General features: G+C 39.4%; 1 protein-coding gene and 1 long non-coding RNA gene across 6 annotated transcripts; both read left to right on the top strand.

The window, feature by feature from the left end:
- The first annotated feature begins 36,316 nt into the window (after window positions 1-36,316).
- LOC147331948 (uncharacterized) lies at window positions 36,317-51,192 on the top strand. Of its 5 annotated transcripts, XR_015128920.1 has the most exons (8): window positions 36,317-36,410; window positions 36,642-36,722; window positions 47,709-47,890; window positions 48,017-48,417; window positions 48,970-49,126; window positions 49,379-49,487; window positions 49,593-49,714; window positions 50,876-51,192. It is a non-coding gene; the product is annotated as an uncharacterized LOC147331948 (long non-coding RNA). The 5 variants fall into 5 exon arrangements; XR_015128922.1 differs by lacking the exon at window positions 36,317-36,410 and having other exon boundaries at window positions 36,451-36,722; window positions 47,714-47,890; XR_015128921.1 differs by lacking the exon at window positions 36,317-36,410 and having other exon boundaries at window positions 36,451-36,722; window positions 48,975-49,126.
- A 6,798-nt stretch (window positions 51,193-57,990) lies between these two features.
- On the top strand, window positions 57,991-62,485 carry LOC147331947 (uncharacterized). The gene has a single exon (XM_086288295.1). It carries the CDS (start codon window positions 58,543-58,545, stop codon window positions 59,233-59,235), a length of 693 nt encoding a protein of 230 aa, XP_086144421.1. The 5' UTR covers window positions 57,991-58,542; the 3' UTR covers window positions 59,236-62,485.
- The last annotated feature ends 9,604 nt before the right edge of the window (window positions 62,486-72,089 follow it).

The raw sequence follows: 72,089 nt of genomic DNA, 5'->3' as shown, positions 1-72,089 counted from the left end.
TTCTATCAAAAGTTACAGCTATTTATATGAAGTTGTACAAAAACGCTTTCTTTCGCCAAGACAGTGCGTTTCTCACTGTTACATGCATTTGAATGGGGAACTCGACCGAAACAAAGTATAGGTTTTCATTATGTGAATAACTTGGAAATCTTAGCTCAAACAGCTGCAAAACCTGTTTTCCCAGCACGGAGACCTTGAGTTCTATAAGATAAAGCCATAAACATGTGTATCTGAGTCTTCTATCAAAAGAACACGGGGACCTTGAGTACTATAAGATAAAGCCATAAACATGTGTATCCGAGTCTTCTATCAAAAGTTACAGCTATTTATATGAAGTTGTACAAAATAGCTTTCTTTCGCCAAGACGGTGCTTTTCTCACTGTTACATGCATTTGAATGGGGAACTCGACCGAAACAAAGTATAAGTTTTCATTATGTGAATAACTTGGAAATCTTAGCTCAAATAGCTGCAAAACCTTTTTGCCCAGCACGGCAACCTTGAGTTCTATAAGATAAAGCCATAAACATGTGTATCCGAGTCTTCTATCAAAAGTTACAGCTATTTATATGAAGTTGTACAAAAACGCTTTCTTTCGCCAAGACAGTGCGTTTCTCACTGTTACATGCATTTGAATGGAAACTCGACCGAAACAAAGTATAAGTTTTCATTATGTGAATAACTTGGAAATCTTAGCTCAAACAGCTGCAAAACCTTTTTGCCCAGCACGGGAACCTTGAGTTCTATAAGATAAAGCCATAAACATGTGTATCCGAGTCTTCTATCAAAAGTTACAGCTATTTCTATGAAGTTCTACAAAAACGCTTTCTTTCACCAAGACAGTGCGTTTCTCACTGTTACGTGCATTTGAATGCGATCTTGACCGAAACAAAGTATAGGTTTTCATTATGTGAATAACTTGGAAATCTTAGCTCAAACAGCTGCAAAACCTGTTTTCCCAGCACGGAGACCTTGGGTTCTATAAGATAAAGCCATAAACATGTTTGTCTGAGTCTTCTATCAAAAGTTACAGCTATTTATATGAAGTTGTACAAAAACGCTTTCTTTCGCCAAGACAGTGCGTTTCTCACTGTTACATGCATTTGAATGGGGAACTCCACCGAAACAAAGTATAGGTTTTCATTATGTGAATAACTTGGAAATCTTAGCTCAAACAGCTGCAAAACCTGTTTTCCCAGCACGGAGACCTTGAGTTCTATAAGATAAAGCCATAAACATGTTTGTCTGAGTCTTCTATCAAAAGTTACAGCTATTTATATGAAGTTGTACAAAAACGCTTTCTTTCGCCAAGACAGTGCGTTTCTCACTGTTACATGCATTTGAATGGGGAACTCGACCGAAACAAAGTATAGGTTTTCATTATGTGAATAACTTGGAAATCTTAGCTCAAACAGCTGCAAAACCTGTTTGCCCAGCACGGGAACCTTGAGTTCTATAAGATAAAGCCATAAACATGTGTATCCGAGTCTTCTATCAAAAGAACACGGGGACCTTGAGTTCTAAAAAGATAAAGCCATAAACATGTGTATCCGAGTCTTCTATCAAAAGTTACAGCTATTTATATGAAGTTGTACAAAAACGCTTTCTTTCGCCAAGACAGTGCGTTTCTCACTGTTACATGCATTTGAATGGGGAACTCGACCGAAACAAAGTATACGTTTTCATTATGTGAATAACTTGGAAATCTTAGCTCAAACAGCTGCAAAACCTGTTTTCCCAGCACGGAGACCTTGAGTTCTATAAGATAAAGCCATAAACATGTTTGTCTGAGTCTTCTATCAAAAGTTACAGCTATTTATATGAAGTTGTACAAAAACGCTTTCTTTCGCCAAGACAGTGCGATTCTCACTGTTACATGCATTTGAATGGGGAACTCGACCGAAACAAAGTATAGGTTTTCATTATGTGAATAACTTGGAAATCTTAGCTCAAACAGCTGCAAAACCTGTTTTCCCAGCACGGAGACCTTGAGTTCTATAAGATAAAGCCATAAACATGTTTTTCTGAGTCTTCTATCAAAAGTTACAGCTATTTATATGAAGTTGTACAAAAACGCTTTCTTTCGCCAAGACAGTGCGTTTCTCACTGTTACATGCATTTGAATGGGGAACTCCACCGAAACAAAGTATAGGTTTTCATTATGTGAATAACTTGGAAATCTTAGCTCAAACAGCTGCAAAACCTGTTTTCCCAGCACGGAGACCTTGAGTTCTATAAGATAAAGCCATAAACATGTGTATCCGAGTCTTCTATCAAAAGTTACAGCTATTTATATGAAGTTGTACAAAAACGCTTTCTTTCGCCAAGACAGTGCGTTTCTCACTGTTACATGCATTTGAATGGGGAACTCCACCGAAACAAAGTATAGGTTTTCATTATGTGAATAACTTGGAAATCTTAGCTCAAACAGCTGCAAAACCTGTTTTCCCAGCACGGGAACCTTGAGTTCTATAAGATAAAGCCATAAACATGTGTATCCGAGTCTTCTATCAAAAGTTACAGCTATTTATATGAAGTTGTACAAAATAGCTTTCTTTCGCCAAGACGGTGCGTTTCTCACTGTTACATGCATTTGAATGGGGAACTCGACCGAAAAAAAGTATAGGTTTTCATTATGTGAATAACTTGGAAATCTTAGCTCAAACAGCTGCAAAACCTGTTTTCCCAGCACGGAGACCTTGAGTTCTATAAGATAAAGCCATAAACATGTTTTTCTGAGTCTTCTATCAAAAGTTACAGCTATTTATATGAAGTTGTACAAAAACGCTTTCTTTCGCCAAGACAGTGCGTTTCTCACTGTTACATGCATTTGAATGGGGAACTCGACCGAAACAAAGTATAGGTTTTCATTATGTGAATAACTTGGAAATCTTAGCTCAAACAGCTGCAAAACCTGTTTTCCCAGCACGGAGACCTTGAGTTCTATAAGATAAAGCCATAAACATGTGTATCCGAGTCTTCTATCAAAAGAACACGGGGACCTTGAGTACTATAAGATAAAGCCATAAACATGTGTATCCGAGTCTTCTATCAAAAGTTACAGCTATTTATATGAAGTTGTACAAAATAGCTTTCTTTCGCCAAGACGGTGCGTTTCTCACTGTTACATGCATTTGAATGGGGAACTCGACGGAAAAAAAGTATAGGTTTTCATTATGTGAATAACTTGGAAATCTTAGCTCAAACAGCTGCAAAACCTGTTTTCCCAGCACGGAGACCTTGAGTTCTATAAGATAAAGCCATAAACATGTTTTTCTGAGTCTTCTATCAAAAGTTACAGCTATTTATATGAAGTTGTACAAAAACGCTTTCTTTCGCCAAGACAGTGCTTTTCTCACTGTTACATGCATTTGAATGGAAACTCGACCGAAACAAAGTATAAGTTTTCATTATGTGAATAACTTGGAAATCTTAGCTCAAACAGCTGCAAAACCTTTTTGCCCAGCACGGGAACCTTGAGTTCTATAAGATAAAGCCATAAACATGTGTATCCGAGTCTTCTATCAAAAGAACACGGGAACCTTGAGTTCTATAAGATAAAGCCATAAACATGTTTGTCTGAGTCTTCTATCAAAAGTTACAGCTATTTATATGAAGTTGTACAAAAACGCTTTCTTTCGCCAAGACAGTGCGTTTCTCACTGTTACATGCATTTGAATGGGGAACTCGACCGAAACAAAGTATAGGTTTTCATTATGTGAATAACTTGGAAATCTTAGCTCAAACAGCTGCAAAACCTGTTTTCCCAGCACGGAGACCTTGAGTTCTATAAGATAAAGCCATGAACATGTGTACCTGAGTCTTCTATCAAAAGAACACGGGGACCTTGAGTACTATAAGATAAAGCCATAAACATGTGTATCCGAGTCTTCTATCAAAAGTTACAGCTATTTATATGAAGTTGTACAAAATAGCTTTCTTTCGCCAAGACGGTGCGTTTCTCACTGTTACATGCATTTGAATGGGGAACTCGACCGAAACAAAGTATAAGTTTTCATTATGTGAATAACTTGGAAATCTTAGCTCAAATAGCTGCAAAACCTTTTTGCCCAGCACGGCAACCCTGAGTTCTATAAGATAAAGCCATAAACATGTGTATCCGAGTCTTCTATCAAAAGTTACAGCTATTTATATGAAGTTGTACAAAAACGCTTTCTTTCGCCAAGACAGTGCGTTTCTCACTGTTACATGCATTTGAATGGAAACTCGACCGAAACAAAGTATAAGTTTTCATTATGTGAATAACTTGGAAATCTTAGCTCAAACAGCTGCAAAACCTTTTTGCCCAGCACGGGAACCTTGAGTTCTATAAGATAAAGCCATAAACATGTGTATCCGAGTCTTCTATCACAAGTTACAGCTATTTCTATGAAGTTCTACAAAAACGCTTTCTTTCACCAAGACAGTGCGTTTCTCACTGTTACATGCATTTGAATGCGATCTTGACCGAAACAAAGTATAGGTTTTCATTATGTGAATAACTTGGAAATCTTAGCTCAAACAGCTGCAAAACCTGTTTTCCCAGCACGGAGACCTTGGGTTCTATAAGATAAAGCCATAAACATGTTTGTCTGAGTCTTCTATCAAAAGTTACAGCTATTTATATGAAGTTGTACAAAAACGCTTTCTTTCGCCAAGACAGTGCGTTTCTCACTGTTACATGCATTTGAATGGGAACTCGACCGAAACAAAGTATAAGTTTTCATTATGTGAATAACTTGGAAATCTTAGCTCAAACAGCTGCAAAACCTGTTTTCCCAGCACGGAGACCTTGAGTTCTATAAGATAAAGCCATAAACATGTTTGTCTGAGTCTTCTATCAAAAGTTACAGCTATTTATATGAAGTTGTACAAAAACGCTTTCTTTCGCCAAGACAGTGCGTTTCTCACTGTTACATGCATTTGAATGGGGAACTCCACCGAAACAAAGTATAGGTTTTCATTATGTGAATAACTTGGAAATCTTAGCTCAAACAGCTGCAAAACCTGTTTTCCCAGCACGGAGACCTTGAGTTCTATAAGATAAAGCCATAAACATGTTTGTCTGAGTCTTCTATCAAAAGTTACAGCTATTTATATGAAGTTGTACAAAAACGCTTTCTTTCGCCAAGACAGTGCGTTTCTCACTGTTACATGCATTTGAATGGGGAACTCGACCGAAACAAAGTATAGGTTTTCATTATGTGAATAACTTGGAAATCTTAGCTCAAACAGCTGCAAAACCTGTTTGCCCAGCACGGGAACCTTGAGTTCTATAAGATAAAGCCATAAACATGTGTATCCGAGTCTTCTATCAAAAGAACACGGGGACCTTGAGTTCTAAAAAGATAAAGCCATAAACATGTGTATCCGAGTCTTCTATCAAAAGTTACAGCTATTTATATGAAGTTGTACAAAAACGCTTTCTTTCGCCAAGACAGTGCGTTTCTCACTGTTACATGCATTTGAATGGGGAACTCGACCGAAACAAAGTATACGTTTTCATTATGTGAATAACTTGGAAATCTTAGCTCAAACAGCTGCAAAACCTGTTTTCCCAGCACGGAGACCTTGAGTTCTATAAGATAAAGCCATAAACATGTTTGTCTGAGTCTTCTATCAAAAGTTACAGCTATTTATATGAAGTTGTACAAAAACGCTTTCTTTCGCCAAGACAGTGCGATTCTCACTGTTACATGCATTTGAATGGGGAACTCGACCGAAACAAAGTATAGGTTTTCATTATGTGAATAACTTGGAAATCTTAGCTCAAACAGCTGCAAAACCTGTTTTCCCAGCACGGAGACCTTGAGTTCTATAAGATAAAGCCATAAACATGTTTTTCTGAGTCTTCTATCAAAAGTTACAGCTATTTATATGAAGTTGTACAAAAACGCTTTCTTTCGCCAAGACAGTGCGTTTCTCACTGTTACATGCATTTGAATGGGGAACTCCACCGAAACAAAGTATAGGTTTTCATTATGTGAATAACTTGGAAATCTTAGCTCAAACAGCTGCAAAACCTGTTTTCCCAGCACGGAGACCTTGAGTTCTATAAGATAAAGCCATAAACATGTGTATCCGAGTCTTCTATCAAAAGTTACAGCTATTTATATGAAGTTGTACAAAAACGCTTTCTTTCGCCAAGACAGTGCGTTTCTCACTGTTACATGCATTTGAATGGGGAACTCGACCGAAACAAAGTATAGGTTTTCATTATGTGAATAACTTGGAAATCTTAGCTCAAACAGCTGCAAAACCTGTTTTCCCAGCACGGGAACCTTGAGTTCTATAAGATAAAGCCATAAACATGTGTATCCGAGTCTTCTATCAAAAGTTACAGCTATTTATATGAAGTTGTACAAAATAGCTTTCTTTCGCCAAGACGGTGCGTTTCTCACTGTTACATGCATTTGAATGGGGAACCCGACCGAAAAAAAGTATAGGTTTTCATTATGTGAATAACTTGGAAATCTTAGCTCAAACAGCTGCAAAACCTGTTTTCCCAGCACGGAGACCTTGAGTTCTATAAGATAAAGCCATAAACATGTTTTTCTGAGTCTTCTATCAAAAGTTACAGCTATTTATATGAAGTTGTACAAAAACGCTTTCTTTCGCCAAGACAGTGCTTTTCTCACTGTTACATGCATTTGAATGGAAACTCGACCGAAACAAAGTATAAGTTTTCATTATGTGAATAACTTGGAAATCTTAGCTCAAACAGCTGCAAAACCTTTTTGCCCAGCACGGGAACCTTGAGTTCTATAAGATAAAGCCATAAACATGTGTATCCGAGTCTTCTATCAAAAGAACACGGGAACCTTGAGTTCTATAAGATAAAGCCATAAACATGTGTATCCGAGTCTTCTATCAAAAGAACACGGGGACCTTGAGTTCTAAAAAGATAAAGCCATAAACATGTGTATCCGAGTCTTCTATCAAAAGTTACAGCTATTTATATGAAGTTGTACAAAATAGCTTTCTTTCGCCAAGACGGTGCGTTTCTCACTGTTACATGCATTTGAATGGGGAACTCGACCGAAACAAAGTATAGGTTTTCATTATGTGAATAACTTGGAAATCTTAGCTCAAACAGCTGCAAAACCTGTTTTCCCAGCACGGAGACCTTGAGTTCTATAAGATAAAGCCATAAACATGTGTATCCGAGTCTTCTATCAAAAGAACACGGGGACCTTGAGTACTATAAGATAAAGCCATAAACATGTGTATCCGAGTCTTCTATCAAAAGTTACAGCTATTTATATGAAGTTGTACAAAATAGCTTTCTTTCGCCAAGACGGTGCGTTTCTCACTGTTACATGCATTTGAATGGGGAACTCGACCGAAAAAAAGTATAGGTTTTCATTATGTGAATAACTTGGAAATCTTAGCTCAAACAGCTGCAAAACCTGTTTTCCCAGCACGGAGACCTTGAGTTCTATAAGATAAAGCCATAAACATGTTTTTCTGAGTCTTCTATCAAAAGTTACAGCTATTTATATGAAGTTGTACAAAAACGCTTTCTTTCGCCAAGACAGTGCTTTTCTTACTGTTACATGCATTTGAATGGAAACTCGACCGAAACAAAGTATAAGTTTTCATTATGTGAATAACTTGGAAATCTTAGCTCAAACAGCTGCAAAACCTTTTTGCCCAGCACGGGAACCTTGAGTTCTATAAGATAAAGCCATAAACATGTGTATCCGAGTCTTCTATCAAAAGTTATAGCTATTTATATGAAGTTCTACAAAAACGCTTTCTTTCACCAAGACAGTGCGTTTCTCACTGTTACATGCATTTGAATGCGAACTCGACCGAAACAAAGTATAGGTTTTCATTATGTGAATAACTTGGAAATCTTAGCTCAAACAGCTGCAAAACCTGTTTTCCCAGCACGGAGACCTTGGGTTCTATAAGATAAAGCCATAAACATGTTTGTCTGAGTCTTCTATCAAAAGTTACAGCTATTTATATGAAGTTGTACAAAAACGCTTTCTTTCGCCAAGACAGTGCGTTTCTCACTGTTACGTGCATTTGAATGCGAACTTGACCGAAACAAAGTATAAGTTTTCATTATGTGAATAACTTGGAAATCTTAGCTCAAACAGCTGCAAAACCTGTTTGCCCAGCACGGGAACCTTGAGTTCTATAAGATAAAGCCATAAACATGTGTATCCGAGTCTTCTATCAAAAGTTACAGCTATTTATATGAAGTTGTACAAAAACGCTTTCTTTCGCCAAGACAGTGCGTTTCTCACTGTTACATGCATTTGAATGGGAACTCGACCGAAACAAAGTTTAAGTTTTCATTATGTGAATAACTTGGAAATCTTAGCTAAAACAGCTGCAAAACCTGTTTTCCCAGCACGGAGACCTTGAGTTCTATAAGATAAAGCCATAAACATGTTTGTCTGAGTCTTCTATCAAAAGTTACAGCTATTTATATGAAGTTGTACAAAAACGCTTTCTTTCGCCAAGACAGTGCGTTTCTCACTGTTACATGCATTTGAATGGGGAACTCGACCGAAACAAAGTATAGGTTTTCATTATGTGAATAACTTGGAAATCTTAGCTCAAACCGCTGCAAAACCTGTTTTCCCAGCACGGGAACCTTGAGTTCTATAAGATAAAGCCATAAACATGTGTATCCGAGTCTTCTATCAAAAGTTACAGCTATTTCTATGAAGTTGTACAAAAACGCTTTCTTTCGCCAAGACGGTGCGTTTCTCACTGTTACATGCATTTGAATGGGGAACTCGACCGAAATAAAGTATAGGTTTTCATTATGTGAATAACTTGGAAATCTTAGCTCAAACAGCTGCAAAACCTGTGTTCCCAGCACGGAGACCTTGAGTTCTATAAGATAAAGCCATAAACATGTGTATCCGAGTCTTCTATCAAAAGAACACGGGGACCTTGAGTACTATAAGATAAAGCCATAAACATGTGTATCCGAGTCTTCTATCAAAAGTTACAGCTATTTATATGAAGTTGTACAAAAACGCTTTCTTTCGCCAAGACAGTGCGTTTCTCACTGTTACATGCATTTGAATGCGAACTCGACCGAAACAAAGTATAGGTTTTCATTATGTGAATAACTTGGAAATCTTAGCTCAAACAGCTGCAAAACCTGTTTTCCCAGCACGGAGACCTTGGGTTCTATAAGATAAAGCCATGAACATGTTTGTCTGAGTCTTCTATCAAAAGTTACAGCTATTTATATGAAGTTGTACAAAAACGCTTTCTTTCGCCAAGACAGTGCGTTTCTCACTGTTACGTGCATTTGAATGCGAACTTGACCGAAACAAAGTATAAGTTTTCATTATGTGAATAACTTGGAAATCTTAGCTCAAACAGCTGCAAAACCTGTTTGCCCAGCACGGGAACCTTGAGTTCTATAAGATAAAGCCATAAACATGTGTATCCGAGTCTTCTATCAAAAGTTACAGCTATTTATATGAAGTTGTACAAAAACGCTTTCTTTCGCCAAGACAGTGCGTTTCTCACTGTTACATGCATTTGAATGGGAACTCGACCGAAACAAAGTATAAGTTTTCATTATGTGAATAACTTGGAAATCTTAGCTCAAACAGCTGCAAAACCTTTTTGCCCAGCACGGAGACCTTGAGTTCTATAAGATAAAGCCATGAACATGTTTGTCTGAGTCTTCTATCAAAAGTTACAGCTATTTATATGAAGTTGTACAAAAACGCTTTCTTTCGCCAAGACAGTGCGTTTCTCACTGTTACATGCATTTGAATGGGGAACTCCACCGAAACAAAGTATAGGTTTTCATTATGTGAATAACTTGGAAATCTTAGCTCAAACAGCTGCAAAACCTGTTTTCCCAGCACGGAGACCTTGAGTTCTATAAGATAAAGCCATAAACATGTTTGTCTGAGTCTTCTATCAAAAGTTACAGCTATTTATATGAAGTTGTACAAAAACGCTTTCTTTCGCCAAGACAGTGCGTTTCTCACTGTTACATGCATTTGAATGGGGAACTCCACCGAAACAAAGTATAGGTTTTCATTATGTGAATAACTTGGAAATCTTAGCTCAAACAGCTGCAAAACCTGTTTGCCCAGCACGGGAACCTTGAGTTCTATAAGATAAAGCCATAAACATGTGTATCCGAGTCTTCTATCAAAAGAACACGGGGACCTTGAGTTCTAAAAAGATAAAGCCATAAACATGTGTATCCGAGTCTTCTATCAAAAGTTACAGCTATTTATATGAAGTTGTACAAAAACGCTTTCTTTCGCCAAGACAGTGCGTTTCTCACTGTTACATGCATTTGAATGGGGAACTCCACCGAAACAAAGTATAGGTTTTCATTATGTGAATAACTTGGAAATCTTAGCTCAAACAGCTGCAAAACCTGTTTGCCCAGCACGGGAACCTTGAGTTCTATAAGATAAAGCCATAAACATGTGTATCCGAGTCTTCTATCAAAAGTTACAGCTATTTATATGAAGTTGTACAAAAACGCTTTCTTTCGCCAAGACAGTGCGTTTCTCACTGTTACATGCATTTGAATGGGAACTCGACCGAAACAAAGTATAAGTTTTCATTATGTGAATAACTTGGAAATCTTAGCTCAAACAGCTGCAAAACCTGTTTTCCCAGCACGGAGACCTTGAGTTCTATAAGATAAAGCCATAAACATGTTTGTCTGAGTCTTCTATCAAAAGTTACAGCTATTTATATGAAGTTGTACAAAAACGCTTTCTTTCGCCAAGACAGTGCGTTTCTCACTGTTACATGCATTTGAATGGGGAACTCCACCGAAACAAAGTATAGGTTTTCATTATGTGAATAACTTGGAAATCTTAGCTCAAACAGCTGCAAAACCTGTTTTCCCAGCACGGAGACCTTGAGTTCTATAAGATAAAGCCATAAACATGTGTATCCGAGTCTTCTATCAAAAGTTACAGCTATTTATATGAAGTTGTACAAAAACGCTTTCTTTCGCCAAGACAGTGCGTTTCTCACTGTTACATGCATTTGAATGGGGAACTCGACCGAAACAAAGTATAGGTTTTCATTATGTGAATAACTTGGAAATCTTAGCTCAAACAGCTGCAAAACCTGTTTGCCCAGCACGGGAACCTTGAGTTCTATAAGATAAAGCCATAAACATGTGTATCCGAGTCTTCTATCAAAAGTTACAGCTATTTATATGAAGTTGTACAAAAACGCTTTCTTTCGCCAAGACAGTGCGTTTCTCACTGTTACATGCATTTGAATGGGGAACTCGACCGAAACAAAGTATAAGTTTTCATTATGTGAATAACTTGGAAATCTTAGCTCAAACAGCTGCAAAACCTGTTTTCCCAGCACGGAGACCTTGAGTTCTATAAGATAAAGCCATAAACATGTGTATCCGAGTCTTCTATCAAAAGAACACGGGGACCTTGAGTACTATAAGATAAAGCCATAAACATGTGTATCCGAGTCTTCTATCAAAAGTTACAGCTATTTATATGAAGTTGTACAAAAACGCTTTCTTTCGCCAAGACAGTGCGTTTCTCACTGTTACATGCATTTGAATGCGAACTCGACCGAAACAAAGTATAGGTTTTCATTATGTGAATAACTTGGAAATCTTAGCTCAAACAGCTGCAAAACCTGTTTTCCCAGCACGGAGACCTTGGGTTCTATAAGATAAAGCCATGAACATGTTTGTCTGAGTCTTCTATCAAAAGTTACAGCTATTTATATGAAGTTGTACAAAAACGCTTTCTTTCGCCAAGACAGTGCGTTTCTCACTGTTACGTGCATTTGAATGCGAACTTGACCGAAACAAAGTATAAGTTTTCATTATGTGAATAACTTGGAAATCTTAGCTCAAACAGCTGCAAAACCTGTTTGCCCAGCACGGGAACCTTGAGTTCTATAAGATAAAGCCATAAACATGTGTATCCGAGTCTTCTATCAAAAGTTACAGCTATTTATATGAAGTTGTACAAAAACGCTTTCTTTCGCCAAGACAGTGCGTTTCTCACTGTTACATGCATTTGAATGGGAACTCGACCGAAACAAAGTATAAGTTTTCATTATGTGAATAACTTGGAAATCTTAGCTCAAACAGCTGCAAAACCTTTTTGCCCAGCACGGAGACCTTGAGTTCTATAAGATAAAGCCATGAACATGTTTGTCTGAGTCTTCTATCAAAAGTTACAGCTATTTATATGAAGTTGTACAAAAACGCTTTCTTTCGCCAAGACAGTGCGTTTCTCACTGTTACATGCATTTGAATGGGGAACTCCACCGAAACAAAGTATAGGTTTTCATTATGTGAATAACTTGGAAATCTTAGCTCAAACAGCTGCAAAACCTGTTTTCCCAGCACGGAGACCTTGAGTTCTATAAGATAAAGCCATAAACATGTTTGTCTGAGTCTTCTATCAAAAGTTACAGCTATTTATATGAAGTTGTACAAAAACGCTTTCTTTCGCCAAGACAGTGCGTTTCTCACTGTTACATGCATTTGAATGGGGAACTCCACCGAAAGAAAGTATAGGTTTTCATTATGTGAATAACTTGGAAATCTTAGCTCAAACAGCTGCAAAACCTGTTTGCCCAGCACGGGAACCTTGAGTTCTATAAGATAAAGCCATAAACATGTGTATCCGAGTCTTCTATCAAAAGAACACGGGGACCTTGAGTTCTAAAAAGATAAAGCCATAAACATGTGTATCCGAGTCTTCTATCAAAAGTTACAGCTATTTATATGAAGTTGTACAAAAACGCTTTCTTTCGCCAAGACAGTGCGTTTCTCACTGTTACATGCATTTGAATGGGGAACTCGACCGAAACAAAGTATAAGTTTTCATTATGTGAATAACTTGGAAATCTTAGCTCAAACAGCTGCAAAACCTGTTTTCCCAGCACGGAGACCTTGAGTTCTATAAGATAAAGCCATAAACATGTTTGTCTGAGTCTTCTATCAAAAGTTACAGCTATTTATATGAAGTTGTACAAAAACGCTTTCTTTCGCCAAGACAGTGCGTTTCTCACTGTTACATGCATTTGAATGCGAACTTGACCGAAACAAAGTATAAGTTTTCATTATGTGAATAACTTGGAAATCTTAGCTCAAACAGCTGCAAAACCTGTTTGCCCAGCACGGGAACCTTGAGTTCTATAAGATAAAGCCATAAACATGTGTATCCGAGTCTTCTATCAAAAGTTACAGCTATTTATATGAAGTTGTACAAAAACGCTTTCTTTCGCCAAGACAGTGCGTTTCTCACTGTTACATGCATTTGAATGGGAACTCGACCGAAACAAAGTATAAGTTTTCATTATGTGAATAACTTGGAAATCTTAGCTCAAACAGCTGCAAAACCTGTTTTCCCAGCACGGAGACCTTGAGTTCTATAAGATAAAGCCATAAACATGTTTGTCTGAGTCTTCTATCAAAAGTTACAGCTATTTATATGAAGTTGTACAAAAACGCTTTCTTTCGCCAAGACAGTGCGTTTCTCACTGTTACATGCATTTGAATGGGGAACTCCACCGAAACAAAGTATAGGTTTTCATTATGTGAATAACTTGGAAATCTTAGCTCAAACAGCTGCAAAACCTGTTTTCCCAGCACGGAGACCTTGAGTTCTATAAGATAAAGCCATAAACATGTGTATCCGAGTCTTCTATCAAAAGTTACAGCTATTTATATGAAGTTGTACAAAAACGCTTTCTTTCGCCAAGACAGTGCGTTTCTCACTGTTACATGCATTTGAATGGGGAACTCGACCGAAACAAAGTATAGGTTTTCATTATGTGAATAACTTGGAAATCTTAGCTCAAACAGCTGCAAAACCTGTTTGCCCAGCACGGGAACCTTGAGTTCTATAAGATAAAGCCATAAACATGTGTATCCGAGTCTTCTATCAAAAGTTACAGCTATTTATATGAAGTTGTACAAAAACGCTTTCTTTCGCCAAGACAGTGCGTTTCTCACTGTTACATGCATTTGAATGGGGAACTCGACCGAAACAAAGTATAAGTTTTCATTATGTGAATAACTTGGAAATCTTAGCTCAAACAGCTGCAAAACCTGTTTTCCCAGCACGGAGACCTTGAGTTCTATAAGATAAAGCCATAAACATGTTTGTCTGAGTCTTCTATCAAAAGTTACAGCTATTTATATGAAGTTGTACAAAAACGCTTTCTTTCGCCAAGACAGTGCGTTTCTCACTGTTACATGCATTTGAATGGGGAACTCGACCGAAACAAAGTATAAGTTTTCATTATGTGAATAACTTGGAAATCTTAGCTCAAACAGCTGCAAAACCTGTTTTCCCAGCACGGAGACCTTGAGTTCTATAAGATAAAGCCATAAACATGTTTGTCTGAGTCTTCTATCAAAAGTTACAGCTATTTATATGAAGTTGTACAAAAACGCTTTCTTTCGCCAAGACAGTGCGTTTCTCACTGTTACATGCATTTGAATGGGGAACTCGACCGAAACAAAGTATAGGTTTTCATTATTTGAATAACTTGGAAATCTTAGCTCAAACAGCTGCAAAACCTGTTTTCCCAGCACGGAGACCTTGAGTTCTATAAGATAAAGCCATAAACATGTGTATCCGAGTCTTCTATCAAAAGAACACGGGGACCTTGAGTTCTAAAAAGATAAAGCCATAAACATGTTTGTCTGAGTCTTCTATCAAAAGTTACAGCTATCAAAAGTTGTACAAAATAGCTTTCTTTCGCCAAGACGGTGCGTTTCTCACTGTTACATGCATTTGAATGCGATCTTGACCGAAACAAAGTATAGGTTTTCATTATGTGAATAACTTGGAAATCTTAGCTCAAACAGCTGCAAAACCTGTTTTCCCAGCACGGAGACCTTGGGTTCTATAAGATAAAGCCATAAACATGTTTGTCTGAGTCTTCTATCAAAAGTTACAGCTATTTATATGAAGTTGTACAAAAACGCTTTCTTTCGCCAAGACAGTGCGTTTCTCACTGTTACGTGCATTTGAATGCGAACTTGACCGAAACAAAGTATAGGTTTTCATTATGTGAATAACTTGGAAATCTTAGCTCAAACAGCTGCAAAACCTGTTTGCCCAGCACGGGAACCTTGAGTTCTATAAGATAAAGCCATAAACATGTGTATCCGAGTCTTCTATCAAAAGTTACAGCTATTTATATGAAGTTGTACAAAAACGCTTTCTTTCGCCAAGACAGTGCGTTTCTCACTGTTACATGCATTTGAATGGGAACTCGACCGAAACAAAGTATAAGTTTTCATTATGTGAATAACTTGGAAATCTTAGCTCAAACAGCTGCAAAACCTGTTTTCCCAGCACGGAGACCATAAGTTCTATAAGATAAAGCCATAAACATGTTTGTCTGAGTCTTCTATCAAAAGTTACAGCTATTTATATGAAGTTGTACAAAAACGCTTTCTTTCGCCAAGACAGTGCGTTTCTCACTGTTACATGCATTTGAATGGGGAACTCCACCGAAACAAAGTATAGGTTTTCATTATGTGAATAACTTGGAAATCTTAGCTCAAACAGCTGCAAAACCTGTTTTCCCAGCACGGAGAACTTGAGTTCTATAAGATAAAGCCATAAACATGTGTATCCGAGTCTTCTATCAAAAGAACACGGGGACCTTGAGTTCTAAAAAGATAAAGCCATAAACATGTGTATCCGAGTCTTCTATCAAAAGTTACAGCTATTTATATGAAGTTGTACAAAAACGCTTTCTTTCGCCAAGACAGTGCGTTTCTCACTGTTACATGCATTTGAATGGGGAACTCGACCGAAACAAAGTATAAGTTTTCATTATGTGAATAACTTGGAAATCTTAGCTCAAACAGCTGCAAAACCTGTTTTCCCAGCACGGAGACCTTGAGTTCTATAAGATAAAGCCATAAACATGTGTATCCGAGTCTTCTATCAAAAGTTACAGCTATTTATATGAAGTTGTACAAAATAGCTTTCTTTCGCCAAGACGGTGCGTTTCTCACTGTTACATGCATTTGAATGCGATCTTGACCGAAACAAAGTATAGGTTTTCATTATGTGAATAACTTGGAAATCTTAGCTCAAACAGCTGCAAAACCTGTTTTCCCAGCACGGAGACCTTGGGTTCTATAAGATAAAGCCATAAACATGTTTGTCTGAGTCTTCTATCAAAAGTTACAGCTATTTATATGAAGTTGTACAAAAACGCTTTCTTTCGCCAAGACAGTGCGTTTCTCACTGTTACGTGCATTTGAATGCGAACTTGACCGAAACAAAGTATAAGTTTTCATTATGTGAATAACTTGGAAATCTTAGCTCAAACAGCTGCAAAACCTGTTTGCCCAGCACGGGAACCTTGAGTTCTATAAGATAAAGCCATAAACATGTGTATCCGAGTCTTCTATCAAAAGTTACAGCTATTTATATGAAGTTGTACAAAAACGCTTTCTTTCGCCAAGACAGTGCGTTTCTCACTGTTACATGCATTTGAATGGGAACTCGACCGAAACAAAGTATAAGTTTTCATTATGTGAATAACTTGGAAATCTTAGCTCAAACAGCTGCAAAACCTGTTTTCCCAGCACGGAGACCTTGAGTTCTATAAGATAAAGCCATAAACATGTGTATCCGAGTCTTCTATCAAAAGTTACAGCTATTTATATGAAGTTGTACAAAAACGCTTTCTTTCGCCAAGACAGTGCGTTTCTCACTGTTACATGCATTTGAATGGGGAACTCGACCGAAACAAAGTATAGGTTTTCATTATGTGAATAACTTGGAAATCTTAGCTCAAACAGCTGCAAAACCTGTTTTCCCAGCACGGAGACCTTGAGTTCTATAAGATAAAGCCATAAACATGTGTATCCGAGTCTTCTATCAAAAGTTACAGCTATTTATATGAAGTTGTACAAAAACGCTTTCTTTCGCCAAGACAGTGCGTTTCTCACTGTTACATGCATTTGAATGGGGAACTCGACCGAAACAAAGTATAGGTTTTCATTATGTGAATAACTTGGAAATCTTAGCTCAAACAGCTGCAAAACCTGTTTTCCCAGCACGGGAACCTTGAGTTCTATAAGATAAAGCCATAAACATGTGTATCCGAGTCTTCTATCAAAAGAACACGGGGACCTTGAGTTCTAAAAAGATAAAGCCATAAACATGTGTATCCGAGTCTTCTATCAAAAGTTACAGCTATTTATATGAAGTTGTACAAAAACGCTTTCTTTCGCCAAGACAGTGCGTTTCTCACTGTTACATGCATTTGAATGGGGAACTCGACCGAAACAAAGTATAAGTTTTCATTATGTGAATAACTTGGAAATCTTAGCTCAAACAGCTGCAAAACCTGTTTTCCCAGCACGGAGACCTTGAGTTCTATAAGATAAAGCCATAAACATGTTTGTCTGAGTCTTCTATCAAAAGTTACAGCTATTTATATGAAGTTGTACAAAAACGCTTTCTTTCGCCAAGACAGTGCGTTTCTCACTGTTACATGCATTTGAATGGGGAACTCGACCGAAACAAAGTATAGGTTTTCATTATGTGAATAACTTGGAAATCTTAGCTCAAACAGCTGCAAAACCTGTTTTCCCAGCACGGAGACCTTGAGTTCTATAAGATAAAGCCATAAACATGTGTATCCGAGTCTTCTATCAAAAGTTACAGCTATTTATATGAAGTTGTACAAAAACGCTTTCTTTCGCCAAGACAGTGCGTTTCTCACTGTTACATGCATTTGAATGGGGAACTCGACCGAAACAAAGTATAGGTTTTCATTATGTGAATAACTTGGAAATCTTAGCTCAAACAGCTGCAAAACCTGTTTTCCCAGCACGGGAACCTTGAGTTCTATAAGATAAAGCCATAAACATGTGTATCCGAGTCTTCTATCAAAAGTTACAGCTATTTATATGAAGTTGTACAAAAACGCTTTCTTTCGCCAAGACAGTGCGTTTCTCACTGTTACATGCATTTGAATGGGGAACTCGACCGAAACAAAGTATAAGTTTTCATTATGTGAATAACTTGGAAATCTTAGCTCAAACAGCTGCAAAACCTGTTTTCCCAGCACGGAGACCTTGAGTTCTATATGATAAAGCCATGAACATGTTTGTCTGAGTCTTCTATCAAAAGTTACAGCTATTTATATGAAGTTGTACAAAAACGCTTTCTTTCGCCAAGACAGTGCGTTTCTCACTGTTACATGCATTTGAATGGGGAACTCCACCGAAACAAAGTATAGGTTTTCATTATGTGAATAACTTGGAAATCTTAGCTCAAACAGCTGCAAAACCTGTTTTCCCAGCACGGGAACCTTGAGTTCTATAAGATAAAGCCATAAACATGTGTATCCGAGTCTTCTATCAAAAGAACACGGGGACCTTGAGTTCTAAAAAGATAAAGCCATAAACATGTGTATCCGAGTCTTCTATCAAAAGTTACAGCTATTTATATGAAGTTGTACAAAAACGCTTTCTTTCGCCAAGACAGTGCGTTTCTCACTGTTACATGCATTTGAATGGGGAACTCCACCGAAACAAAGTATATGTTTTCATTATGTGAATAACTTGGAAATCTTAGCTCAAACAGCTGCAAAACCTGTTTTCCCAGCACGGAGACCTTGAGTTCTATAAGATAAAGCCATAAACATGTTTGTCTGAGTCTTCTATCAAAAGAACACGGGGACCTTGAGTACTATAAGATAAAGCCATAAACATGTGTATCCGAGTCTTCTATCAAAAGAACACGGGGACCTTGAGTACTATAAGATAAAGCCATAAACATGTTTTTCTGAGTCTTCTATCAAAAGTTACAGCTATTTATATGAAGTTGTACAAAAACGCTTTCTTTCGCCAAGACAGTGCGTTTCTCGCTATTACATGCATTTGAATGGGGAACTCGACCGAAACAAAGTATAAGTTTTCATTATGTGAATAACTTGGAAATCTTAGCTCAAACAGCTGCAAAACCTTTTTGCCCAGCTCGGGAACCTTGAGTTCTATAAGATAAAGCCATAAACATGTTTTTCTGAGTCTTCTATCAAAAGTTACAGCTATTTATATGAAGTTGTACAAAAACGCTTTCTTTCGCCAAGACAGTGCGTTTCTCGCTATTACATGCATTTGAATGGGGAACTCGACCGAAACAAAGTATAAGTTTTCATTATGTGAATAACTTGGAAATCTTAGCTCAAATAGCTGCAAAACCTTTTTGCTCAGCACGGCAACCTTGAGTTCTATAAGATAAAGCCATAAACATGTGTATCCGAGTCTTCTATCAAAAGTTACAGCTATTTATATGAAGTTGTACAAAAACGCTTTCTTTCGCCAAGACAGTGCTTTTCTCACTGTTACATGCATTTGAATGGAAACTCGACCGAAACAAAGTATACGTTTTCATTATGTGAATAACTTGGAAATCTTAGCTCAAACAGCTGCAAAACCTTTTTGCCCAGCTCGGGAACCTTGAGTTCTATAAGATAAAGCCATAAACATGTGTATCCGAGTCTTCTATCAAAAGTTACAGCTATTTATATGAAGTTCTACAAAAACGCTTTCTTTCACCAAGACAGTGTGTTTCTCACTGTTACATGCATTTGAGTGCGAACTCGACCGAAACAAAGTATAGGTTTTCATTATGTGAATAACTTGGAAATCTTAGCTCAAACAGCTGCAAAACCTGTTTTCCCAGCACGGAGACCTTGGGTTCTATAAGATAAAGCCATAAACATGTGTATCCGAGTCTTCTATCAAAAGTTACAGCTATTTATATGAAGTTGTACAAAAACGCTTTCTTTCGCCAAGACAGTGCGTTTCTCACTGTTACGTGCATTTGAATGCGAACTTGACCGAAACAAAGTATAAGTTTTCATTATGTGAATAACTTGGAAATCTTAGCTCAAACAGCTGCAAAACCTGTTTGCCCAGCACGGGAACCTTGAGTTCTATAAGATAAAGCCATAAACATGTGTATCCGAGTCTTCTATCAAAAGTTACAGCTATTTATATGAAGTTGTACAAAAACGCTTTCTTTCGCCAAGACAGTGCGTTTCTCACTGTTACATGCATTTGAATGGGGAACTCCACCGAAACAAAGTATATGTTTTCATTATGTGAATAACTTGGAAATCTTAGCTCAAACAGCTGCAAAACCTGTTTTCCCAGCACGGAGACCTTGAGTTCTATAAGATAAAGCCATAAACATGTTTGTCTGAGTCTTCTATCAAAAGTTACAGCTATTTATATGAAGTTGTACAAAAACGCTTTCTTTCGCCAAGACAGTGCGTTTCTCACTGTTACATGCATTTGAATGGGGAACTCGACCGAAACAAAGTATAGGTTTTCATTATGTGAATAACTTGGAAATCTTAGCTCAAACAGCTGCAAAACCTGTTTGCCCAGCACGGGAACCTTGAGTTCTATAAGATAAAGCCATAAACATGTGTATCCGAGTCTTCTATCAAAAGTTACAGCTATTTATATGAAGTTGTACAAAAACGCTTTCTTTCGCCAAGACAGTGCGTTTCTCACTGTTACATGCATTTGAATGGGGAACTCCACCGAAACAAAGTATAGGTTTTCATTATGTGAATAACTTGGAAATCTTAGCTCAAACAGCTGCAAAACCTTTTTTCCCAGCACGGAGACCTTGAGTTCTATAAGATAAAGCCATAAACATGTTTGTCTGAGTCTTCTATCAAAAGTTACAGCTATTTATATGAAGTTGTACAATAACGCTTTCTTTCGCCAAGACAGTGCGTTTCTCACTGTTACATGCATTTGAATGGGGAACTCGACCGAAACAAAGTATAGGTTTTCATTATGTGAATAACTTGGAAATCTTAGCTCAAACAGCTGCAAAACCTGTTTTCCCAGCACGGAGACCTTGAGTTCTATAAGATAAAGCCATAAACATGTGTATACGAGTCTTCTATCAAAAGAACACGGGGACCTTGAGTTCTATAAGATAAAGCCATAAACATGTGTATCCGAGTCTTCTATCAAAATTTACAGCTATTTATATGAAGTTGTACAAAAACGCTTTCTTTCGCCAAGACAGTGCGTTTCTCACTGTTACATGCATTTGAATGGGGAACTCCACCGAAACAAAGTATAGGTTTTCATTATGTGAATAACTTGGAAATCTTAGCTCAAACAGCTGCAAAACCTGTTTTCCCAGCACGGAGACCTTGAGTTCTATAAGATAAAGCCATAAACATGTGTATCCGAGTCTTCTATCAAAAGTTACAGCTATTTATATGAAGTTGTACAAAAACGCTTTCTTTCGCCAAGACAGTGCGTTTCTCACTGTTACATGCATTTGAATGGGGAACTCGACCGAAACAAAGTATACGTTTTCATTATGTGAATAACTTGGAAATCTTAGCTCAAACAGCTGCAAAACCTGTTTTCCCAGCAAGGAGACCTTGAGTTCTATATGATAAAGCCATGAACATGTTTGTCTGAGTCTTCTATCAAAAGTTACAGCTATTTATATGAAGTTGTACAAAAACGCTTTCTTTCGCCAAGACAGTGCGTTTCTCACTGTTACATGCATTTGAATGGGGAACTCCACCGAAACAAAGTATAGGTTTTCATTATGTGAATAACTTGGAAATCTTAGCTCAAACAGCTGCAAAACCTGTTTTCCCAGCACGGGAACCTTGAGTTCTATAAGATAAAGCCATAAACATGTGTATCCGAGTCTTCTATCAAAAGAACACGGGGACCTTGAGTTCTAAAAAGATAAAGCCATAAACATGTGTATCCGAGTCTTCTATCAAAAGTTACAGCTATTTATATGAAGTTGTACAAAAACGCTTTCTTTCGCCAAGACAGTGCGTTTCTCACTGTTACATGCATTTGAATGGGGAACTCGACCGAAACAAAGTATAGGTTTTCATTATGTGAATAACTTGGAAATCTTAGCTCAAACAGCTGCAAAACCTGTTTTCCCAGCACGGGAACCTTGAGTTCTATAAGATAAAGCCATAAACATGTGTATCCGAGTCTTCTATCAAAAGTTACAGCTATTTATATGAAGTTGTACAAAAACGCTTTCTTTCGCCAAGACAGTGCGTTTCTCACTGTTACATGCATTTGAATGGGGAACTCCACCGAAACAAAGTATATGTTTTCATTATGTGAATAACTTGGAAATCTTAGCTCAAACAGCTGCAAAACCTGTTTTCCCAGCACGGAGACCTTGAGTTCTATAAGATAAAGCCATAAACATGTTTGTCTGAGTCTTCTATCAAAAGAACACGGGGACCTTGAGTACTATAAGATAAAGCCATAAACATGTGTATCCGAGTCTTCTATCAAAAGAACACGGGGACCTTGAGTACTATAAGATAAAGCCATAAACATGTGTATCCGAGTCTTCTATCAAAAGTTACAGCTATTTATATGAAGTTGTACAAAATAGCTTTCTTTCGCCAAGACGGTGCGTTTCTCACTGTTACATGCATTTGAATGGGAACTCGACCGAAACAAAGTATAGGTTTTCATTATGTGAATAACTTGGAAATCTTAGCTCAAACAGCTGCAAAACCTGTTTTCCCAGCACGGAGACCTTGAGTTCTATAAGATAAAGCCATAAACATGTTTTTCTGAGTCTTCTATCAAAAGTTACAGCTATTTATATGAAGTTGTACAAAAACGCTTTCTTTCGCCAAGACAGTGCGTTTCTCGCTATTACATGCATTTGAATGGGGAACTCGACCGAAACAAAGTATAAGTTTTCATTATGTGAATAACTTGGAAATCTTAGCTCAAATAGCTGCAAAACCTTTTTGCTCAGCACGGCAACCTTGAGTTCTATAAGATAAAGCCATAAACATGTGTATCCGAGTCTTCTATCAAAAGTTACAGCTATTTATATGAAGTTGTACAAAAACGCTTTCTTTCGCCAAGACAGTGCTTTTCTCACTGTTACATGCATTTGAATGGAAACTCGACCGAAACAAAGTATAAGTTTTCATTATGTGAATAACTTGGAAATCTTAGCTCAAACAGCTGCAAAACCTGTTTTCCCAGCACGGAGACCTTGGGTTCTATAAGATAAAGCCATAAACATGTGTATCCGAGTCTTCTATCAAAAGTTACAGCTATTTATATGAAGTTGTACAAAAACGCTTTCTTTCGCCAAGACAGTGCGTTTCTCACTGTTACGTGCATTTGAATGAGAACTTGACCGAAACAAAGTATAAGTTTTCATTATGTGAATAACTTGGAAATCTTAGCTCAAACAGCTGCAAAACCTGTTTTCCCAGCACGGAGACCTTGAGTTCTATAAGATAAAGCCATAAACATGTTTGTCTGAGTCTTCTATCAAAAGTTACAGCTATTTATATGAAGTTGTACAAAAACGCTTTCTTTCGCCAAGACAGTGCGTTTCTCACTGTTACATGCATTTGAATGGGGAACTCGACCGAAAAAAAGTATAGGTTTTCATTATGTGAATAACTTGGAAATCTTAGCTCAAACAGCTGCAAAACCTGTTTTCCCAGCACGGAGACCTTGAGTTCTATAAGATAAAGCCATAAACATGTGTATACGAGTCTTCTATCAAAAGAACACGGGGACCTTGAGTTCTATAAAATAAAGCCATAAACATGTGTATCCGAGTCTTCTATCAAAATTTACAGCTATTTATATGAAGTTGTACAAAAACGCTTTCTTTCGCCAAGACAGTGCGTTTCTCACTGTTACATGCATTTGAATGGGGAACTCGACCGAAACAAAGTATAGGTTTTCATTATGTGAATAACTTGGAAATCTTAGCTCAAACAGCTGCAAAACCTGTTTTCCCAGCACGGAGACCTTGAGTTCTATAAGATAAAGCCATAAACATGTGTATCCGAGTCTTCTATCAAAAGAACACGGGGACCTTGAGTACTATAAGATAAAGCCATAAACATGTGTATCCGAGTCTTCTATCAAAAGTTACAGCTATTTATATGAAGTTGTACAAAATAGCTTTCTTTCGCCAAGACGGTGCGTTTCTCACTGTTACATGCATTTGAATGGGGAACTCGACCGAAAAAAAGTATAGGTTTTCATTATGTGAATAACTTGGAAATCTTAGCTCAAACAGCTGCAAAACCTGTTTTCCCAGCACGGAGACCTTGAGTTCTATAAGATAAAGCCATAAACATGTGTATCCGAGTCTTCTATCAAAAGAACACGGGGACCTTGAGTCCTATAAGATAAAGCCATAAACATGTGTATGCGAGTCTTCTATCAAAAGTTACAGCTATTTATATGAAGTTGTACAAAAACGCTTTCTTTCGCCAAGACAGTGCGTTTCTCACTGTTACATGCATTTGAATGGGGAACTCGACCGAAACAAAGTATAAGTTTTCATTATGTGAATAACTTGGAAATCTTAGCTCAAACAGCTGCAAAACCTGTTTTCCCAGCACGGAGACCTTGAGTTCTATAAGATAAAGCCATAAACATGTTTGTCTGAGTCTTCTATCAAAAGTTACAGCTATTTATATGAAGTTGTACAAAAACGCTTTCTTTCGCCAAGACAGTGCGTTTCTCACTGTTACATGCATTTGAATGGGGAACTCGACCGAAACAAAGTATAGGTTTTCATTATGTGAATAACTTGGAAATCTTAGTTCAAACAGCTGCAAAACCTGTTTTCCCAGCACGGAGACCTTGAGTTCTATAAGATAAAGCCATAAACATGTGTATCCGAGTCTTCTATCAAAAGAACACGGGGACCTTGAGTTCTATAAGATAAAGCCATAAACATGTGTATACGAGTCTTCTATCAAAAGTTACAGCTATTTATATGAAGTTGTACAAAAACGCTTTCTTTCGCCAAGACAGTGCGTTTCTCACTGTTACATGCATTTGAATGGGGAACTCGACCGAAACAAAGTATAGGTTTTCATTATGTGAATAACTTGGAAATCTTAGCTCAAACAGCTGCAAAACCTGTTTTCCCAGCACGGGAACCTTGAGTTCTATAAGATAAAGCCATAAACATGTGTATCCGAGTCTTCTATCAAAAGTTACAGCTATTTATATGAAGTTGTACAAAAACGCTTTCTTTCGCCAAGACAGTGCGTTTCTCACTGTTACATGCATTTGAATGGGGAACTCCACCGAAACAAAGTATATGTTTTCATTATGTGAATAACTTGGAAATCTTAGCTCAAACAGCTGCAAAACCTGTTTTCCCAGCACGGAGACCTTGAGTTCTATAAGATAAAGCCATAAACATGTTTGTCTGAGTCTTCTATCAAAAGAACACGGGGACCTTGAGTACTATAAGATAAAGCCATAAACATGTGTATCCGAGTCTTCTATCAAAAGAACACGGGGACCTTGAGTACTATAAGATAAAGCCATAAACATGTGTATCCGAGTCTTCTATCAAAAGTTACAGCTATTTATATGAAGTTGTACAAAATAGCTTTCTTTCGCCAAGACGGTGCGTTTCTCACTGTTACATGCATTTGAATGGGAACTCGACCGAAACAAAGTATAGGTTTTCATTATGTGAATAACTTGGAAATCTTAGCTCAAACAGCTGCAAAACCTGTTTTCCCAGCACGGAGACCTTGAGTTCTATAAGATAAAGCCATAAACATGTTTTTCTGAGTCTTCTATCAAAAGTTACAGCTATTTATATGAAGTTGTACAAAAACGCTTTCTTTCGCCAAGACAGTGCGTTTCTCGCTATTACATGCATTTGAATGGGGAACTCGACCGAAACAAAGTATAAGTTTTCATTATGTGAATAACTTGGAAATCTTAGCTCAAATAGCTGCAAAACCTTTTTGCTCAGCACGGCAACCTTGAGTTCTATAAGATAAAGCCATAAACATGTGTATCCGAGTCTTCTATCAAAAGTTACAGCTATTTATATGAAGTTGTACAAAAACGCTTTCTTTCGCCAAGACAGTGCTTTTCTCACTGTTACATGCATTTGAATGGGAACTCCACCGAAACAAAGTATAAGTTTTCATTATGTGAATAACTTGGAAATCTTAGCTCAAACAGCTGCAAAACCTTTTTGCCCAGCTCGGGAACCTTGAGTTCTATAAGATAAAGCCATAAACATGTGTATCCGAGTCTTCTATCAAAAGTTACAGCTATTTATATGAAGTTCTACAAAAACGCTTTCTTTCACCAAGACAGTGTGTTTCTCACTGTTACATGCATTTGAGTGCGAACTCGACCGAAACAAAGTATAGGTTTTCATTATGTGAATAACTTGGAAATCTTAGCTCAAACAGCTGCAAAACCTGTTTTCCCAGCACGGAGACCTTGGGTTCTATAAGATAAAGCCATAAACATGTGTATCCGAGTCTTCTATCAAAAGTTACAGCTATTTATATGAAGTTGTACAAAAACGCTTTCTTTCGCCAAGACAGTGCGTTTCTCACTGTTACGTGCATTTGAATGAGAACTTGACCGAAACAAAGTATAAGTTTTCATTATGTGAATAACTTGGAAATCTTAGCTCAAACAGCTGCAAAACCTGTTTTCCCAGCACGGAGACCTTGAGTTCTATAAGATAAAGCCATAAACATGTTTGTCTGAGTCTTCTATCAAAAGTTACAGCTATTTATATGAAGTTGTACAAAAACGCTTTCTTTCGCCAAGACAGTGCGTTTCTCACTGTTACATGCATTTGAATGGGGAACTCGACCGAAAAAAAGTATAGGTTTTCATTATGTGAATAACTTGGAAATCTTAGCTCAAACAGCTGCAAAACCTGTTTTCCCAGCACGGAGACCTTGAGTTCTATAAGATAAAGCCATAAACATGTGTATACGAGTCTTCTATCAAAAGAACACGGGGACCTTGAGTTCTATAAAATAAAGCCATAAACATGTGTATCCGAGTCTTCTATCAAAATTTACAGCTATTTATATGAAGTTGTACAAAAACGCTTTCTTTCGCCAAGACAGTGCGTTTCTCACTGTTACATGCATTTGAATGGGGAACTCGACCGAAACAAAGTATAGGTTTTCATTATGTGAATAACTTGGAAATCTTAGCTCAAACAGCTGCAAAACCTGTTTTCCCAGCACGGAGACCTTGAGTTCTATAAGATAAAGCCATAAACATGTGTATCCGAGTCTTCTATCAAAAGAACACGGGGACCTTGAGTACTATAAGATAAAGCCATAAACATGTGTATCCGAGTCTTCTATCAAAAGTTACAGCTATTTATATGAAGTTGTACAAAATAGCTTTCTTTCGCCAAGACGGTGCGTTTCTCACTGTTACATGCATTTGAATGGGGAACTCGACCGAAAAAAAGTATAGGTTTTCATTATGTGAATAACTTGGAAATCTTAGCTCAAACAGCTGCAAAACCTGTTTTCCCAGCACGGAGACCTTGAGTTCTATAAGATAAAGCCATAAACATGTGTATCCGAGTCTTCTATCAAAAGAACACGGGGACCTTGAGTCCTATAAGATAAAGCCATAAACATGTGTATCCGAGTCTTCTATCAAAAGTTACAGCTATTTATATGAAGTTGTACAAAAACGCTTTCTTTCGCCAAGACAGTGCGTTTCTCACTGTTACATGCATTTGAATGGGGAACTCGACCGAAACAAAGTATAAGTTTTCATTATGTGAATAACTTGGAAATCTTAGCTCAAACAGCTGCAAAACCTGTTTTCCCAGCACGGAGACCTTGAGTTCTATAAGATAAAGCCATAAACATGTTTGTCTGAGTCTTCTATCAAAAGTTACAGCTATTTATATGAAGTTGTACAAAAACGCTTTCTTTCGCCAAGACAGTGCGTTTCTCACTGTTACATGCATTTGAATGGGGAACTCGACCGAAACAAAGTATAGGTTTTCATTATGTGAATAACTTGGAAATCTTAGTTCAAACAGCTGCAAAACCTGTTTTCCCAGCACGGAGACCTTGAGTTCTATAAGATAAAGCCATAAACATGTGTATCCGAGTCTTCTATCAAAAGAACACGGGGACCTTGAGTTCTATAAGATAAAGCCATAAACATGTGTATACGAGTCTTCTATCAAAAGTTACAGCTATTTATATGAAGTTGTACAAAAACGCTTTCTTTCGCCAAGACAGTGCGTTTCTCACTGTTACATGCATTTGAATGGGGAACTCGACCGAAACAAAGTATAGGTTTTCATTATGTGAATAACTTGGAAATCTTAGCTCAAACAGCTGCAAAACCTGTTTTCCCAGCACGGAGACCTTGAGTTCTATAAGATAAAGCCATAAACATGTGTATCCGAGTCTTCTATCAAAAGAACACGGGGACCTTGAGTACTATAAGATAAAGCCATAAACATGTGTATCCGAGTCTTCTATCAAAAGTTACAGCTATTTATATGAAGTTGTACAAAATAGCTTTCTTTCGCCAAGACGGTGCGTTTCTCACTGTTACATGCATTTGAATGGGGAACTCCACCGAAACAAAGTATAAGTTTTCATTATGTGAATAACTTGGAAATCTTAGCTCAAACAGCTGCAAAACCTTTTTGCCCAGCACGGGAACCTTGAGTTCTATAAGATAAAGCCATAAACATGTGTATCCGAGTCTTCTATCAAAAGAACACGGGGACCTTGAGTTCTAAAAAGATAAAGCCATAAACATGTGTATCCGAGTCTTCTATCAAAAGTTACAGCTATTTATATGAAGTTGTACAAAAACGCTTTCTTTCGCCAAGACAGTGCGTTTCTCACTGTTACATGCATTTGAATGGGGAACTCGACCGAAACAAAGTATAAGTTTTCATTATGTGAATAACTTGGAAATCTTAGTTCAAACAGCTGCAAAACCTGTTTTCCCAGCACGGAGACCTTGAGTTCTATAAGATAAAGCCATAAACATGTTTGTCTGAGTCTTCTATCAAAAGTTAGAGCTATTTATATGAAGTTGTACAAAAACGCTTTCTTTCGCCAAGACAGTGCGTTTCTCACTGTTACATGCATTTGAATGGGGAACTCGACCGAAACAAAGTATAGGTTTTCATTATGTGAATAACTTGGAAATCTTAGTTCAAACAGCTGCAAAACCTGTTTTCCCAGCACGGAGACCTTGAGTTCTATAAGATAAAGCCATAAACATGTGTATCCGAGTCTTCTATCAAAAGAACACGGGGACCTTGAGTTCTATAAGATAAAGCCATGAACATGTTTTTCTGAGTCTTCTATCAAAAGTTACAGCTATTTATATGAAGTTGTACAAAAACGCTTTCTTTCGCCAAGACAGTGCGTTTCTCACTGTTACATGCATTTGAATGGGGAACTCGACCGAAACAAAGTATAGGTTTTCATTATGTGAATAACTTGGAAATCTTAGCTCAAACAGCTGCAAAACCTGTTTTCCCAGCACGGAGACCTTGAGTTCTATAAGATAAAGCCATAAACATGTGTATCCGAGTCTTCTATCAAAAGTTACAGCTATTTATATGAAGTTGTACAAAAACGCTTTCTTTCGCCAAGACAGTGCGTTTCTCACTGTTACATGCATTTGAATGGGGAACTCGACCGAAACAAAGTATAGGTTTTCATTATGTGAATAACTTGGAAATCTTAGCTCAAACAGCTGCAAAACCTGTTTTCCCAGCACGGGAACCTTGAGTTCTATAAGATAAAGCCATAAACATGTGTATCCGAGTCTTCTATCAAAAGTTACAGCTATTTATATGAAGTTGTACAAAAACGCTTTCTTTCACCAAGACAGTGCGTTTCTCACTGTTACATGCATTTGAATGGGGAACTCGACCGAAACAAAGTATACGTTTTCATTATGTGAATAACTTGGAAATCTTAGCTCAAACAGCTGCAAAACCTGTTTTCCCAGCACGGAGACCTTGAGTTCTATAAGATAAAGCCATAAACATGTGTATCCGAGTCTTCTATCAAAAGAACACGGGGACCTTGAGTACTATAAGATAAAGCCATAAACATGTGTATCCGAGTCTTCTATCAAAAGTTACAGCTATTTATATAAGTTGTACAAAAACGCTTTCTTTCGCCAAGACAGTGCGTTTCTCACTGTTACATGCATTTGAATGGGGAATTCGACCGAAACAAAGCATAGGTTTTCATTATGTGAATAACTTGGAAATCTTAGCTCAAACAGCTGCAAAACCTGTTTTCCCAGCACGGGAACCTTGAGTTCTATAAGATAAAGCCATAAACATGTGTATCCGAGTCTTCTATCAAAAGTTACAGCTATTTATATGAAGTTGTACAAAAACGCTTTCTTTCGCCAAGACAGTGCGTTTCTCACTGTTACATGCATTTGAATGGGGAACTCGACCGAAACAAAGTATACGTTTTCATTATGTGAATAACTTGGAAATCTTAGCTCAAACAGCTGCAAAACCTGTTTTCCCAGCACGGAGACCTTGAGTTCTATAAGATAAAGCCATGAACATGTTTGTCTGAGTCTTCTATCAAAAGTTACAGCTATTTATATGAAGTTGTACAAAATAGCTTTCTTTCGCCAAGACGGTGCGTTTCTCACTGTTACATGCATTTGAATGGGGAACTCGACCGAAAAAAAGTATAGGTTTTCATTATGTGAATAACTTGGAAATCTTAGCTCAAACAGCTGCAAAACCTGTTTGCCCAGCACGGGAACCTTGAGTTCTATAAGATAAAGCCATAAACATGTGTATCCGAGTCTTCTATCAAAAGTTACAGCTATTTATATGAAGTTGTACAAAAACGCTTTCTTTCACCAAGACAGTGCGTTTCTCACTGTTACATGCATTTGAATGGGGAACTCGACCGAAACAAAGTATACGTTTTCATTATGTGAATAACTTGGAAATCTTAGCTCAAACAGCTGCAAAACCTGTTTTCCCAGCACGGAGACCTTGAGTTCTATAAGATAAAGCCATGAACATGTTTGTCTGAGTCTTCTATCAAAAGTTACAGCTATTTATATGAAGTTGTACAAAAACGCTTTCTTTCGCCAAGACAGTGCGTTTCTCACTGTTACATGCATTTGAATGGGGAACTCGACCGAAACAAAGCATAGGTTTTCATTATGTGAATAACTTGGAAATCTTAGCTCAAACAGCTGCAAAACCTGTTTTCCCAGCACGGAGACCTTGAGTTCTATAAGATAAAGCCATAAACATGTGTATCCGAGTCTTCTATCAAAAGAACACGGGGACCTTGAGTACTATAAGATAAAGCCATAAACATGTGTATCCGAGTCTTCTATCAAAAGTTACAGCTATTTATATAAGTTGTACAAAAACGCTTTCTTTCGCCAAGACAGTGCGTTTCTCACTGTTACATGCATTTGAATGGGGAATTCGACCGAAACAAAGCATAGGTTTTCATTATGTGAATAACTTGGAAATCTTAGCTCAAACAGCTGCAAAACCTGTTTTCCCAGCACGGGAACCTTGAGTTCTATAAGATAAAGCCATAAACATGTGTATCCGAGTCTTCTATCAAAAGTTACAGCTATTTATATGAAGTTGTACAAAAACGCTTTCTTTCGCCAAGACAGTGCGTTTCTCACTGTTACATGCATTTGAATGGGGAACTCGACCGAAACAAAGTATACGTTTTCATTATGTGAATAACTTGGAAATCTTAGCTCAAACAGCTGCAAAACCTGTTTTCCCAGCACGGAGACCTTGAGTTCTATAAGATGCCATGAACATGTTTGTCTGAGTCTTCTATCAAAAGTTACAGCTATTTATATGAAGTTGTACAAAATAGCTTTCTTTCGCCAAGACGGTGCGTTTCTCACTGTTACATGCATTTGAATGGGGAACTCGACCGAAAAAAAGTATAGGTTTTCATTATGTGAATAACTTGGAAATCTTAGCTCAAACAGCTGCAAAACCTGTTTTCCCAGCACGGAGACCTTGAGTTCTATAAGATAAAGCCATGAACATGTTTGTCTGAGTCTTCTATCAAAAGTTACAGCTATTTATATGAAGTTGTACAAAAACGCTTTCTTTCGCCAAGACAGTGCGTTTCTCACTGTTACATGCATTTGAATGGGGAACTCGACCGAAACAAAGCATAGGTTTTCATTATGTGAATAACTTGGAAATCTTAGCTCAAACAGCTGCAAAACCTGTTTTCCCAGCACGGAGACCTTGAGTTCTATAAGATAAAGCCATAAACATGTTTATCCGAGTCTTCTATCAAAAGAACACGGGGACCTTGAGTACTATAAGATAAAGCCATAAACATGTGTATCCGAGTCTTCTATCAAAAGTTACAGCTATTTATATGAAGTTGTACAAAAACGCTTTCTTTCGCCAAGACAGTGCGTTTCTCACTGTTACATGCATTTGAATGGGGAACTCGACCGAAACAAAGCATAGGTTTTCATTATGTGAATAACTTGGAAATCTTAGCTCAAACAGCTGCAAAACCTGTTTTCCCAGCACGGGAACCTTGAGTTCTATAAGATAAAGCCATAAACATGTGTATCCGAGTCTTCTATCAAAAGTTACAGCTATTTATATGAAGTTGTACAAAAACGCTTTCTTTCGCCAAGACAGTGCGTTTCTCACTGTTACATGCATTTGAATGGGGAACTCGACCGAAACAAAGTATACGTTTTCATTATGTGAATAACTTGGAAATCTTAGCTCAAACAGCTGCAAAACCTGTTTTCCCAGCACGGAGACCTTGAGTTCTATAAGATAAAGCCATGAACATGTTTGTCTGAGTCTTCTATCAAAAGTTACAGCTATTTATATGAAGTTGTACAAAAACGCTTTCTTTCGCCAAGACAGTGCGTTTCTCACTGTTACATGCATTTGAATGGGGAACTCCACCAAAACAAAGTATAGGTTTTCATTATGTGAATAACTTGGAAATCTTAGCTCAAACAGCTGCAAAACCTGTTTTCCCAGCACGGAGACCTTGAGTTCTATAAGATAAAGTCATAAACATGTTTGTCTGAGTCTTCTATCAAAAGTTACAGCTATTTATATGAAGTTGTACAAAAACGCTTTCTTTCGCCAAGACAGTGCGTTTCTCACTGTTACATGCATTTGAATGGGGAACTCGACCGAAACAAAGTATACGTTTTCATTATGTGAATAACTTGGAAATCTTAGCTCAAACAGCTGCAAAACCTGTTTTCCCAGCACGGAGACCTTGAGTTCTATAAGATAAAGCCATGAACATGTTTGTCTGAGTCTTCTATCAAAAGTTACAGCTATTTATATGAAGTTGTACAAAAACGCTTTCTTTCGCCAAGACAGTGCGTTTCTCACTGTTACATGCATTTGAATGGGGAACTCCACCGAAACAAAGTATAGGTTTTCATTATGTGAATAAATTGGAAATCTTAGCTCAAACAGCTGCAAAACCTGTTTTCCCAGCACGGAGACCTTGAGTTCTATAAGATAAAGCCATAAACATGTTTGTCTGAGTCTTCTATCAAAAGTTACAGCTATTTATATGAAGTTGTACAAAAACGCTTTCTTTCGCCAAGACAGTGCGTTTCTCACTGTTACATGCATTTGAATGGGGAACTCGACCGAAACAAAGTATAGGTTTTCATTATGTGAATAACTTGGAAATCTTAGCTCAAACAGCTGCAAAACCTGTTTGCCCAGCACGGGAACCTTGAGTTCTATAAGATAAAGCCATAAACATGTGTATCCGAGTCTTCTATCAAAAGAACACGGGGACTTTGAGTACTATAAGATAAAGCCATAAACATGTGTATCCGAGTCTTCTATCAAAAGTTACAGCTATTTATATGAAGTTGTACAAAAACGCTTTCTTTCGCCAAGACAGTGCATTTCTCACTGTTACATGCATTTGAATGGGGAACTCGACCGAAACAAAGTATAAGTTTTCATTATGTGAATAACTTGGAAATCTTAGCTCAAACAGCTGCAAAACCTGTTTTCCCAGCACGGAGACCTTGAGTTCTATAAGATAAAGCCATAAACATGTTTGTCTGAGTCTTCTATCAAAAGTTACAGCTATTTATATGAAGTTGTACAAAAACGCTTTCTTTCGCCAAGACAGTGCGTTTCTCACTGTTACATGCATTTGAATGGGGAACTTGACCGAAACAAAGTATAGGTTTTCATTATGTGAATAACTTGGAAATCTTAGCTCAAACAGCTGCAAAACCTGTTTGCCCAGCACGGGAACCTTGAGTTCTATAAGATAAAGCCATAAACATGTGTATCCGAGTCTTCTATCAAAAGAACACGGGGACCTTGAGTTCTAAAAAGATAAAGCCATAAACATGTGTATCCGAGTCTTCTATCAAAAGTTACAGCTATTTATATGAAGTTGTACAAAAACGCTTTCTTTCGCCAAGACAGTGCGTTTCTCACTGTTACATGCATTTGAATGGGGAACTCGACCGAAACAAAGTATAAGTTTTCATTATGTGAATAACTTGGAAATCTTAGCTCAAACAGCTGCAAAACCTGTTTTCCTAGCACGGAGACCTTGAGTTCTATAAGATAAAGCCATGAACATGTTTGTCTGAGTCTTCTATCAAAAGTTACAGCTATTTATATGAAGTTGTACAAAAACGCTTTCTTTCGCCAAGACAGTGCGTTTCTCGCTGTTACATGCATTTGAATGGGGAACTCGACCGAAACAAAGTATAGGTTTTCATTATGTGAATAACTTGGAAATCTTAGTTCAAACAGCTGCAAAACCTGTTTGCTCAACACGGGGATATTGAATTCTATAAGATAAAGCCATAAACATGTGTATCCGAGTCTCCTATCAAATGTTACAGCTAGCTTCATGAAGTTGTACAAAAAGGCTTTATTTTAACGAGACAGTGCGTTTCTGACTATTACATGCATTTGAATGGAGTTCTCGCACGAAACAAAGTATAGGTATTCATTTTGTGAATAACTTGAAAATCTTAGATCAAACAGCTGCAAAACCTGTTTGCTCAACACGGGGATATCGAACTTTATAAGATAAATCCATAAATATGTGTATATGCGTCTTCTATCAAAAATTACATCTGTCTTGAATGAAAGCATTATAGCAGCTCACCTCGATCATGTGGTAGAACAGACACATGGGCCACCTACGTGTCCTCCTACGGCAGGAGTAGTTGCCACAAACCTGCAAAACAAAAAGAAATGATCAGGTGACATGAACAGATTTATACAGCCATAAGCAAGAGATTCTTCCTGCCTGTGGGCGTCAAACTGGACCCCCCCCCCCCCCCCCCCCCCCTCCTTACTGTAACTATCAAAACTATCATAGTCTAAAACTATCATCTCATATCAAAACTATTATAGTCACATTATCTGACTTTATCAGTTATAACAATGAGAAATGGTAAACAATTTGGCAAATAAATGACTTATAATTGTGCTTACCTGGTCCAGATGATCCACAGCCCCTTTGCATTTGTTATAATCCAGGATGATGTGGGGCTTTCTCTTCCCAGAGTCCTGGACTTGTAGCTCACTGTGCCTGGTGCTCAATAAGACAACCTTTTTTCTTTGCTTGGGGATGTAGGAAACCACAGCCTTGTCCCCCCTGTAGCGACCTAGACGGGAGAGACAATCTTACTGACCGATTAATTTGCTCAAATCTTTTTTTTTTGACATGGTAGCAGGAAACAGAAGAGCCCTGTCTCCCCATTTCACAGGCTTGTTGTCGTTTCATGTTGAGACCTGTACAGGCCAGCCAGCATCACAAGCCCCATGTAAGCCTGCAACTCCTCATCTATGTCCTTCCAGTCTTTTACTGACCTGTTGCCCCTGCAGGTTGGTGAAATGCAGGATTAGCTGCATAATGTCCTCTGCAAAAAAAAAGATGGAAAGTGCTCACAGGGCTGCTGATCCTATACGAATTGCATAATGGGTTGGTCCTGGGGTTAAAATGGGGGGAGGAAAAAATGGCAGGACCTCTTCGTGTGTGGGTTGCCACATGATTTCTCCATTTTTAGATCTCCACTGGCCATCCTCCAGTCTTGTCTCTTCCTCCTGCTCTTCTTCCTCCTTCTCCTTCTCCTCCTCCTCACATGAGCTGCAAAGCTCCTCGGTGCCTGGCAAAAATTCTTCTTCGCTGTCAGAAGTATCTCCACTGCTTGTGGAGAGTGCAAAACTGCAGCAACAGCCTCATCTAAACTGAGTGCACGCTTCATTGTGTCTGTGCAGAAATGACCACTCAGACCAGGCTGCAAAGTATTCTCATAGACTTCAAAGGTGCACCTGAATAAACATGCTATACCATACATCCAATAAGAGAGAGGAGGCACACTCTAACATAAACGCATGCCTTTGATCTCTCCCCCCCCCCCCCCCCCCCCCCGCCCCTCCCTCTCTCTGTCTTTCTCTCTCTCTCTCACACACACACACACACACACACACACACACACACACACATGCACATACATACACACACAATACCATTTTGTGGTGGTTAGCTGTTTTATTGTCATGCATTTTACAAGGTAAGATAACCATGTCCTGCATTCAAAACCACTGAAAATGTCTATGGTGGTGCTGTGCCTAATATTGTGCTGGTGTATGCTGGGTAATGGCACAGCTAACGACTGGGTGACTTTATTCACCCGCTTCGGCTGTTATCAGTCCATACAATGGGCGTTATTAGCACAAATCAGTCCCATAGATATGGACCATCTCCTGCTAGATTGTTCAGAAGGTTGTTATCATCCATCCAGATGGAAGATCACTAACAGGAGCGTGGGAAGACTCCAGAATCCACTCTGGCTGCAATCCGGTGGATACAGCAGTGTGTACAGGTAAGACCGTTTAAACGGACAGCATTTATAGAATGACTATTAAAAGTCAGCGAGTGTCAATAATGTTAATGTGGTTATGTTAGTAATACACCGAGTGCTAATATAACAGCTTTAAGATGCATTTGTAGATGTTATTACCGTCTTTATGGTGCTAGCTTAAAGTTACGGTGTAAACGTTAGCTTATATTGGAGTAAAGCTGTTACTGTTTAAACGATGTTAGCACAGAAATATTAGCCTCTGTCATGACTGACGAAGTTACTAGTTAATAAGTTTCCAGTAAAGTGTTTAATCGCAGCCACAGACTGACAGCAAATATCTCGATTAGCTTCAGTGCATCTGTAATAAATATGTGCAAGTTTCAGTGCTTCGTTTAAACTTATACTGACCCAGGGTCAGTGTAAAATACAATCCTAGCTGTGTGAACAAAGCCTGGCTCCTTTAATCCTGCATGAAAAACCTCAGGATGCAGGCTATTATTACTCTTTCCTGCTGTCACACCTGTCACACCTGAGAGTCAGCTAGAAACGTACAGTGACGTGGACATCATGCAAAGACTGCCAGATTCTGTAATACTGCAAATGATCAGTGACTCAAGTTAACACTAAGCTTTAAACGGCACCTCCGTGTCTCTGTGTGCTGAACATTTAGGATTGAGTCAGGCTGCATCTGTGTTAATCCTGTGACAGACTGGTGACCTGTCCAGGTGTGCTCTACCTATGACTACTGGGACAGGCTCTAGCTCCTGTAATAGAAATTTTATGTTATTCTCATTTAAAGCATTTAAGTGCTTAATATGCTTAGTTGTGACACTGTTATAGACTGTTCAATGAAAGTTTCTAAAACTAGATGAACTTACTTCAGCAGTTTGAGAAAACAACTCCCTTTACAGGTGCTGATAACGGCAAGGGCACAAAACAGCATAACCATTGATCCGTTAGGTTTCATAGCGAGACACGTGAAGTGGCAGAGCTGACATGACTGAACTGTGATGTTTGATGTGTGTTTGCTCTCCTGTGCGCAGTAATAAATAGCTTGATCACAGCTCTTTCTGTGTTGCAGACTTTATTTTAAAAATTCCACGACACCCCCCACCCTCCCACTGTGAACCTGAATTGAATATTCAGAAGACATTTGTTTAAATAGTTCTAGAAATCTGAGCTGTTGGTGTGTCCTTGGATTGTGTGGTAATAATATTAGAGCCTGCAATCTTTCTTACTGAATCTCTACTATGAGTCATGTTACCTGAGATTAATTCTATGTTTACCTGTCAGCCTGGACGAATGTGCTGTGTGAAGTAAATTAAATTAAATCAGATCTGAACATTTAAGGAACCTGTTCATATTTAATTGAAATATGAACCAGTGATTTTTTGATTGCTGATTCCAAGAGAGTCTTTGTGGAAATCCTCTTTGGCTTTTTGTTATTGTGTGGATGCTTTAAGCATCCACACTATTGAGTTCCTGTTTCTCTTTATTCTTTATTATTGTGTGGATGCTTTAAGCATCCACACTATTGAGTTCCTGTTTCTCTTTATTCTTTATTATTCTTAGGACTTCCGTACACTTTTCGCCGTGGAACTACTTCCACAATTTTCAGCCGATTTTCACCGTTCAAACTTTAAACTATTCAGCTATTTTTGCTAATGCCGGCTATGACTTTTGCTATTTTTAACTATTATACTTTTTAAAATATTCCACTTTTTTCCTTTAATTTGTCCCATTGAAATGAATGGGAAACTTCAGCAATTCTGCTAAAATTTGCTTGTTTTTGAAACTTAACTACTTCCTCATATTTTCACCTAGAACAACCATTCAAATTTTAAAATGTTCACAAATTATTGGGCTATTCAGGTATGATTCAGCTTTTTCAAATCTTCTATTGTTTTACTTTTATGCCTCTTAAAGTTTTGAGTTGCAAAATTGTGATTTTTCACAAAATACATGTGTTGTTATGGTTGCTATGCTCTTGGCTTCCAGTGTGCCACTGAAGGTTTTGCAATTTTCACTTCATGTCCGAACAACTTCCTGCTACTTGCTCAATTTTCACTCAACTTCCACAAATCATACATCAAAACGTAGGTATTTTTGCTGGCTTTCAGAAAATGTCACCATCATTGTTGTGGGATTTATAGAATTTTTGCAAATCTCCTCAGACTAACACAAGGTCAGAAAACTCTCCATATAAAGTGAATGGAGAGCTTGTTCAAAATCACCGCTGGATTTCTGTAATGAGAGGCATATTCGAATCGTCATATCTCCTTAACGAAGCAAAGTTAAGACATGAGGCTTGTCCCCGAATATCTTCAGACACCCCTGACGCTCACAATTCAAGAATTTCTTTCTCACCTATTACCGTTCTGAAATGAGTTGGACTTGTTTGAGGGTAGGAAATTCGTCCTTCGCTCAGATTTCTTCAGATTTCAAACTGTGGAAATGAACCACTTTTTTCTCTCGTCATAACTTTTTGTTGGATTTCCACAGAGACCTGAAAATTTCCATGATTGTTCACCAAAGCCTGCTGTCTCTAACGGTGAAAGAATGATATCGATACTCCAAATAGATTTCGAGTTAGAAAGCGTTGTTTGAGGGCAAGTCAAGGCAGTTTTTGCTTCGCTCTACTCAGTTATGGTGCATTACAAGTCAAATATCTTTAATAATTCATATTTTAATGATAAATTGTAAACACTGGAAGATTCCCCCATCTCTTCTGAACAAAACGGTGTAAGAATGACCGCTCTAGCCCCTACGGTTTGGAAATTATGGTCATTTGTTTGAGGGGAGTCCTCACTATGAGAAATAGGCTGCAATAATCCTGTGCCTCTCTGTGCTGCGTGTGTAAAAAGAGGCACATGTTTTGGCGGGAAAAAGTACACAGGCTCTCTGATTGGTGGATTCAAATTCAGCAGCTCCCAGGCTGACCTAGAAACTTACTTCTCTCTCCCTGTGCATTTTTTTGCTGATTTTTTCATTTAACAAGTATATTTGAGGGACCCTCAGCATGTTCAGCATTTTTTCAGCTGTCCATTTTGCTTTTCCAATTTTTCTGTTTAACTTATTACTATTGTGCTAAATAATACTATTTCTGCTATTTTATAAGATTTGTGCCTAATATAGTATTTCTGCTAAATTACAATATTTCTGCTTTTTATACTAGTTGTGCTAAAACATAGTATTTCTACTAAATGTAGTATTTATGCTTAATCATACTATTTCTGCTTTTTATGGGATTTGTGCCTAATATAGTATTTCTGCTTTTTATAGGATTTTTGCTCAAACATAGTATTTCTACTAAATGTAGTGTTTATGCTTAATCATCCTATTTCTGCTTTTTATAGGATTTGTGCTTAATATAGTATTTCTGCTAAATTATAGTATTTCTGCTTTTTATAGTATTTGTGCTAAAACATAGTATTTCTACTAAATGTAGTATTTATGCTTAATCATAGTATTTCTATATATTTCTGCCAGGTCCCCAGGCAGCCAATCCTCTGTGAGGACTGAGAAATTCAAATTTTCAAATCAGGGCCTGCACGGCTTCCCAGCCAATCATATATGTGTCCTGAGGCATTCAAATTTGCATATTGGGGACTTCATGGCTTCTAAGCCAGCCAATCATATCTGAGGGCTGAGGAATTCAAATCCACAAATCAGGGCCTGCACAGCTTCCCAGCCAGCCAATCATGTATGTGGGCTCCAGGTATTCAAATTTGCATATTGGGGAATTCGTGGCTTCTAAGTCAACAAGTCATCCATGTCATATATCTCTAAAAATTCATATTTTAATGATAAATTGTCAACACTTGAAGATTCCCCCATCTCTTCTGAACAAAACGGTGTAAGAATGACCGCTCTAGCCCCTATGGTTAGGAAATTATGGTCATTTGTTTGAGGGGAATCCTCACTATGTGAAATAAACTGAAAGAAGCAGGTCTATGTCTCTGTGCTGCGTGTGTAAAAAGATGCACCTGTTTTGGCGGGAAAACGTAAACAGCCTCTCTGATTGGTGGATTCAAATTCAGCAGCTCCCAGGCTGACCTAGAAACTTAGTCCTCTCTCCCTGTGTGTGTGTGTGTGTGTGTGTGTGTGTGTGTGTGTGTGTGTGTGTGTGTGTGTGTGTGTGTGTGTGTGTGTGTGTGTTTAGTGGGAGAGAGAGGACCCTGCCCTTATTTGACAGCATGTCATTGTAGGATTTAAATTGAACATAGTTAGACTGGTTGACTGGATTAGAGCCTGTGTTTGTGTGTCCCTCTGTGCATTTGTGTTTCAATAAGTTATTACTATTCTGCTAAATCATAGTATTTCTGGTACTTTTCGGTACTTGTGCTAAATACAGTATTTCTGCTAAATCATACTATTTCTGCTTTTCATAGGATTTATGCCTAATATAGTATTTCTGCTAAATTATAGTATTTCTGCTTTTTATAGGATTTGTGCCTAACATAGTATTTCTGCTAAATTATAGTATTTCTGCTTTTTATAGGATTTGTGCCTAACATAGTATTTCTGCTAAATTATAGTATTTCTGCTTTTTATACTATTTGTTCTAAATTATAGTATTTCTGCTTTTTATAGGATTTGTGCTTAATATAGTATTTCTGCTAAATTATAGTTTTTCTGCTTTTTATAATATTTGTGCTAAAACATAGTATTTCTACTAAATGTAGTATTTATGCTTAATAATAGTATTTCTATATATTTCTGCCAGGTCCCCAGGCAGCCAATCCTCTGTGAGGACTGAGACATTCAAATTTTCAAATCAGGGCCTGCACAGTTTCCCAGCCAATCAAATAAGTGTCCTGAGGCATTCAAATTTGCATATTGGGGCCTTCGTGGCTTCTAAGCCAGCCAATCATATCTGAGGGCTGAGGAATTCAAATCCACAAATCAGGGCCTGCACGGCTTCCCAGCCAGCCAATCACATATGTGGTCTCAGGCATTCAAATTTGCATATTGGGGAATTCGTGGCTTCTAAGTCAACAAGTCATCCATGTCATATATCTCTAAAAATTCATATTTTAATATTAAATTGTCAACACTTGAAGATTCCCCCATCTCTTCTGAACAAAACGGTGTAAGAATGACCGTTCTAGCCCCTACGGTTAGGAAATTACGGTCATTTGTTTGAGGGGAGTCGTCACTATGAGAAATAGACTGCAAAAATCCTGTGTCTCTCTGTGCTGCTGCGTGTGTAAACAGATGCACCTGTTTTGGTGGGGAAAAGTGCACAGCCTCTCTGATTGGTGGATTCAAATTCACCAGCTCCCAGGCTGACCTAGAAACTTACTTCTCTCTCCCTGTGTGTGTGTGTGTGTGTGTGTGACAGAGAGAGAGAGAGAGAGAGAGAGAGAGAAAGGCTTTTAATGGGATGATCTCATTCTAAGATTTAAATTCAATATATTTAGACTGGTTGACTGAATTGGATCTTGTGTGTGGGTCTCTCTGTGCATGTGTGTTTCCTCATGTGTACATATTTGTGATTGTGTGGCTGTAATAAATTTTTTTGCAGATTTTTGTCATTTAACAAGTATATTTGAGGGACCCTCAGCATGTTCAGCATTTTTTCAGCTGTCCATTTTGCTTTTCCAATTTTTCTGTTTAACTTATTACTATTGTGCTAAATCATACTATTTCTGCTTTTATAGGATTTGTGCTTAATATAGTATTTCTGCTAAATGTAGTATTTATGCTTAATCATACTATTTCTGCTTTTCATAGTATTTGTGCTTAATATAGTATTTCTGCTAAATTTAGTATTTCTGATTAATTATAGTTTTTCTACTAAATCATAGTACAGTATTTCTGCTTTTTATGGGATTTGTGCTAAAACAAAGTATTTCTACTAAATGTAGTATTTGTGCTTAATCATACCATTTCTGCTTTTTATAGGATTTGTGCTTAATATGGTATTTCTGCTAAATTATAGTATTTCTGCCAAATTATAATATTTGTGCTAAAACATAGTCTCAATTTAAAATTACAATATTCATAGTTCATCACAGTGTCTCTGGTAAATCACAATATTTCTGCTCTGTTGTACTATTTTTCTAAATCATAGTGTTTCTGTAATGTTTAAGTATTTTTGGCTAAATATATTCTTTCTGTTATCTTATACTATTTCTCCTAAATTCTTGTATTTTTGAGAAGTTATCATGTTTCTGGTAAGTTACAATATTTCTGCTAAATTCTGCTATGCTATTGTATTTCTGCCAAGTATTATGTTTCCTCTAAGATATTGCAGTTCTGCTAAGTTATTCCATTTTAGCAAACTTCTTTTGCTTCTGCAAAGTTTTTACAATTTCTGCAACTTTTCAGCTTTTTCAGCTACTTTTTGCATACAGCTTCAGCTTTAAGCATCCACACTGCATTTTCGCAGGAAATGCAAATTTTTCTAGTTATTATTATTCTTCAAGTTGCTTCCGTACACTTTTCGCCGTAGAACTACTTCCACAATTTTCAGCCGATTTTCACCGTTCAAATTTTAAACTATTCTGCTATTTTTGCTCTTTCCGGCTATGACTTTTGCTATTTTTTTGCTATTATACTTTTTAAAATATTAAGCTTTTTTCCTTTAATTTGTCCCATTGAAATGAATGGGAAACTTCAGCAATTCTGCTAAAATTTGCTTGTTTTTGAAACTTAACTACTTCCTCATACTTTCACCTAGAACAACCATTCAAATTTTAAAATGTTCACAAATTATTGGGCTATTCAGGTATGATTCAGCTTTTTCAAATCTTTTACTGTTTTACTTTTATGCCTCTTAAAGTTTTGAGTTGCAAAATTGTGATTTTTCACAAAATACATGTGTTGTTATGGTTGCTATGCTCTTGGCTTCCAGTGTGCCACTGAAGGTTTTGCAATTTTCACTTCATGTCCGAACAACTTCCTGCTACTTGCTCAATTTTCACTCAACTTCCACAAATTATACATCAAAACGTAGGTATTTTTGCTGGCTTTCAGAAAATGTCACCATCATTGTTGTGGGATTTATATAATTTTGGCAAATCTCCTCAGACTAACACAAGGTCAGAAAACTCTCCATATAAAGTCAATGGAGAGTGTGTTCAAAATCACCGCTGCATTTCTGTAATGAGAGGCATATTCGAATCGTCATATCTCCTTAACGAAGCAAAGTTAAGACATGAGGCTTGTCCCGGTATATCTTCAGACACTCGTGACGCTCACAATTCAAGAATTATTTTCTCACCTATTACCGTTCTGAAATGAGTTGGACTTGTTTGAGGGTAGGAAATTTGTCCTTCGCTCAGATTTCTTCAGATTTCAAACTGTGGAAATGAACCACTTTTTTCTCTCGTCATAACTTTTTGTTGGATTTCCACAGAGACCTGAAAATTTCCATGATTGTTCACCAAAGCCTGCTGTCTCTTACGGTGAAAGAATGATATCGATACTCCAAATAGATTTCGAGTTACAAAGCGTTGTTTGAGGGCAAGTCAAGGCAGTTTTTGCTTCGCTCTACTCAGTTATGGTGCATTAGAAGTCAAATATCTTTAATAATTCATATTTTAATGATAAATTGTAAACACTGGAAGATTCCCCCATCTCTTCTGAACAAAACGGTGTAAGAATGACCGCTCTAGCCCCTACGGTTAGGAAATTATTTTCATTTGTTTGAGGGGAGTCCTCACTATGAGAAATAGGCTGCAATAATCCTGTGCCTCTCTGTGCTGCGTGTGTAAAAAGAGGCACATGTTTTGGCGGGAAAAAGTACACAGGCTCTCTGATTGGTGGATTCAAATTCAGCAGCTCCCAGGCTGACCTAGAAACTTACTTCTCTCTCCCTGTGCATTTTTTTGCTGATTTTTTCATTTAACAAGTATATTTGAGGGACCCTCAGCATGTTCAGCATTTTTTCAGCTGTCCATTTTGCTTTTCCAATTTTTCTGTTTAACTTATTACTATTGTGCTAAATAATACTATTTCTGCTATTTTATAAGATTTGTGCCTAATATAGTATTTCTGCTAAATTACAATATTTCTGCTTTTTATACTATTTGTGCTACAACATAGTATTTCTACTAAATGTAGTATTTATGCTTAATCATACTATTTCTGCTTTTTATGGGATTTGTGCCTAATATAGTATTTCTGCTTTTTATAGGATTTTTGCTCAAACATAGTATTTCTACTAAATGTAGTGTTTATGCTTAATCATCCTATTTCTGCTTTTTATAGGATTTGTGCTTAATATAGTATTTCTGCTAAATTATAGTATTTCTGCTTTTTATAGTATTTGTGCTAAAACATAGTATTTCTACTAAATGTAGTATTTATGCTTAATCATAGTATTTCTATATATTTCTGCCAGGTCCCCAGGCAGCCAATCCTCTGTGAGGACTGAGAAATTCAAATTTTCAAATCAGGGCCTGCACGGCTTCCCAGCCAATCATATATGTGTCCTGAGGCATTCAAATTTGCATATTGGGGCCTTCATGGCTTCTAAGCCAGCCAATCATATCTGAGGGCTGAGGAATTCAAATCCACAAATCAGGGCCTGCACAGCTTCCCAGCCAGCCAATCATGTATGTGGGCTCCAGGTATTCAAATTTGCATATTGGGGAATTCGTGGCTTCTAAGTCAACAAGTCATCCATGTCATATATCTCTAAAAATTCATATTTTAATGATAAATTGTCAACACTTGAAGATTCCCCCATCTCTTCTGAACAAAACGGTGTAAGAATGACCGCTCTAGCCCCTATGGTTAGGAAATTATGGTCATTTGTTTGAGGGGAATCCTCACTATGTGAAATAAACTGAAAGAAGCAGGTCTATGTCTCTGTGCTGCCTGTGTAAAAAGATGCACCTGTTTTGGCGGGAAAACGTAAACAGCCTCTCTGATTGGTGGATTCAAATTCAGCAGCTCCCAGGCTGACCTAGAAACTTAGTCCTCTCTCCCTGTGTGTGTGTGTGTGTGTGTGTGTGTGTGTGTGTGTGTGTGTGTGTGTGTGTGTGTGTGTGTGTGTGTTTAGTGGGAGAGAGAGGACCCTGCCCTTATTTGACAGCATGTCATTGTAGGATTTAAATTGAACATAGTTAGACTGGTTGACTGGATTAGAGCCTGTGTTTGTGTGTCCCTCTGTGCATTTGTGTTTCAATAAGTTATTACTATTCTGCTAAATCATAGTATTTCTGGTACTTTTCGGTACTTGTGCTAAATACAGTATTTCTGCTAAATTATACTATTTCTGCTTTTCATAGGATTTGTGCTTAATATAGTATTTCTGCTAAATTATAGTTTTTCTTCTTTTTATAATATTTGTGCTAAAACATAGTATTTCTACTAAATGTAGTATTTATGCTTAATAATAGTATTTCTATATATTTCTGCCAGGTCCCCAGGCAGCCAATCCTCTGTGAGGACTGAGACATTCAAATTTTCAAATCAGGGCCTGCACAGTTTCCCAGCCAATCAAATAAGTGTCCTGAGGCATTCAAATTTGCATATTGGGGCCTTCGTGGCTTCTAAGCCAGCCAATCATATCTGAGGGCTGAGGAATTCAAATCCACAAATCAGGGCCTGCACGGCTTCCCAGCCAGCCAATCACATATGTGGTCTCAGGCATTCAAATTTGCATATTGGGGAATTCGTGGCTTCTAAGTCAACAAGTCATCCATGTCATATATCTCTAAAAATTCATATTTTAATATTAAATTGTCAACACTTGAAGATTCTCCCATCTCTTCTGAACAAAACGGTGTAAGAATGACCGTTCTAGCCCCTACGGTTAGGAAATTACGGTCATTTGTTTGAGGGGAGTCGTCACTATGAGAAATAGACTGCAAAAATCCTGTCTCTCTCTGTGCTGCTGCGTGTGTAAACAGATGCACCTGTTTTGGTGGGGAAAAGTGCACAGCCTCTCTGATTGGTGGATTCAAATTCACCAGCTCCCAGGCTGACCTAGAAACTTACTTCTCTCTCCCTGTGTGTGTGTGTGTGTGTGTGTGTGTGTGTGTGTGTGTGTGTGTGTGTGTGTGAGACAGAGAGAGAGAGAAAGCCTTTTAATGGGATGATCCCATTGTAAGATTCAAATTCAATATATTTAGACTGGTTGACTGAATTGGATCTTGTGTGTGTGTCTCTCTGTGCATGTGTGTTTCCTCATGTGTACATATTTGTAATTGTGTGGCAGTCATAAATTTTTTTGCTGATTTTTGTCATTTAACAAGTATATTTGAGGGAACCTCAGCATGTTCAGCATTTTTTCAGCTGTCCATTTTGATTTTCCAATTTTTCTTTTTAACTTATTACTATTGTGCTAAATCACACTATTTCTGCTATTTTATAAGATTTGTGCTTAATATACTATTTCTGCTTTTATAGGATTTGTGCTTAATATAGTATTTCTGCTTTTCATAGGATTTGTGCTAAAACAAAGTATTTCTACTAAATGTAGTATTTATGCTTAATCATACCATTTCTGCTTTTTATAGGATTTGTGCTTAATATAGTATTTCTGCTAAATTATAGTATTTCTGCCAAATTATAATATTTGTGCTAAAACATAGTCTTAATTTAAAATTACAATATTCATAGTTCATCACAGTGTCTCTGGTAAATCACAATATTTCTGCTCTGTTGTACTATTTTTCTAAATCATAGTGTTTCTGTAATGTTTAAGTATTTTTGGCTAAATATATTCTTTCTGTTATCTTATACTATTTCTCCTAAATTCTTGTATTTTTGAGAAGTTATCATGTTTCTGGTAAGTTACAATATTTCTGCTAAATTCTGCTCTGCTATTGTATTTCTGCCAAGTATTATGTTTCCTCTAAGATATTGCAGTTCTGCTAAGTTATTCCATTTTAGCAAACTTCTTTTGCTTCTGCAAAGTTTTTACAATTTCTGCAACTTTTCAGCTTTTTCAGCTACTTTTTGCATACAGCTTCAGCTTTAAGCATCCACACTGCATTTTCGCAGGAAATGCAAATTTTTCTAGTTTTAATTCTCTTTTCTGTTTTCCAGAACAGTTCTCCACAGTCACTGTCCATATGGGCCAGTGGGACCAAGAAGCACTCTGCTAATGTGTGGACTCTGACCAGCAAGATCCAGCAAGACCCAGACAGCGTTTTCTATCTCCCAGCTGGAGTTTTTTGTTTGTCTGTGACTGGAGAGTCAGATTTTTGTTGAGCTTCACACTTGCAGAGGTAAGTCAGTTTGCAGAGATCCCTCCCACCCTGGCTTTTATGTGCTAGATTTCTTATCTGAAACAGTAATATTTAAGTGACTGCTGCTTATACCACAGGTTAATACACTCTACTGATCCCTGATAGGAGAATCATCAATTTTGCCAGCAAAGAAGCCTGGTGGATGTTTGTTTACAGTCTGATGGTGGGACATCATGCTCTGCATCTTTAAAGTTTGTCTCTTGATTATTATTCATACCCAGTAATGTGAAGTATGCTCATATCTACTATAACTGAACCAACCTGGTGCTCTTCATTTATGGAGGCTGTTGAGTCTGAATGTTGGATGTTGTGTATCTCGTGTTCTCTGGGCTTTGTTGTCCTCAGTCTTTTTGCAGGATCAGAAAACAAAACCAGGAGGCGCGTAAATGTTTCTTCTCCATGATGTTTCTTCAAATGTTTCTTCTGGATGATGATATGACCGTGACACGGGATGCCACCTTTGGTCTTGTGATGAAGCAAAGCTCAGGAAGAAGTGTGATTAAATGGTACCCACATGTGTGCTGCTGAGAAGGATGTACAGGGGCACCTGCAGCCAAATCCAAGCTTCAGCTTAGTTGTAGTTGCAGAACGCTATAGACTGAGACATCTAAGGCATCAAATGTTTGATTAAACGGATGAAAAAGAGAAGTTTTTTTCCTATAATTATCACTTCTTAAAATCTGTAGCAACTTCAAGTCTTTCAGCATGCTGAGCATGCTCAGAATGTGACAATATATTTTTGTTCAATATTTAATTTCTTTCAGTTGCAATTGTTAAATGAAAAAAATATATATATATTCTTATAATTTAGCAAACGAATTTATTAAAAAAAAAGATATACATATATCTGTATTAGTTTTAATAAATTAATTTGACACCTGTATTGAAAATACCATATTGTATTCATACAGAATCAGTTTGGTATCATTGTTTGTCTGTTCACTGATTGTTGAAGCTAAGAGCTAGTTTTATCTGTTTAGATCTAAAGTATCCAAAGTTGAGCTCTAATGTTTCTTCACCCCTGTGTGTGTGATATGTGATTTCCTACATGCTGGCAGAGCAGCAGTTTGTGCTCACAGATGGTGACGGTGTGGAGAGACGGTGGTGTTTCCTCAGAAGCACCAGCTGAGTCACAAAGGACACCAGTCCATCTCACCACCTTGACTTGCTGACTGATGCTCGTCTACACTGCACAGAGGAAATCAACTGACTGAGGTTTGTCCAGTGACGTGTTATGAAATGTATATTTGTTTTATGCTTACAGATATGTTTTTCTTGACAGAGGCTCTGCAGAGGTTAGACAAAGCAGAGAAAACATGTGCTTTACATTTTACTGTGATTTATTGAGATATTTGTTGCCTGATGTTCAGCAGGAATGGAGAAATAGAATCAAAGGGAGATGTTTTTGATGTTTTTGTAATGATGTAAGTAAATCTTCAATATTATTTATTTGCTTGGTTATATTAGGAGTGTTTCTGAGTGAGGGGGAGAGGAGTCATCATCCAGGTAAAGTGACGTGGATCAGTGGATACACTTGTCTCCCCTTTAAAGGAGACGATCCAAGTCATCCTTAAATGTTAGTGCTTTCAAATACACAAACATTTTTAAAGGACAGAAATGAACATCCAACTTTGAGTGTAATACAAAATAAATCTTTGCATGTGTGTTTTCAAACTCTCAGATGGGCAGGATATCAGTCTTGGACTGTCTAACCTGCCGGAGCAGCACTGAATGACCACCGCACATGAGCATGTTCCTGCAACATTCAGCATCTGATCTGTCATCTGTGTGCTTCTGCTTTTGGTAAGTACAGCTACAGTACCTCTAAACACATGCCATCCATTTCTTTTCTTTTTTTTTTTCCTGCCTGTCCCGTTTGGTTCTTTTGCCATCAGAATTATTGTCTAAAGGCGAAGAAAGATGCCCAACGGATTTACTTTACCAAATTGACCATCCCAGCCTTGCCGTAATGGTCTATTTGATATACCTTTTATTGTTTATTTTATTTATTTTTTACTTTCACTTGCTAGATACGGGACAGACTTGAATGAGGAAAAGAAAAGGGAGAAAGGAAGAGGGGGAAAAACAGCAGAGAAGAGGGACGGGAATAAAGAGCAAAAAAACAAAAAACAACTAAATAAGCAGACAAAAAAAAATACATACAATACAATAACCTAGATCACCTGTTGAGAAAGAAAAAAGAAAAACAGCAGAAGAAAAGGAGAGCAATACAATAAACAACATCACGATGATATATGTGAATATAACAGTAAATACTAAATATTAAACATTATTGTGCAGCACATAATATCGACAGCGCACAGTGTACTTTGAGGTAGGAGCCAAAAAGGGTGTAGTTTGTGTGTGTGAGCACCCGTGTGTACACCTGTGAGCATGGACGTGCTTTTTAAAAGGTTCCTTCATGTAATGATCTGCTAGAGCAGGGGTGTCAAACTCAAATACACAGTGGGCCAAAATTCAAAACTGGAACAAAGTCGCAGGCTAACATTAATATAAAAAAAAAAAATCTTCCTCCATTCATGAGAATGAATCTTTTCTTATAGACTCAAACAAGTTTTGCTGAAAAACTGAATATGGAACAAGCAAAGCTTAATACTAAACTATATATATTAGCTATTAGAGGTCAGCTCTAATAGTAATTTGGTATGGCTTCGCGGGCCAAATGTAATTAGGCTGCGGGCCAGAGTTTGACACCTATGTGCTAGAGGGTGTGGGGAGCCACAGCCCCGTCCACCAGGGCATGAAGCAGGTATGGAGGAGATCAAAACTCCAGACATCCAGAGGCCCCCAGAACACAAGAGACCAAGGAAGACCAACAGAGGGGCAGCTGCGCCACTTCTGCCATCCATTTCTAACGGCCTGGTTACTCCCTGTCAGTTACTTTAGAAACCATATGGTCACCTGACCTAACACTATTTCTTCTTCTTCCCCTTAATGTTGAAGTGTCAAATGTCAAACAGCTGGAGAGGAAACTACACCAGTGTACTGGGATGTTTCAGCAACATGTGCCAGATGCTGTTCCTTCATGGTGACAGCACCAGAGACAGCCCCACCCACCTCAGGACCTCGCCATTGATCATGATGATTATAATGATGACAGTGAGCGGAACTAAGACTGTTAAAATCCATGACCATAATGTTTAGATGCTTTCTAATGTAATGCAATGTAATGAATACTGAGTTTTTGTCTCTCTTTTTTTTTTCTCATTTGTTACTAACAAAGTTCACCAAACTCACACAGTTTACATTCTGCATGTTTCCATCAAGGTTTATTTTCGTAGAAATCATTGTTTTTCTCCTTTTCTCTTTTTCTCTTTTGTAATTGATGATAATTCAGTGAATATACTGCGCTTCTTCCTTTTATTGTGTCTCACATTGCTTTAAGTTTTTCAGTGTCCAGTTATTTTTTTACTGCTGTTTGAATTCTCTGTATGTTTGACCCTGTAGACTGTTTGATGGACTGCTTGTCTTCCTGTTTGTAACCGCCGCCTGTTTTTGACTAAAGATTTGGATTTCTGACTTTAACACAGCCTCTGCATGTCCTCCCTTTGTGTCCTCTTCCTCTGTGAATGTGTTGCATGTGAGATTCATTTTATTAACAGCTTTCCCACAGTGAGTTGCATCAGCATTCATTCACAGCACATTTCAGAAGGATTCAGATTAATAGAGTGATCTTATAGTCAGAATTATCCTGACAGAGTGCCACTGTAAATTATCTTTCATCAAGTAAATTTTAAAGTTCAGTATTTCAAAGCAGGAGTTATGAAGAATCATACTGGCATTAGGACTAATAATATGTACTTACAAAGTCAAAGTTTTTTAATTATGCTAGAATATTGGAAGACAATCAACTTTTAGTGTTTTCCGCATATTAATTATTCTGAAATAGAGACGGTGACCCTAACTGTACAGAAGCACAACAACTGACAATCTAACAGACATCATTGGCCTGAGCTGTCATGCACAGTGAGTCTGATCCGTGGCTGTGAGAGTATGACAAGCATGTTTCTGGTCAGTTTGGAACAAATAATATCACAATGTTGATCTTTTTTTCAATATTCCTTCTCTTTTACAACATAAACTGTGATCAAAGCTACTTATGTTCACAGCATGTAATAATACTGACAGTCCAGGGCATTGTGGTCTGTTGAGCTAGGGTTAGGGTTAGCAATTCAGACATATGTAATAAATATTAAACGTCTCTGACGTGGGCCACTGTCCGCAGTGTTGGGAAATCCATACCAGGCTGGAATGAGTCAAGGTAGGTGAGCATCCACGAGAAGACACAGCAGATGCATCCTACTAATACTGACAGGACCAGGAGACTCCAGAAACCGAGCATCTTCTCTTCAGTGCCATCCTCTCCTGTCACCCTCTCTGCCCGCAGCTCTTTGAGTATGGGGTGGAGAAGGGCGCAGAGAAACCCTTATTACTAATTCGTATTATAATTAAATTTTCATGAAATATTCATATTCAGCATTGGTCCTTTTATATTATAACCACGGATCCACCCAGGCTCATGGTGGGGCAAGGCTCTGTCCTGGGATGCTTGAGTGAAAGGTAATGTACACCCTGATGAGGTATCCAGTCTGTCAGAATTGTTTTCAATATTTGGTTCAAAAACATGAGTGACAACAAAAATCCAACTAGGATTCTTGCATATGATGAATGAAGTCTGACTTTGACTGTATTGTCCAGCTGATCCATCAAACCCCCAGCAGGTGAACCTTATTCATGACATAACACGGCAACAATCTAAAAAATTAAACAGCAACAGTCTAAATATAAAGTGCATTCTAAACTCCTCTTCAATAAATTATATGCAAAGAGTCATTCAGGTGTGTAAAATGTGAACTACAAAACCCAGAGTCTTCATCATTAAATCTCTGGTTGCTTCATTTTTCTATACTATATCAGATACTTTAAAGGTTAGGTTAGGTAAAGTTACACTGTCATTGTGAGGCAAAGTGTTTTGTGTGTGTGTGTGTGTGTGTGTGTGTGTGTGTGTGTGTGTGTGTGTGTCATGAACGGCTATAAAAGGCCTATAATTAAAGAACAAAGCGGGGTTTGAGTTCGAGTTGCGGCAGACTGTCACTACTTGTAAATGGAACGCAGCCTTCCTACGGCGGACAGCTAATAACAGGAATCGGATGAGGTCCAGCCAAGTCCACAGCAACCACCATAGCAACCGCCTAGCATGACCTTAAAAACATATTCTGTCTTCATAACTATCAAACACGTGAAATGATTTTCAAAGTGTGAAAGTGTTACAGCTGCAGAGAGCTATGGCGGTATCTATGGAAGCTGTTTACATAGCTAATAATATACGATGTAACTATGGAGACAGTCAGTCACGTGAGCTAGCGGTGCATGTTTACTACAGTGAATAAGGTGATTGTGTGCACCGCGTCCACACGCTGCAGGGGGTAAAGACATTACTTCAATATTGTTTTATATTGATATATATTTGCCTTCTGTTGACCATCACCTCAGGTTCACCATTACAGTTTCAGCATACAAATGCACACTGTCTAAACACATTCAAAAACTCATGTCTCAGAAATAAGCACAGCTGTTCATGTTTGTCATTATAGTTTTATTTGTAAGAAAATTATGAACTTCATATTGTTTATCAAATAAAAGAACATTTCACAACTCTGAGTCAACAGAAACAGGTAACAGAAATGTCTCTAATGTGTACAGTGTAGTGTAAGCATTAAAAGATTTTAAAGGAAACACTAATATTTATGTGAAACTAATTATAATAAAAAATGAGCAGGTGCTTTATAGATTTAAAAAAAAGAATCTGAAAACAACACTTTTTGGTCTAAGTGATCAAAGTAGAAAACAGAACTGATATTACATTCATATGAAGTTGTACAAAAACGCTTTATTTCACCAGTTAGTGCGTTTCTCGCTATTACATGCATTTGAATGGAGTTCGCACAAAACAAAGTATAGGTTTTCATTATGTGAATAACTTGAAAATCCTAGCTCAAACAGCTGCAAAACCTGTTTGCCCAGCACGGAGACCTTGAGTTCTATAAGATAAAGCCATAAACATGTGTATCCGAGTCTTCTATCAAAAGAACACGGGGACCTTGAGTTCTATAAGATAAAGCCATAAACATGTGTATCCGAGTCTTCTATCAAAAGTTACAGCTATTTATATGAAGTTGTACAAAAACGCTTTCTTTCACCAAGACAGTGCGTTTCTCACTGTTACATGCATTTGAATGGGGAACTCGACCGAAACAAAGTATAAGTTTTCATTATGTGAATAACTTGGAAATCTTAGCTCAAACAGCTGCAAAACCTGTTTTCCCAGCACGGGAACCTTGAGTTCTATAAGATAAAGCCATAAACATGTGTATCCGAGTCTTCTATCAAAAGTTACAGCTATTTATATGAAGTTGTACAAAAACGCTTTCTTTCGTCAAGACAGTGCGTTTCTGGCTATTACATGCATTTCGATGGGGAACTCGCCCGAAACAAAGTATAGGTTTTCATTATGTGAATAACTTGAAAATCTTAGCTCAAACAGCTGCAAAACCTGTTTGCCCAGCACGGCGATATTGAATTCTATAAGATAAAGCCATGAATACGTATATCTGAAACTTCTATCATAAGTTACACCTATCTATACGAAGTTGTGCAAAAACGCTTTATTTCGCCAAGACAGTGCGTTTCTCGCTATTACATGCATTTGAATGGGGAACTCGCACGAAACAAAGTATAGGTATTCATTTTGTGAGTAACTTGAAAATCTTAGCTCAAACAGCTGCAAAACCTGTTTTCCCAGCACGGGGATATTGAATTCTATAAGATAAAGCCATGAATACGTATATCTGAGTCTTCTATCAAAACTTACAGCTGTCTTTATGAAGACCATGAAAAACGCTTATTTCACCACGTTAGTGCGTTTCTCGCTATTACATGCATTTGAATGGAGTTCTCGCACGACTCAAAGTATAGGTTTTCATTATGTGAATAACTTGAAAATCTTAGCTCAAACAGCTGCAAAACCTGTTTGCCCAGCACGGGGATATTGAATTCTATAAGATAAACCCATACATATGTATTTCTGAGTCGTCTATCAAAAGTTACACCGATTTATATGAAGTTGTACAAAAACGCTTTCTTTCGTCAAGACAGTGCGTTTCTCGCTGTTACATGCATTTGAATGGAGTTCTCGCACGAAACAAAGTATAGGTTTTCATTATGTGAATAACTTGAAAATCTTAGCTCAAACAGCTGCAAAACCTGTTTGCCCAGCACGGGGATATTGAATTTTATAAGATAAAGCCATAAATATGTATTTCTGAGTCTTCTATCAAAAGTTACAGCTGTCTTTATGAAGACCATTAAAAACGCTTTATTTCACCAGTTAGTGCGTCTCGCTATTACATGCATTTGAATGGAGTTCTCGCACGAAACAAAGTATAGGTTTTCATTATGTGAATAACTTGAAAATCTTAGCTCAAACAGCTGCAAAACCTGTTTGCCCAGCACGGGGATATTGAATTCTATAAGATAAAGCCATAAATATGTATTTCTGAGTCTTCTACCAAAAGTTACAGCTGTCTTTATGAAGACCATGAAAAACGCTTTATTTCACCACGTTAGTGCGTTTCTCGCTATTACATGCATTTGAATGGAGTTCTCGCACGAAACAAAGTATAGGTTTTCATTATGTGAATAACTTGAAAATCTTAGCTCAAACAGCTGCAAAACCTGTTTGCCCAGCACGGGGATATTGAATTTTATAAGATAAAGCCATAAATATGTATTTCTGAGTCTTCTATCAAAAGTTACAGCTGTCTTTATGAAGACCATTAAAAACGCTTTATTTCACCAGTTAGTGCGTCTCGCATGCATTTGAATGGAGTTCTCGCACGAAACAAAGTATAGTTTTTCATTATGTGAATAACTTGAAAATCTTAGCTCAAACAGCTGCAAAACCTGTTTTCCCAGCACGGAGACCTTGAGTTCTATAAGATAAAGCCATGAACATGTGTATCCGAGTCTTCTATCAAAAGTTACAGCTGTCTTTATGAAGACCATTAAAACGCTTTATTTCACCAGTTAGTGCGTCTCGCTATTACATGCATTTGAATGGAGTTCTCGCACGAAACAAAGTATAGGTTTTCATTATGTGAATAACTTGAAAATCTTAGCTCAAACAGCTGCAAAACCTGTTTGCCCAGCACGGGGATATTGAATTCTATAAGATAAAGCCATAAATATGTATTTCTGAGTCTTCTATCAAAAGTTACAGCTGTCTTCATGAAGACCATGAAAAACGCTTTATTTCACCACGTTAGTGCGTTTCTCGCTATTACATGCATTTGAATGGGGAACTTGCCCGAAACAAAGTATAGGTTTTCATTATGTGAATAACTTTAACATCTTAGCTCAAACAGCTGCAAAACTTGTTTGCCCAGCACGGGGATATTGAATTCTATAAGATGAAGCCATAAATATGTGTGTCTGAGTCGTCTACCAAAAGTTACAGCTGTCTTCATGAAGACCATGAAAAACGCTTTATTTCACCACGTTAGTGCGTTTCTCGCTATTACATGCATTTGAATGGGGAACTCGCCCGAAACAAAGTATAGGTTTTCATTATGTGAATAACTTGGACATCTTAGCTCAAACAGCTGCAAAATCTGTTTGCCCAGCACGGGGATATTGAATTCTATAAGATGAAGCCATAAATATGTGTGTCTGAGTCGTCTACCAAAAGTTACAGCTGTCTTCATGAAGACCATGAAAAACGCTTTATTTCACCACGTTAGTGCGTTTCTCGCTATTACATGCATTTGAATGGGGAACTCGCCCGAAAGAAAGTATAGGTTTTCATTATGTGAATAACTTGGACATCTTAGCTCAAACAGCTGCAAAACCTGTTTGCCCAGCACGGGGATATTGAATTCTATAAGATAAAGCCATAAATATGTATTTCTGAGTCTTCTATCAAAAGTTACACCGATTTATATGAAGTTGTACAAAAACGCTTTCTTTCGCCAAGACAGTGCGTTTCTCGCTATTACATGCATTTGAATGGAGTTCTCGCACGAAACAAAGTATAGGTTTTCATTATGTGAATAACGTGAAATTCTTAGCTCAAACAGCTGCAAAACCTGTTTGCCCAGCACGGGGATATCGAATTCTATAAGATAAATGCATACATATGTATTTCTGAGTCTTCTACCAAAAGTTACAGCTATTTATATGAAGTTGTCAAGACAGTACGTTTCTTCTGTTTCCTGTTACATGCGCCGATATCATGCACATTTTACCAGGGCCAGTATTGTTAGATGAGGCCATCCTGTGCTACTGGCTGAGGCCATCCACATTACACCAGGGCGTTTGCTGTGCCAATACCATCCACATTTCACCAGGGCCAGTGTTGTTGGCTGTGGCCATCCATATTTCATCAGGGCCAGTGCTCTCTGTGAGGACATCTTCACAACACCAGGGCCTGTGCTTATACCTGAGACCATCCACATTTCACCAGGCCCTGTGTTTCAGGTTTAGGCCAACTACATTTCACCGGGGCCTGTGCTACTCATTGATGCCATGCACATTACACAAGGGCCTGTGGTTTTGGTCGTTACCATTTACATTTTTACCAGAGCCTGTGCCACTGGTTGATGCAATCCACATTGCACCAGGGCCTTTGCTGTGCCAATACCATCCACATTTCACCAGGGCCAGTGGTGTTTGCTGTGGCCATCCACATTACACCACTGCCAGTGCTTCCTGTGAGGCCGTCTTCACAACACCAGGGCCTGTGCTTATACTTGAGACCATCCACATTTTACCAGGCCCTGTGTTTCAGGTTTAGGCCAACTATATTTCACCAGGGCCAGTGGTGCTACTCATTGATGCCATGCACATTACACAAGGGCCTGTGGTTTTGGCCGTTACTATCCACATTTTTACCAGAGCCTGTGCTATTTGCTGATGCAATCCTCATTACATAAAATAGTTATACTGGCCCAGGCTCTTCCAGCAGCCACTAGGCCCAGGATCCTCCTGCTCCACCAGGCCCAGGATCCTGCAGCAGCCACCAGGCCCAGGCTCTTCCAGCAGCCACTAGGCCCAGGATCCTCCTGCTCCACCAGGCCCAGGATCCTCCAGCAGCCACCAGGCCCAGGCTCTTCCAGCAGCCACCAGGCCCAGGATCCTCCAGCAGCCACCAGGCCCAGGATCCTGCAGCAGCCACCAGGCCCAGGCTCTTCCAGCAGCCACTAGGCCCAGGATCCTCCTGCTCCACCAGGCCCAGGATCCTCCAGCAGCCACCAGGCCCAGGCTCTTCCAGCAGCCACCAGGCCCAGGATCCTCCAGCAGCCACCAGGCCCAGGATCCTGCAGCAGCCACCAGGCCCAGGCTCTTCCAGCAGCCACCAGGCCCAGGCTCTTCCAGCAGCCACTAGGCCCAGGATCCTCCTGCTCCACCAGGCCCAGGATCCTCCAGCAGCCACCAGGCCCAGGCTCTTCCAGCAGCCACTAGGCCCAGGATCCTCCTGCTCCACCAGGCCCAGGATCCTCCAGCAGCCACTAGGCCCAGGATCCTCCTGCTCCACCAGGCCCAGGAGCGTTAAGATGCCGCCTAAGAGGAGCAACGTTAATGAGGAGGAACTGGAGGACATAAAGAAATCCCTAAACTTTATGTCTGAAGAAATAACAACAATTTCAAAACAACAAAAACTGATACTCAATTTAATGGATGATATTAAAGAACTAAGAAGGCAGAGCGAGGAAAAGGACAAGAAGATTGCTATGCTGGAAGGACGGGTGTCAGATCTGGAACAATATTCAAGAGTAAATGATGTGATAGTGACAGGACTGGAAACCAAGCATCAGACATACGCACGGGTAGCAGCAGCAGAGAGAGGGGAGCCACCCGAGCAAGAGCTACGCTCTTTGGAAGAGCAGGTAATGGCCTTCTTTAAAAGCAAAGGTATAGAAATGGACAGTAAAAATATTGAAGGATGCCATCCTCTTCCGAGAAAAAATCAAATACCTGCCATTATCATTCGTTTTGTTAATAGAAAACAGAAAAAAGAACTGCTCAAGCAAGGAAGAAAGCTAAAAGGTACAAATGTTTATTTAAATGAACACCTAATCAAGAAAAATGCAGACATTGCAAGACAAGCAAGAATATTAAGAAAACAGAAGAAAATACAGTCAACTTGGACGTCAGACTGTAAAATATTCATTAAGTTAAATGGAACACCAGAGCAGGCTAAGGTTCTAGTCATCAAAGAGATGACTGAACTAGAAAAATATAACTGATAAATGCAAAGCAGTGCTAAATATGATGGGACCGTCCAAGTGCACAACCAACGCAGATGTCTGACAATTTTCAACTAACAACTCATATAGATATTGAAAATAAGACATTGATGTATGACAGCAACATAGATCCTGATTGTAATTTCTTTAACAATAAGACAAATGAATGCAATTATTATACAAATGAGCAACTTAAAAAGGAATTCAAGGTAGAACAGGGTATAACAATGGTTCACTTTAATAGTCGAAGCTTATATGCAAACTTTCAATCCATCAAAGACTACATAACACAGTTTGAACAGCCATTCAATGTGATAGCCATATCGGAGACCTGGATAACTCCTGGAAAAGAAGAAGACTTTAAAATAAATGGATATGAATTCCTTCATGTAGACAGGATCAACAAGAAAGGAGGTGGGGTGGCACTTTACATTGATAAAAACCTAAAGTACAAAAGAATGGGAAGAATGACAACTGTTATTGATGGAGTGATGGAATGTTTATCAGTGGAAATAATTATAGAAAAAAGGAAAAACCTAATTGTCAGTTGTATATATAGAACACCAGGATCTAAGATTGAGATATTTAAGGATAATATGGAGGACTTATTTACAAATATAAATCAGAAAAGAATGTTTATTTGTGGGGACTTTAATATTGACTTATTGAATCCAAATCATAATAAGAGTACAGAAGAATTTATTGATTCCATGTACAGCATCGGTTTATTTCCACTGATAACAAGACCGACCAGAATAACATCTCATTGTGCAACTCTATTAGATAATATATTTACAAATATAATAGAAGGAAAGATAAAAAGTGGGCTGTTAATCAATGATATAAGTGACCATTTACCAGTCTTTGCATCGTATAATTGCCATTATAAAGTGAACAACGATGGACATAAGATTATTTACAAAAGAATAAGAACAGAGAAGACCTTAAATTGTCTTAGAAATGAACTTTTAAAGCAAGATTGGAATATTGTATATGAACAAACAGAAGTTAATAAAGCTTACGAAGGATTTTTAAGAACATTTAACACATTACTTGATAAAAACTGCCCAGTAATTGAAATCAATAGGAAACACAACTATGCAGGAAGACCATGGATGACAAAAGGACTACAAAATGCCAGCAAAAAAAAGAATACCTTATATCGAGAATTCATAAAAAAGAGAACAATAGAAACTGAAATGAAGTATAAAACTTACAAAAATAAATTAACTAATATAATGAGATCCTGTAAAAGAGAGTATTACATTAAAAGGTTAGAACACAATAAAGATAACACAAGAGATATATGGAATGTATTAAACAGAATAATCAAAAATGAATCAAGGAATAATGATTACCCTGGATACTTTATAGAAGGGACAAGAAGTATTAATAACATGGAGGAGATAGTAAATGGCTTTAATGAATTCTTCGTAAACATAGGGCCAAAACTGGCAGAAGAAATAAAGGTTGATGGAATAGAAAGGGACACTGGTGAAAATATTGAAAGGAATAGTAGCTCAATGTTTTTAAGAGCAGTGGAAGAGAAAGAGATTTATGACATGGTTAGAGGACTTAAGAACAAAACCAGTACAGACTGGAATGATATTGATATGGTAACGGTAAAGACAGTTATTGATGGTATCGTAAAACCATTAAAATATATATTCAACTTGTCGTTTCAAAAAGGAGTTTTTCCACAAAAAATGAAAGTTGCTAAAGTTATTCCCATTTACAAAACCGGTGAAAGACATCATTTTACAAACTATAGACCAGTGTCAATACTCTCCCAGTTCTCTAAGATACTGGAAAAACTCTTCATAAAAAGATTTGACAGTTTTGTGGAAAAATATGAATTAATGACAGATAGTCAGTATGGGTTCAGAAACAACAGATCAACAGCTTTGGCACTGATAGATTTAATGGAAAAGATAACGGAATGTATGGATAATAAGAGGTATGCGCTCGGAGTTTTCTTAGATCTAAAGAAGGCGTTTGATACTGTTAATCATGAAATTCTATTAAAAAAACTGGAAAAGTACGGGTTTAGGGGAGTGGTTTTGGAATGGTTAAAAAGCTATGTAGGGAATAGGCAACAATATGTACAAATAAATGAATATAAATCTAATTTGATGGATATAGCTTGTGGAGTACCTCAAGGTTCAGTACTGGGTCCAAAAATGTTTATTATGTACTTAAATGATATCTGCAGAGTATCGGAGATTTTAAAGTTTGTAATATTTGCAGATGACACAAATATACTGTGTGCAGGTGGGGAATTGCCACAGGTTTTGGAAATGATCACACAGGAATTAACGATATTAAAGAAGTGGTTTGATATAAATAAATTATCATTGAATCTCGATAAAACCAAATTTATGTTGTTTGGAAACCAAAAGAAAAACATCGAAGTAGAAATATGTGTTGACAATGTATATTTAGAAAGAGTAAATGAAATAAAATTTCTTGGGGTGATCATTGACCACAAGCTCTGTTGGAAGCCACACATTACTTATGTTCGGGGGAAATTGGCACGGGGCATTGCCGTCCTGGGAAAAGCAAAGCATATGTTGGATCAGAAAGCACTGCACATTTTATACTGTGCTTTACTACTGCCATATATGAGCTACTGTGTAGAGGTCTGGGGAAACACATACAAAAGTAACACACAAACAATAACTATAATACAGAAAAGGGCCATTAGATTAATAAATAATGTAGGGTACAGGGACCATACAAATGCACTCTTTGTCAAAATGCAAGCTATTAAATTCCAAGACTTGGTGAAGCTTAAAACAGCGCAAATAATGTATAAAGTCAGAAATAAATTGCTTCCCAAAGAAATCTGTAAATTGTTCATAGAAAGAGAAGGTGGGTATAACTTAAGAGGGAAATGGAATTTAAAGATACAAAGTGCTAGAACAACTTTAAGAACTATGTCAATCTCAATTTCAGGAGTTAAATTATGGAACAGTCTAACAGAAGAAATAAAAGACAGTCAAAACATAAAACAGTTTAAAGTAAAATATAAAAACCTAATTTTAAATAAGTATAAGAATGAAGAAAACGGGGTTAACCCAGGATGGTAATGTTGCTGGTAATGGTGTTGCGGTTCTTTTTTGGTTGTTTTTTTGTTTTTTTGTTTTGTTTTGGTTTGTTGTTTTTCCATAACTTGTGTATCTGCAAATATACACATTCTGTATTTTTCATATGAAAGAAACTATACTATGGTGGGGCTTGCTAATTTCTTGTTTTTGATTTATGTATGTTATGTTTTGTTTTACTTCATATGTTTATATGTTTCATATGTTGTTTGTTTAATTAAAAAAAAAAAAAAAATTAAATGAATGAGAGGTAAAACTTGAGGGGGTAGGGACAAATAAGTAAATACTTCAGCCTACTCCTTTTCAAACAAATAATGGAATGATATTTTGTAATGATTGTGAAGGCACATGTTTGAAATGTTTGAAATAAAAATGAACTGAACTGAACTGAACTGAACATTGCACCAGGGCCAGTGCTCCCTGTTAGGCAATCGTCACCACACCAGGGCATGTGGTGCTGGCTAAGGCCATCCACATTACACCAGGGCCTTTGCTGTGCCAATAACATCCACATTTCACCAGGGCTTGTGTTGATGGCTGATGCGATCCACAATACACAAGGGCCTGTGCTACTGGCTGAGGACATTCACATTACACCAGGGCCTTTGGTGCTGGCCAATACCATCAACATTTCACCAGGGCCAGTGTTGTTGGATGAGGCCATCCACATTACACCAGGGCCTGTAACACTCATTGATGCCATCCACATTACACCAAGGCTTGTGGTGCTGGCAAATACATCCACATTTCACCAGGGCCAGTGTTGTTGGCTGAGGCCATCCACATTACACCACTGCCAGTGCTTCCTGTGATGCCATCATCACCACACCAGGGCCTGTGGTGCTGGCTGAGGCCATCCACATTTGACCAGGGCCACTGTTTTTGGCTGAGGCCATCCACATTACACCTGGACCTGTGGTGCTGGCCAATACCATCCACATTTCACCAGGGCTTGTGTTTCTGGCTGATGACATCCACAAAACACAAGGGCCTATGATACTGGATGGTGCAATTCACATTACACCAGGGCCTGTGCTTCCTGTGAGGCCATCATCACCACACCAGGGTGTGTGTTGCTGGCTGATGCCACCACATTACACCAGGGCCAGTGGTGTTGGCCGAGAAAATTCACATTTCACCTGGGCCTGTGGTGCTGGCCAATACCATCCACATTTCGCCAGGGCCACTTTCAGAATCAGAATCAGAATCAGAAAGGGTTTTATTGCCAAATGTTGAGCGGGTTTAGCGGGTTTACAACATTAGGAAATTTGGCTTAGGCTATACAATTTACACCAAGGACAGTGGTTCCTATGAGGCCATCTTCACATCACCAGGGCCTGTACTGTTGGATGAGGCCAACCACATTACACCAGGGCCTGTGCTACTGGCTTCTACCATCCACATTTCACCAGGGCTTGTGTTGCTGGCTGATGCGTTACACAATACACCAGGGCCTGTGCTACTGGCTGAGGACCTTGACATTACACCAGGGTCTGTGCTGGCCAATATCATCCACATTTCACCAGGGCCACTGTTGTTGGCTGAGGCCATACACATTACACCAGGGACAGTGCTTCCTGTGAGGCGATCTTCACCACACCAGGGCCTGTGCTTTTGGCTGAGGCCATCCACATTACATCACGGCCTGTGATTCCAGCTTCTACCATCCACATTACACCAGGGACAGTGCTTCCTGTGAGGCCATCTTCACCAAACCAGGGCCTCTGCTGCTCATTGATCCCATCTAGATTACACCTGGGCCTGTGGTGCTGACCGATATCATGCACATTTCACCTGGGCCAGTGGTGTTGGCTAAGGCCATTCACATTACACCAGGGTGTGTGGTGCTGACCGATACCATCCATATTTCACCAGGGACAGTGTTGTTAGATGAGGCCATCCACATTACAACAGCTTCATGCTAAACTTCCTCAGCCTCCTCAGGAAGTAAAGCCGCTGGCAAGCCTGATAGCAGTGTCTGTGTGAAGGGTCCAGGAGAAGTCCTCAGTGATGTTGACTCCAAGGAACTTGAAGCTGCTGACCCTTTCGACCTTGACACCGTTGATGTGGTTGGGCTGGTGTTCTCTGACTGGTCGTTTCCGGTAGTCCACTATCATCTCTCTAGTTTTGCTGATGTTGAGATTCAGGTTATTTTCCAGGAACGACTCGTTCAGCGCCATCACCTCCTCTCTATAGGCCATCTCATCGTTGTCTGTGATGAGGCCTACCCATCGTAAGCCTCATCACAGAGGCCTACAATGCTGTGCTGTGCTTTCTAAATCATAGCTTGACTTTTTGGGTTTGTTAAAAATGGAAAACCTTATAAAAGGCCCTGAGAAATAATGGTGTAGTTCAAGTAGACCAAGTAGTATAAATTTGTCGTTCCTAACATCACTTCTGTGTGCACAGCTGAGTCCACTGAACGAGCGACTGAGGGAGATGCCTGGTGCCAAGATGGTGGTGGATGTTGTGCAGGTTATTGCTACCACAGTTGCTACCCAGCTGAGGAAAGTGGTGCAGTTGTGTCATCTGCAAACTTGATGATGATGTTGGACTCTTGTTTAGCAACACAGTCGTGTGTGAACAGGGAATATAGGAGGGGGCTAAGCACACAACCCTGTGGCGTACCTGTGTTTAGGATGAGTGATGAGGAGGTGTGCTTACCAACTCTCACCACCTGGGGCCTGTTTGTGAGGAAGTTTAGAATCCATCTGCAGATCGGTGCTCCCAGCCCAAGGTCAACGAGCTTCGTGGCAAGTTTTGAGGGGATGATGGTGTTAAATGCCGAGCAGTAGTCGATGAAGAGCATCCTTGCATATGTATTCCCTTTCTCCAGGTGAGTGAGGGTGGTGTGCGTTGCCAGGGCGATGGCATCCTCTGTGGCTCTGTTTGTCCGATAGACAAACTGAAGAGGGTCCAGTGTGTCAGGGAGGGAGGAGCAGATATGACCTTTGACCAGCCGCTCCAGGCACTTCATGATGACGGATGTCAGTGCAACAGGAAGGTAGTCATTCAGACAGGAGACCACTGATTTTTTGGGAACGGGAATGATGGTGGATGCTTTGAGGGACGTGGGGACCACTGACTGCCTCAGGGAGAGGTTGAAGATGTTGGTGAACACCTCTGCCAGCTCGACTGCACACACTCTGAGTAGCCGGCCTGGGATGCCGTCTGGTCCTGGAGCTTTGTGAGGATTTACCTTTTTAAAGGTCCATCTCACAGCTTCTGTTTTCAGAGTTAGAGTTGCAGCCTCACTGTCCTCCTGAGGGTAGAGGATCTGCTCTCTGTTGTCTGCGTCAAAACGAGCATAGAAGTTGTTAAGCTCGTCTGCAAGAGATGCAGTGGGCTGAACACTGACTGTGTTGACCTTCTTGTAATCAGTGATGCAGTGCAGTCCATTCCACAGTCGCCTGGTGTCAAAGCTGTGGTAGCTAGACTCCATTTTGTCCCTGTAGTCCTTTCTGGCCTTTTTTATGGACTTTCGGAGGTCGTACCTGGCTGCTTTATATGCATCAGCATCCCCGGAGTTAAAGGCAGAGGTCCGCACTTTTAGCTTGGCGCGAACGTCTTTATTTACCCAGGGTTTCTGATTTGGATATATGCGGACAGTGGTTTTTGTGATGGTATCATCCATGCACTTTCCAATATATCCAATGACAGAGTCTGTGAGTTCATTGATGTTGCCATCAGCTGCATCCACAAATATCTGCCAGTCAGTTGTGTCAAAGCCGTCCTGCAGGACCTCCTCAGCCTCACTGTCCCATTTGTAAATAACCCTGGAAGCTGGTTTTTCCTGTTTCAGTCTTTGTCAGTATGCAGGCAGCAGCAGTATGGAACAATGGTCTGCCTTACCAAAAGCTGGGCGGGGGAGGGGTTTGTAGCACTCTTTGAATGGAGTGTAACAAATCAAATCAAATCACTTTTATTGTCACATCACATGTGCAGGTAGGTACATTGGTACAGAACATGTGAGTGAAATTCTTGTGTGCGAGCTTCACAAGCAACAGAGTTGTGCAAAATACAATAATGTAAACAAGCAAAATACAAGAATGGCTACATCTGAAACTAATAAATATATGTACAATATATAATAGTATATGCATTTCTGGATGTGTATACTAAATATTTTTCTACGTGTGTGTGTGTGTGTGTGTGTGTGTGTGTGTGTGTGTGTGTGTGTACATATTTTACAAATTAAATAGAATAAACAATAAATAAAATATATAAAAATATACAGAGTTGAGACATGTACAGTATACTGTACAGTATGGAGTGCATAATGTTAAAGTTCCAGTAGTGAAGCTGAGGTGTCTATGACGTGTTCAGCAGTCTGATGGCCTGGTGGAAGAAGCTGTCTCTCAGTCTGCTGGTACGGGACCGGATGCTGCAGAACCTCCTTCCTGATGGAAGTAGTCTGAACAGTTTATGGCTGGGGTGACTGGAGTCCTTGATGATCCTCCCCGCTTTCCTCAGGCACCGCTTCCTGTAGATGTCTTGGAGGGAGGGAAGCTCACCTCCAATTATCCGTTCAGAGCACAGCTCACCGCTGGAGAGCTTTGCAGTTGTAGGCGGTGCTGTTGCCATACCAGGTGGTGATGCATCCAGTGAGGATGCTCTCAATGGCACAGTGATAGAAGGTCCTGAGGATGCGGGGGCTCATGCCGAATCTTTTCAGTCTCCTGAGAAAGAAGAGGCGCTGCTGCGCCTTCTTCACTGTTTTGTTTGTGTGTACTGACCATGTAAGATCCTCAGCCAGATGTACACCAAGGAACCGGAAGCTGCTCACTCTCTCCACAGCAGCGCCATTGATGGTGATGGGGGTGTGTACTTCTCTGCACCTCCGGAAGTCCACTATCAACTCCTTTGTCTTTGCGACGTTGAGGGTGAGATGGTTGTCTTGACACCAGTGGATCAGGGCGCTGACCTCCTCCCTGTAAGCCGTCTCATCACCATTGGTGATAAGACCCACCACTGTAGTGTCGTCCGCAAACTTCACAATGATGTTGGAGCTGTTAGTGGCTGTGCAGTCGTAGGTGTAGAGTGAGTATAGGAGAGGGCTCAGTACACACCCCTGTGGAGCACCAGTGTTCAGTTTGATGGGGGATGAGGTAATGCTGCCCAGTCTGACCACTTGGCGTCTGTCAGACAGGAAGCTAAGGATCCAGCTAGAGAGGGAGCTACTCAGTCCTAGATCCTGCAGTTTCCTGTCCAGCTTCGAGAGAACGATGGTATTGAATGCTGAGCTGTAATCTACAAACAGCATTCTCACATACGTGTCTCTCTTCTCCAGGTGTGACAGGGCAGTATGTAGTGTCAGGGCTATGCCATCATCAGTGGACCTGTTGTGGCGGTATGCGAACTGTAGAGGGTCCAGTGAGTCGGGTAGTGCAGAGCAGATGAAGTCCCTGACCAGCTTCTCGAAGCATTTGCTTACGATGGGGGTCAGGGCTACAGGTCGCCAGTCATTCAATGAGGAGATGGTGGAGGATTTGGGTACAGGGACGATGGTGGCCATTTTGAAGCAGGCTGGGACTACAGACAGAGAGAGGGAAAGTTTGAAGATGTGTGTAAACACTCCAGCCAGCTGAGCCGCGCATGACTTGAGGACGCGGCCGGGAATCCCGTCCGGACCAGTAGCTTTGCGTGCGTTCACCTTCCTGAAGCACTTCCGCACATCCTCCTCAGACACAGTGTGCACACTGACGTCATCCGCAGTGCGCACACTGTCCGGTCTCATGGTGTTCGCTGTGTCGAATCTAGCGTAGAATACGTTTACATCCTCACACAGAGAGGCCGTGGTCTGCGGTGTGCTGGTTTTCCCTCTAAAGTCTGTGATCGTGTTTAGTCCCTGCCACATACTCCGAGGGTTGTCGAACTGTTGCTCCACCCTGTCCCTGTACTCACGTTTGGCTGCTTTGATCGTCTTCCGGAGTTGGTAATGTGCGTGTTTGTAGTCCGATGTGTTCGCGGAGGCAAAGGCAGTGCTCCGTGCCGCCAGTGCCGCGCGAACATCTCCGTTAATCCAGGGTTTTTGATTTGGGAAGGATTTAACTGTTCTGGATGGGACGACATCTTCCACGCATTTCCTGATAAATCCGCAGACTGAGTCTGTGTACTCGTCAATGTCCCTAGCAGCCACGTGAAACATTTCCCAGTCCGCGTGATCAAAACAGTCCCGCAGCGCAGACTCCGATTGGTCCGTCCAACAGTGCACCGCCCTCCGGGTTGGAGCTTCCTGTTTCAGCTTCTGCCTGTAGGCGGGCAGGAGCAGGATGGAGCGGTGATCTGATTGGCCGAATGGGGCGCGGGGAGGGCTTTGTACGCATCCCGGAAAGAGGTGTAGCAGTGGTCGAGTAGCCGGTCTCCACGAGTGTTAAAATGGATGTGTTGGTGGAGTTTGGGTGAGACTTTCTTCAGGTTTCCCTTATTAAAGTCCCCGGTCATGATAAACGCTGCCTCTGGGTGTGCGGTTTCCTCGCTGCTGATCGCGCTGTACAGTTCCCTGAGTGCTCGGTCAGTGTCGGCTTGTGGGGGAATGTAAACAACCGTAATAATCACTGCTGTAAATTCCCATTCTGGCTACCGAGGGAATTTACAGCAGTGATTATTACGGCTGTGGTCCAATGTTTGATCACATCTTGTGGGGAAGGAGATGTGCTGATAGTATTTGGGGAGAACCTTCTTCATGTTGGCTCTGTTGATGCCACCACATTTCACCAGGTCCAGTGTTCTTGGATGAGACCATCCAGATTACACCACTGCCAGTGCTTCCTGTGAGGCCATAATCACCACACCAGGGTGTGTGTTGCTGGCTTAGGCCATTCACATTACACCAGGGTGTGTGGTGCTTACCAATACCATCCACATTTCACCAGGGACAGTGTTGTTGGCTGAGGCCATACACATTACACCAGGGACAGTGCTTCCTGTGAGGCCACCTTCACCACACCAGGGCCTACGTTGCTGGGTCATACCATCCACATTACACCAGGGCCTGTGGTCATGGCTGAGGCCAACTACATTTCACCAGGGCCTGTGGTCATGGCTGATGCCATCCACATTACACCAGGGCCAGTGGAGTTGGCTGAGGACATTCACATTACACCAGGGACAGTGCTTCCTTTGAGGCCATCTTCACCACACCAGGGCCTGTGCTTTTGGCTGAGGCCATCCACATTACATCACGGCCTGTGACTCCGACTTCTACCATCCACATTACACCAGGGACAGTGCTTCCTGTGAGGCCATCTTCACCCCACCTGGCCCTCTGCTGCTGACCGATATCATGCACATTTAAGGACAGTGTTGTTAGATGAGGCCATTCACATTACACCAGGGTGTGTGGTGATGACCAATACTATCCATATTTCACCAGGGACAGTGTTGTTAGATGAGGCCATCCACATTACAACAGGGCCTGTGCTACTGGCCGAGGACATTTACATTTCACCAGGGCCTGTGGTCATGGCTGAGGCCAACTACATTTCACCAGGGCCTGTGGTCATGGCTGATGCCATTCACATTACACCAGGGCCAGTGGTGTTGGCTGAGGCCATCCACATTACACCACTGCCAGTGCTTCCTGTGAGGCCATCATCACCACACCAGGGCCTGTAGTGCTGGCTGAGGCCATCCATGTTTCACCAGGGCCAGTGCTCCCTGTGAGGCTGTCTTCACCACACCAGGGCCTGTGCTTTCTGTCTGAGACCATCTTCACCAGACCAGGGTCTTTGCTAGTGCCTGATGCCATCCACATTATATCAGGGCCACTGCTTCCTGTGAGGCCATCTTCACCACACCAGGGCCTGTACTGCTTTCTGAGGCCATCTACATTACACAAGGGCTTGTGTTGCCGGCTTAGACCAATTAAATTTGACCAGGGCCTGTGCTACTCGTTGATGCCATGCACATTACACCAGGGCCTGTGGTGCTGGCCAATACCATCCACATTTCACCAGGGCCAGTGTTGTTGGATGAGGCCATCCACATTACACCACTGACAATGCTTCCTGTGAGGCCATCATCACCACACCAGGGCATGTGGTGCTGGATGAGGCCATCTTCACCACACAAAGGCCCGTACTGTTGGATGAGGCCATCCAAATTACACCAGGGACAGTTCTTCCTAAGAGGCCATCACCACCACACCAGGGCCTGTGGTGCTGGATAAGGCCATCCACATTACACCAGGGCCTGTGCTATTCGATGATACCATCCACATTTCACCAGGGCTTGTGTTGCTGGCTGATGACATCCACAATACGCAAGGGCCTGTGCTACTGGCTTAGGACATTCACATTACACCAGGGCCAGTGGTGCTGGCCAATATCAACCACATTTCACCAGGGCCACTGTTGTTGGCTGAGGCCATCCACGTTACATCACGGTTTGTGATGCCGGCTACATTTCACCAGGGCCTGCGTTGCTGGCTCATGCCATTCACATTACACCAGGGCATGTGGTGCTGGATAAGGCCATCCACATTACACCAGGGCCTGTGCTACTCGATGATACCATCCACATTTCACCAGGGCTTGTGTTGCTGTCTGATGACATCCACAATACCCAAGGGCCTGTGCTACTGGCTTAGGACATTCACATTACACCAGGGCCGGTGGTGCTGGCCAATAGAGATTGACAGACCACGTGACTTTCGCGCATTGCATGCTGGTAACTCGTGGCAAAACAATCCAAGTACCTGCATCAAATGCAAGCATTTGCAGGACCGCAAAACGTTCATTCTTCGGTTCCAATAAATTCTTGCTTTTTCTTTGCCCCCCAAAAAGGTATGTACAAAACGAAGGAGAACAATGCTGGTCCGTACAAAGACAGAGTTAATGAAAAGTCAAAGAAAAGATACGAGGAAAAAAATCAAACCAGTGAAAGTGTTAGATCCTTACGAGCACACAGAGTGGACAAAAGACGTTAGCGTGCTGCCCAACTTCACCACGCTCATATTTATAATTATACAGTTCTTGGAGTGAGTGCATACACGGTGGCACGGTGGTTAGCACTGTTGCCGCACAGCAAGAAGGTCCTGAGTTCAATTCCAACATCAGGCCGGGGTCTTTCTGTGTGGAGTTTGCATGTTCTCCCCGTGTTTGCGTGGGTTCTCTCCGGGTACTCCGGCTTCCTCCCACCGTCCAAAGACATGCAGCTTGTGGGGATAGGTTAATTGATTAATCCAAATTGTCACTAGGTGTGAATGTGAGTGTGAATGGTTGTCTGTCCCTATGTGTTAGCCCTGCGACAGACTGGCGACCTGTCCAGGGTGTACCCTGCCTTTCGCCCTATGACAGCTGGGATAGGCTCCAGCGCCCCCCGCGACCCTGAAAAGGATAAGCGGAAGCGAATGGATGGATGGATGGATGGATGGATGGACGGTTCTTGGAGTGAGTGCATACACTCGTGAAGTTTAGTAACTTCAGGTCACTGCAACAAGCCCAGGTACAGTTTACCGACGGATCGGTACAGGACCTTGAAATGCACCGTGTAGAAAGTAAAGACCATCGTACATATCATAAGTTTACCAGTCTCACAAATCGTCTTCATAAATACACATTCGTTAACCGTTTATTAATAGGACCTTTGAGCTCAACTGTAATTAATTAGTAGTAGAAATCATTTCTGGTAGCATTACAGAAATGTAGCAGTGACAATAATAATGCATGCTGTAATCGCACTGGACAATTAGTGATACAAAACAACTGTTTTATCCTGTGAATAAAAGTATATGTTTTTGTCAATGTA

The sequence above is a fragment of the Aulonocara sp. 'chitande type north' Nkhata Bay genome, linkage group LG4, assembly GCF_057382095.1.
Source record: "Aulonocara sp. 'chitande type north' Nkhata Bay isolate Kocher_YH1m ecotype deep benthic linkage group LG4, A_spYH_male_GT1.1, whole genome shotgun sequence".
Classification (NCBI taxonomy): domain Eukaryota; kingdom Metazoa; phylum Chordata; class Actinopteri; order Cichliformes; family Cichlidae; genus Aulonocara; species Aulonocara sp. 'chitande type north' Nkhata Bay.
The sequence above is the reverse complement of the archived record's forward strand: the minus strand, read 5'-3'. Positions and strand labels throughout refer to the sequence as shown.

Excerpts from the sequence above, each read along its gene's own strand:
- LOC147331947 (XM_086288295.1), top strand. The coding sequence starts at position 58,543 with ATGCCGCCTAAGAGGAGCAACGTTAATGAGGAGGAACTGGAGGACATA.